The 70315-nt window shown below is 51.5% G+C and overlaps 2 protein-coding genes and 1 long non-coding RNA gene across 3 annotated transcripts; 2 read left to right on the forward strand and 1 right to left on the reverse strand.

Annotated features, from left to right (window-relative positions):
* Positions 1-2229: 2229 nt before the first annotated feature.
* Positions 2230-8165, reverse strand: LOC120892415 (uncharacterized). Its single transcript, XR_005737097.2, has 2 exons — positions 8028-8165; positions 2230-3408 (listed from the first exon to the last, which is right to left on the reverse strand). It is a non-coding gene; the product is annotated as an uncharacterized LOC120892415 (long non-coding RNA).
* A 1964-nt stretch (positions 8166-10129) lies between these two features.
* On the forward strand, positions 10130-33550 carry Otop1 (otopetrin 1). The gene is made up of 6 exons (XM_005318968.3): positions 10130-10532; positions 22340-22476; positions 24070-24128; positions 26392-26522; positions 29120-29970; positions 32235-33550. The coding sequence occupies exons 1-6, from the start codon at positions 10130-10132 to the stop codon at positions 32403-32405; spliced, it is 1752 nt and encodes a 583-aa protein (XP_005319025.1). The 3' UTR covers positions 32406-33550.
* Positions 33551-42751: 9201 nt separating this feature from the next.
* On the forward strand, positions 42752-48783 carry Drd5 (dopamine receptor D5). Its single transcript, XM_005319077.4, has one exon. The coding sequence runs from the start codon at positions 45918-45920 to the stop codon at positions 47358-47360; it is 1443 nt and encodes a 480-aa protein (XP_005319134.2). The 5' UTR covers positions 42752-45917; the 3' UTR covers positions 47361-48783.
* The last annotated feature ends 21532 nt before the right edge of the window (positions 48784-70315 follow it).

Below are 70315 nucleotides of genomic sequence, written 5' to 3' on the forward strand. Positions count from 1 at the left end.
CAACCGCGCCTTCCTCCCTCGGCCCCAATTTCACACGGAACACTTTTCTGGCCACACTGCAAAGTTTTCAAATTTTCCTACTTTCCTTTTTCTTCCTGATTCTTACAATAAATCTGGTTAAAAACCACCAGCAAGGGGGTTGGGGTTGTGGCTCAGTGGTAGAGGGCACGCTTAGCATGCGTGAGGCACTGGGTTCAATCCTCAGCACCACATAAAAATAAAAAAAAAGAATTTGTGTTCACTTATATCTAAAAAATAATATTTAAACCAAAAATTCACCGGCAAGGGCTGGGGTTGTTGCTTAGTGGTAGAGTGCTTGCCTTGCATGCAGGAGGCAATGGGTTTGATCCTCAACACCACATAAAAAATAAAGGTATTGTGTCCACCTATAACTAAAAACATAAAAACAATATTTTAAAAAATAAACCAGCAGCAATACCCATTCTATCTCCTAAATGCTGTGCCGCCTTAAATTTCTTCCATCACACTGATTAGTTCATTATCCTTAAACTCAGCCTCACTGAAAGTCTCAAGACACTGGCAAAGTATAAACAAGTTCTTTACTAGAATGTAACCCCAATGGCTTCTATCCAATTCCCAGTAGAGTCGTCATTCCCATCTGAAACGTCGTGAGGATGGTTTTCTCATTCCTATTGGTGTTTCTGACCTTCCCAGTTCACATCAAAATCATGCATTGAGCGCTGCTTAGACATTCTAGGTCTTCTTCATCCTCATCTCCAAACCTTTCCAAACTCCTCCCAGGTATTAGTTCCAAAGGCTTCTGAACCATATTGTCAGGTACAGTCACAGCAACAGCCCAGCTCCTGGTATGAGTTTCCTATGTTAGTGACCTTTCCATTGCTGTGACAAAATACTCAAGGAAAACAAAGGAGAAAAGGCTTATTTTGGTTCATGCTTTCAGAGGTTTCAGTCCATGCTCACTTGGCTCTCGTTTCTAGGCTGTGGTGAGGCACAACATTATGGTGGGGAGCGGTGGAGCAGAGCTGTTCATGGCAGCCAGGAAGCAGGGAAAGAGAAATAAACCCTTCAACACCACCCCGTCCCTTGAGCTACTTCCTCCAACAAGGCTATACCTCCTGAAGTTCCCACCACCTCCCAGTGGTGCCGCCAGCTGGGACTAAGTCTTCAACACATGGGCCTTTGGAGGGCATTCCAGATCCAAGTGCTATTGTTTTTTGTTTTTTTTTTTCTCTCCCCTTAAAGGTAGTTTTACTATTTGGATAGAAATCTAAGACTGGGATTTTAAGTTTAATACAATTTGTTAAAACCCAGTTAGCTAAGGGCTAATACTGAAGTCAACTAGGGTGGTATGGAGATGCCTCTGTCAACTTAAAAAGATATTTAATACACTTCTGCCTGGCCCTTGCTCCCATTAAATAGCTTATGAATATTATTTATGATCCGTTTTTACTTTTTCTTATAACTATTAAAAATTGTGTCAAGTCATCCCCTTGCCCTTGAATAAGCTCGTTGCGAGGAGTACCCCTTGGAAGAGTGATGGATGACCAATCAACAGCTGTAAACCTGTCATCCACATCAGCAGTATGGAGGAAGTTCGCATGTGCTCTGACTTGACAGTTGGTGACAAGCTGTCCAGTGCACAGGTTCTGATTCTTCTTGTAGGTGAGACTGTCATCTTGTTTAAAGAACCCCTTAGAAAATTCCAGTGTGCATCCTGGTTGGAAAACTACCCTCCTCTCCACTCAGTTTGGATGGAGACATCTCTGTGGAAGCCAGGAACCTAAGGAAAATGGGATCTAACTTAGTTCATTAGGGTAGAAACCCAACTGGAGTTCCCCCAAGTTGGCATCTGGGACCTAGCTTGGGAGGCAGTGGTCTTTATAGAGAGATTGAAATTGGACTTAAAGTTCCTGTCTTTGTTTTATGCAACAAAAACCATTCTCTGATTATACTTGAGCAAAAGAGAAATACATTGGAAAGGAATCCAGGGGAGCACTGAAGGACAAGGTGTAGGGGGCAGTAGTAGGAGGTCTCAAGGTCTGGTTCCTAGAAGTTATCAGAGAGCCTCTTCAGTGCTCACCATTAGGATAAATGCTCTTCAATTTAAAAAGTTATTTTTGAGGACGCTGACTTGTTCATTTATGGATTCTGGTAGCTGTCTACACAGAATTTTTAGAAATACTATAGAAATTGCAAGCCAGAGTGTTTTGTATATGCTAACAAATAATTTTTTTTTTAAAGAGAGAATGAGAGAGAATTTTTAATATTTATTTTTTAGTTCTCGGCGGACACAACATCTTTGTTGGTATGTGGTGCTGAGGATCGAACCCGGGCCGCACGCATGCCAGACGAGCGCGCTACCGCCTGAGCCACATTCCCAGCCCGCTAACAAATAATTTTAGAGAAGCAGAATGAAGGTTTTTGATCGAAGAAGATTGAGGATTGAAGGGAAGAGTTGAACAGAAGAGTAAATCATTCCTGAAACGGACTCGAGGTCTCACCTACATCTCCTGGATTCGGTTCTGAGGCCAAAGAGTGGCCTCTCCCATTCTTGCCTCATGGGATGCGCAGCTGCTGACCCATTGCCAAGGCCACCTGGGCAACACATTTTAGGTGCAGCTGCAACTTTGACGAATCTTTTCCCTTCTCACTTGGTGCATACTCCTTATCTCTCGAGGTGGATCATTCCTATCACCATATAGATACATTCGAATATTTCCCTTCTCCAAACAAATCAAAACGAAATCAGTTTCCCTGATGCTTCTCCAGCTGTCACCCATTTATTTGTTCCCCTTTGTGGCAAAACTTCACCACAGAGCTCTCTGTGCTCACTATCTCCAACTCTGCTTCTCATTAAACCCTTTCATTATAACATATAGAGACGGAGAGCGGACTTAGTGTTCTGTCATGGACATGGATGGTGGAGAGGAGTCCACAGGGCCCCTTGGGGCTTTGTCCCTGCCCAGTGGCAGGAGTGAAGGGTGGGCTCCAAGGTCCAGCATGAGCCATACACCCACAGCTTCCCTTTCTCTTATAAGCACAACCTGGTTCCCATGATATCTTCAGGCCTGTCAGGACCTGTGAACCTGCCGATGGTGGTCAGTACAGAAAGCCTCCCAGGTCACCTCCGATGCCCACTTGCACCTGCATGTTCCAGATGCCAGTTGCTGCATGGCAAACCACACCCAAATATGAATAGCTTAAGAAGTGGTCACTGTTTTTTTTTTTTTTTCCTGCTCAAAAATGTGAGATTTGAGCAGTGGTTGGTGGGAGCTGCTTATTTCCTCTCCAGAGGGATTTGACTCAACCTGAGGCTGGCCGATCCATTCCCAGATGGTTCTCCTGAGGTTGGTGAGTCAGGACCAGCTGTCCACGTCCCTCTGCATGGACCTCTCAGTGGGGCAGCTTGGGTTCATGGCAGAGTAGCTGGGATAGAGGAGTGAAGATTCACATTAGCTGCTTGTTGTTGAAAGAAAGCACCACAAACAACAGCTTAAGGCAATAGAACTGGATTATTTTAGGGCGTTATATGTTACAAGTCTGGTATGGGCCTTACTGGGCTAAAGTCAACATGTTGGAAGGCTGTGTTCTTTTTTTTTGGGGGGGGGGGCACCAGGGATTGAACTCAAGGCACTTGACCACTGAAACACATCCCCAGCCCTATTTTGTATTTTATTTAGAGACAATGTCTCACTGAGTTGCTTAGCATCTAGCCATTGCTGAGGCTGGCTTTGAACTCACCATCCCCCAGTCTCAGCCTCCCAAGCCACTGGGATTACAGGCATGCACCACTATGCCCAGCCAGGCTATGTCCCTTTCTGGGGCTCTAGGAGAGTCATTTCCTTGCCATCAGGTTGGCAGAATCCAGACCTTTCCAACTGCAGGACATTACTATTTCCTAGCTGGCTTTGCTGAGGGGAAGGCCTGGAGGAAGGTCCACATGATGCAAATGTAGCACGTTACAGAGTTTTAACAGACCAGCCCCCCACCACAGGGGGACTTGGGTAAGCCCACCAACTGTGAGAGCTTTGGCTATCCCTTGAATGGCTCCAGTCAAGTTTCTGTTTACCATACCTGGAGAGTTCCCATTATATAGACAAATAATATTTTAGCTAACATTTTATTTCTTTAATTGTAAAATTTGTGCACTTTAAAAAATATTTTTTGGGGGGGGGGCTGGGGATGTGGCTCAAGCGGTAGCGTGCTCGCCTGGCATGTGTGTGGCCCCGGTTGGATCCTCAGCACCACGTACCAACAAAGATGTTGTGTCCGCCGAGAACTAAAAAATAAATATTAAAAATATATATATATATTTTTTAGTTGTAGATGGACACAATATCTTTGTTTTATTTGTTTTTATTTTTTTTTAATGTGATGCTGGGGATCAAACCCAGTGCTTTACGCATGCTAGTCAAGCACTCTACCGCTGTGCCACAATCCTGGCCCTAATTTGTGCATTTTTATATATACACAAAACATTGTATCTGCTCATCATGTAGGCATGTTTTTTGGTTCTAATTAGTTATACATAACAGTAGAATGCATTTTGACACATCACACATAAATGAAGTATGACTTCTCATTCATCTGGTTGTACATGATATAGAATTACACAGGTCATATAATCATATATGCACACTCTACTATCCTTCCTACCCCCAAACCCCCTTCCCTCCCTTCACTCCCCTCTATCTAGTCCAAAATACCTCTATTCCCCCCACCTCATATCATGTTTTGAAATATGTACACATTATGGAATGGCTAAATTGAGCTAATTAACACACTACTCCACATATTTACCCTTGTTTTGTGGTGGGAACATTAAAACCTACAATTTTCAAGAATTGTATACTTTGCTATTAATTAGGTCACTGTGTTGTATAGTAGATCTCTTGAATTTACCATCCTGTCTAACTGAAACTATCATTTAACCAACATTCTTTCAGTGTTCAGGAAGTTACATTTCACTGCTTATTAAAAAGAACCAATTTGCAGTCCTACCAGAAATATATGAGTATTACCTTTTTTTCCCACATCCTTGCCAAAATTTATTGTTGCTTTTATTCTTGATAATTGCCATTCTGACTAGAGTGTGATGCATTGCTCTAATTGCTGGAGATGTTGAACATTTTTTCATATGTTTGTTGGTGGATTGTATTTCTTTTTCTGTGAAGTGTCTGTTCAGTTACTTAGCCCATTTATTGACTGGGTTATTTGTTGTTATTTTTTGGTGTTGAGGTTTTTGATTCTTTATATATCCTGGAGATTAGTGCTCTATCTGAAGTGTATGTAGTAAAGATTTTCTCCCATTCTTTAGTCTCCCTCTTCATGCTATTGATTGCTTCCTTTGCTGAGAAGAAGCTTCTTAGTTTGAACCTATCCCATTTATTGATTCTTGATTTTACTTCTTATGCTTTACTCCAGTGACACAGCCATATCAATATTTATAACAGCTCAACTCATGGTAGTTAAATTGTAGAACCAACCTAGGTGCCCTTCAAAAGATGAATGGATAGAGAAAATGTGGTATGTGTATATATACACACACACACACACACACACACACACACACACAATGAAATATTACTCAGCCTTAAAGAAGAATTAAATTATGGCATTTGCCAGTAAATGAATAGAGCTGGAGAATATCATGTTAAGTAAAATATGCCAATCCCCCAAAAACCAAAGTCCAAATGTTTTCTCTGATATACAGATGCTAATTTATAATAGGGGGTGGGGCTAGGGAAGAATAGAGGTACTTTGGATTAGATATAGGGGAGTGAAAGGAAGGGAGGGGTATAGGGGTAGGAAGGATAAAAGAATGAATCTGACATTATTACCCTATGTACATATATAACTACATGACCAGTGTGGTTCTACATCATGTACAGTCAGAAGAATGAGAAATTATACTCCATTTATGTGTGATATGTCAAAATGCATTCTACTGTCATGGATAACTAATTAGAACAAATAAAAATAATTTTAAAAATATAAAAAAGGAATCAAGGTATTAGGGGCCAAAATGGAGCAGATCATAATCCACTTATGTGTGAACATGTTAAAACGAACCCTATATTATGCAATTATTCATGCTCTATAAAAACATTTTAAAAAGAAATTAGCTCAGAGGCAGAGTCTCACCTAATTTTACAAAGCACTTTCCCATCCATTATGTCTCTCATAAATTGGCTTGGTTTAACTGGCTTTGTAGGGAAGGAAATATTAAGAGGTGATTATATAGGGGAGTTCATATTCAGTGAGACAAGGTAAGGCTAGCTGCTGTAACAAATATGTCTTGACTCTGCAGTGGTGTTGCCCAAGGGGACATTATTTCTCACTTGTGGAAGCTCCAGCTTCAGCAGGAACTCTGCTGACAGGCTCTGCCATCTTCAGCATGGCTGCAAGGTGGCTCTAGGTGTTGGTATCAACATCCAGCTGGTTGGAGGGGAGGACAGAACATGGAGGATCATGGAGGAGGTTTTCCTGGTTTGGGCCAGGAGTGTGCACATCACTTCTGATCATATGCCACTGTTCAGAACTTAGCCACTTGGCCATTCTAGATGCCAGGGGTATGGGAAGCAGAGTCCCCACTGGATTGTCATTTCCCAGAAACTACAAGATAGAAAAGCAGCACTTGATGGACACTGGCTGCCTCTGCCACAGCCTCAGCTCAGTGTCTGACACCCAGAATGCTCAGTCCAAACTGTCTTGGTACACTGAAAATCTCAGGTAACTTCCCAAGTGCTTTTGATGTAGCAACTCATTTTATTCTCATAGAAAAATTAGGCATGGTCATTTTTAAGAACCTCATTTTATAGATGTAGAGACCGAGACTCAGAAAGGCTTAGTTATTTGTTCAGGGTCACACAGGAGTAAGTGATGGAGTCCAATCCACATCCCAAAGCCTGACTTAAGAACTCCCCTATATAATCACCTCTTAATATTTCCTTCCCTACAAAGCCATATTAAACCAAGCCAATTTACGAGAGACATAATGGATGGGAAAGTGCTTTGTTAAACTATGAGGTAAAATAAAATCAGTTTGGCTTAGGTTTGGGGTCCCAGTCCCCTGCTAGGCATCAGGTTCTCCCTCTCCTGGGTTCTCATGGCACATGGTACAAACTGTGAATTTCTCATTGCTGTCCCCAGGCCTGGCACAGGACCTCGCGCATAGCAGGTGCTCAGCACCTTTCTCCATGGATCACAAAAAGCACATGCTAGGTGTCCAAGAGAAGAACGAGCCAGACATTTTCTGTCTTTAGGTAGCTCAGAGTCAGAAAGGGTTAAATACAGACAGTTACTGTGATTAGTGAGAAATAAATGTGATGGAGAGGGGGACAAGTCCACAGGGAACGCAGGACAGCAGGCCGAGTAAAGAACCTTTTATTTCAGCTACCATCCTCCCACCCATCCCACACATCTTCACTGAGTACCTACTTTGTGCTGGGCACCACTGTCTTATGTGCTGGAGACATGGAAGTGACCAAGCCCAAGTCCTTCCCACAGAGCCTTTGTTCTAGTGGGAGAGAGGCCACAGGTGTCTGTGTGGCAGGAGCGCTTGGTGAGAAGGCGGGCCAGGTATGTGGGCATGGCATGGTGTGGTGGGCAAGCTGCCTCTCCTGGGGTCAGTCCCACACCCTCTGTGGCTGGCGAGGAGACCCAGGCCTCCTATGCTTGCTCCTGCGGCCCTGCAGTGGTTCACTCTTGAAGTCACTAGTTTACTTGCTGAGTGTTTGCTGGCTGGGCTCTGGGCACAACTGAGGACACAGGGCTTCGGGCGGAAACGGCCTGAGTCCAGGCTGTGGGTCACACTCCTGTCTCTGCACATGCTGGGGCATCTTTCCAGGTGCCCTTCCTGGCTCCACCTGGCCCATTATTCCTGGATATAAACCTGTGCAGGTGTATTCTCCTCCCTGACCTCTGGGCCTTCCTGGCAGACAGGGAACCTCAACCCTCCTTCCAACCTCCCCTCCTAGCAGTCTCCTCTGTCTCCCCCTCTGAGACCTGGGTTCCTTGAAGGGGAGAGGTAAGCCTCAGCTCACCAGCCAGTGCTAAGAAGTCAGGTGTCCCTGGAGTCCATCTCCATCTGCACAGCAGCTCCACACCAGCAGCCCTCATTGCTGAATCCCGAGTGCCTGGAACGGAACCTCACTGTGGAGAAGTGTGTAGATCAAAGGCAGGTGTGTGTGTGGGGGGGCAGGTAAGGCAGGTCTCCAGGCTGATTCTCTGCGGGAGCCCAGGGCTTCCCGTCCCCCTGTAGCAGTCAGGACAGGTTATTGTGACTTGCTGGACCCAATACGAACTGGAAAAGGCCCCCTGGTTTAAAAATAAAGAATTTCAAGACAGCAAGAGAAGTGTTATTCTGAAGTGGCACCTCTTTTCTCCACAGAAAAGCCCTCTTCATCATGGCTGATTTTAGGACTGTCAGCAAAAGAGTCTCTGCGAAAGAGTCCAATGTAGATAAACTTCCTATTTTCGAGTCGCCCTGTTTACTTGGCCACTGGCCGGGAAGATACCAGCACTCCAGGTGCTGGACACCCCCTCACTAGTTTTTCACAAACATATCCAGTATAGTACTTTGTAGAAATGTGCAAACAAGGCCTCTGGCCTTGAGCTGAGCTTCACAGAGATGTCTACATTTTTAAGATAAGTTACAAATGGGCTCCATGGTAACAGCTGGCAGGGGGAGGAAAGAAAGGGGAGATGAAGCTCTCCCCTTCTCAGGGGTTGTCCTTGAAGAATTAACTTGCCCAGAACAGTGAAAGAAAAAGCTGCTTTTATGTGAACTTCTGCAGACTGTGAACTTCTGAGTCCCTCCCCTTACACGCTGGGTATAAAACTCTGAAACGCCCTGAACTCGGGGTTCAGGGGATTAATTGATTACAGCAAAAGCTGTGCCCTCTGAACCTGGCTGCAACCAAATAAAACTGTTTCCTGCTATCTTCAGTGCCTTGCCTCCTCTGTCCCTACAACGAGTCCACAGGGCAGGGGTCATATGAGAGTCCACCCTGGGTACCCCACAAGGTGCTTACAAGCCAGGCCCCTCCTGCCTTTTCTGGGTTCAGATACCCAGGTTCTACATTCCTCTTTCTCGTGCCCTTAAGGTCCCTGCCTCTCATCTTAGTCACCTTCAACCTTAGGACTTGGTTTATTTTATGTTTTTTCAGAAACCTGCCTGGATTTCCTCTTAGTGGCACCAGGGTGGAGTCTTTAGGGAACACAGCCCGCTTCTGGGAGGGGTCTGTTCCAGGTGCGCACTGAGGGCTTTGGAAGGGGAGCCCAGGACTGAAGGACAGAGGGTCGGGGGATTTGGGCAGCGTTCCTTGTCCCAGCTCCGTCCTGAGGCTGAGACAGTCCCCACTTCCTTGGAGGGCGAGGGATGATCTCTTCCTAGGAAGTGGCTCGGGTCCTGTTCCGCGTCTGAGCATATTGCCCCCAACATACAGGCATACCAGCCCGACAAATAAGAGACCCACAAAAGGACGCCCCTCCTCCTCTTCCCCACCCGGGTCAGACACAGGAGCGACCCACACAGAGACCACAGATAGCAGAAATCCGCAGGGATCAGAACAGACAGACGCACGGATACACGCACACCCGCAGGCTCGCCCCAGCTCTGGGAGTCCAGCTGCCGGCTGCACTGGCGGCCGAGCAGCTGTGACTTCAGCTCCACCGCAGCCACACCCCCAGCTCACTCCCTAGGGTTACAACAGGGCGACCCTGTCCCCTGTCCCTACACTACCAACTCTGCCAGTGGGCGAGAGGCAACTCTCCTGCTCTGCGTTTCCCGGGGGCGCGGGAGTGGCTGTGGGCGGGTGTCGGGCAGGGCTGGCCTGGGAGCGCGGGATCATAAGCCTGGAGAGTCCTGGGAGGACCCCAGGGGTCGCGGCTGCTGAGAGGGGACGCGGACAGTTGAAATCGGGAGCGCGTAGACACCTGGGGCAGGGAGCGGGAGGTAAGGGGACGGGAGTGCCTTGGCAGAGGGCACCAGGCACCGGGGCAGAAGAGGGTAGGGCAGGGATCAGAGTGGCAGTAGGTGAGGGGGCTGATTGACAGAGGGCTCCAGGCAAGGACAGAAGCCAGGAGCAACAGGCGGGGACAGCCTCACACGCCTCCTGGCGAGACCAGGCTAGATCTCTTGAAGATGCCCGCGGGCCCCGGGACACCCGCCTCGCCGGGAGCATCAGCAAGCGCCTCGGACCGGGGCTCATCGGGGCCCCCAGACTGCCCGCCCTCCCCGCTCCTGACTCGGGGGTCCCGGGAATCCCCGGCCCTTAGACAGACCGCGGTTCGCGCCAGCGTTCCGCAAAAGCTGGCAGAGACGCTGAGCAGCCAGTACGGGCTGAACGTGTTCGTGGCGGGGCTGCTGTTCCTGCTGGCCTGGGCGGTGCACGCCGCGGGCGTGGGCAAGCGGGACCTGCTCTGCTTCCTCACGGCTCTCATGCTGCTGCAGCTGCTCTGGATGCTGTGGTACGTGGGCCGCAGCTACGCGCAGCGCCGCCTCATCCGCCCCAAGGACGCGCACGCCGGGGCGCAGTGGCTCCGCGGTGAGTGCAGCGGGCGCGCCCTCCCCTGCAGCGCTCCTTCCCTCTTTCTGGGCCTCTTTTCTGGCTCTCTCTTCCCGAGGTCCGTCTCTGCTTCAAACCTGGGTCCCCTCTGTCCTCAGCTCTTGCCTTACATCATGAAAATCACAGTTTCACACAGTGCTCACAGCTTTCCCTGAGTACAGCCCTGCAGTGGTGTCACTGACCCCAGGGTGCCTGCCACGCTCCCCTTCCTGGCACCCCCTTCCTGGCACCGGAGGACTCTGAGATCTGGCTCGGATGGCGCCTTTCCTCTCCTGCCTTCCGGAGCACTGTCCGGTTCCAGGCTCAGGTCACTTGCCTCCACGCCAGCTGCTCCCTCCTGCGGGAATGCCTTCCCCCTGCCCTGTCCCCTGCTGCTTTCCCAGCCAAGGCTCAGGCCTCCCCTATTCTTCCCAGGGGAGTTTTTCCAACACCCCACTTTGTGGTTCTGACCATGCCCTCCATTCCTGGCACTGGCCTGGGGGAGGGTCACTGTTCTTGAAGCCTCTGTTCCTCCACCACTCCCGGGAAGTTCGGTGACACTCTTTCCTTAGCACTAGAGCCCCCTCGGGGCCTGGGGTGGAACAGGTGCTAAGGAAGTGAGGCTGTGGAAGGGGCCCAGTACCCAGGAGCCACTCTGCCTGGAGAGAAGCACTGGCTACTTCTCAGGACACACTCGCTGACACTGTAAAGTGGGACCCCTGCCTCCTGGAGATGCTGCTCCTCAGCCCTGGTGCCAGGGGAAGGAGACGGACCTGCCAAGGGCCACAGGAGGCCGTGGGAGTGGCTGTGAGAGGGCTCCAGGAGCGGACAGTGCCCTGTACACCAAGAGGTCTGGACACACCACACACCTCTACTCAGATTCTCAGGCTGGATGGGAATTTAAATCTCCATTAGAGTGGGCAGGTGACTTGGTGGCCTCGCCCACTGGGGGCCCCAGACTCCGCCCCTGCAAGCGGAGCTCTCACCCTGGATGGGCTGAGGTTGCTGGCACAGAGTGGGCACCGGCACTGTCAGCTCTCCTTCCCAGGTCCTTCCCCCTGGTCTGGCCCCAGTGCCACCATCCCCCGCTGTGCCTGGCAGGAGGGGCTCCCCCTCCCGTGGCCACAAGGTGCTCTCTGTGGGGCTCTTTTGTCTCTCATCAGTTTCTGCCTCATGTTGTGACTAACAGGGACCACATCTAGTCTTTGGGGAAACTAGATTCCACTCCAGGTGGCCCAAACTCCTCTCTGAAAATGGCTGTTTTAGGATAGTTCGTGGTTTGAGGACTCTGAGTGACAGGGAGTCCATTGCCACACAGGACAGACACACCCAGCAGGACATCCATCCACACAGCCTAAACAATAAAGCCCAAGGTTTGCCTGTCCTCTCCCGCAGGGAAGCAGCTGTCTTTGTCCTTCTCTTGCTCTCTTTCTCCCCCCTTTCTTCCACCATCCCTCCTTCCCGCCACATCCCTCCACGCCCATTTCTTCCCCACCATCCTTTCTTCCCTCTCCTCCCTCCATTCCTCCTCTCTTCCTTCCTTTCTCCCTCCGGGGCCTCATCCTTCCTTCCTCTCCCCCTGTTCCCCCTCTCTCCCCACCTCTGCCCCACCCCCTCCCTCTCCTCTGGGCTTACTTAGGGCATGGGCGGAGTCCAGGCAGAAGTGGCTGTGCTGTTCCAGGCGTGGGCAGCCAGAGGGAACGATAGGAGAGAACGGCGTTTCCTGGTGGCCCTGCTCTATGGGGCACGTCTTTGTGACCTCAAGTAGAGGTGGAATAAATGAGGCAAGATTGGGAGAGCACAGAGTGGGCGTCCAGTAAGGGGTGGTGGCTGCTTGTCCACTCAGCAGGTCGCCCCTCAGGACATCCAGCCAGGAGGCACGGGGACCCTGGAAAGGGGTTGGCTTTGGAATCCTTGACTTGGGGCCTCTGTCCCATCCCCAGTACCTCTGAGTTCCCACCAGTAAGTAAGAAAAGAGCCGCAGCTGCTGGGCTGGGCTGGGGCCCAGTTGTGGAGCACTGGCCTGGCATGTGTGAGGCACTGGGTTCAATTCTCAGCACCACGTTAAAAAAAAATGAACAAATACAGTTAAAAAAAGAAGAAGAATTGCAGCTGCTGCCTCTAGGGAGGAGCTGGGGGTGCCGAGGGAAAGCAGTTCGCCATTCCCATGGATGAGCTGAGTGTTCATCAAGAAAACATGAAGCAGTTACGAACCCCAGGGGACTGGGTGCCAAGAGGAGGCACTCTCCATCCGGTAGGAGCTGAGGTTTTGCTGGATTCATAGCTGGAAAGAGAAGGTCAGCCTGGGAACCCAGCTCTCTCCTGTCCTGGTGCCAGAATCCTCTATGTGTGTGAATCTCTGAGATCGAGCCATCTGTGAAAGTCCAGGCCCTGAGGCTCTCTAGAGAGGTGCTGGGCTCCGGATGGCTGCCAGGCATCCCTCAGGGCAGGGAGGACTCTGGTCCAGAGGGTGGGTGTGAGAAAGGGAAGACTTTCTTTGGAACAGAGAGTATTGACCTACCTGAAGAATGGCAGCAGAGTGGCTTATTAGCCCAGCTTCTCCACTTGCTAAACGAAGGGACTGGTTTCATCCAGAGCGATGGCAGCTGACACCCGGTGCCTGCCATGACACCTGGTGCCACCTAACGAAAGACCACTTTGCCCCAGTAACGGCCAGGGTCCTGTTTCTCTTGGTTTCTATGCTAAGGTTGGCACGGTGGGGCCATGTTCCCCTTGTCCAAAGACCAGAGAAGGGTTTTAAGGCAAGTGGCGGGAACAGTGGTGGGAGGAGCCCGAGCCACAGCTGCTGAGAGGTTTGGAATGCTGGGCTCATTACAAGCACCCTCTGGTTACTAGTAAGTGCTTCTGCTGTGCGTATGAATCGTCACCCTCAGATTTGCTCCTTTCATGAGCTCAGATCCTCATTTAGCCTCAGAGTGAGGCCGGTCCGTGTCTGTGACTCATCTCACCTTTGTCCAGTGTGCCAGCCACAGGCCACCTGGAAGTGGTTGCTCAGAGCACTGTGGTCCTGGTCCCCTTGGCTTAGCAGACAGGGGGCAGCTGTGAGCTATGGCAGGTCCAGAGCTGTGGAGATCAGGTCCAAGTGGGGGTGCAGTGGTCATTTTGGGGGGAGGAGGTTGTCACCTGGTAAGAAAGTAAAGGTTGATGAAAGGGCTGGGTCCAAGCACGTGTGTGTGTGTGTGTGTGTGTGTGTGTGTGTGTGTGTGTGGAGGGCTGGGCACCCTCAGGGATGGTGGTCAAGAGCAGAGGAGGAGGGGGAGAGGACACTAGAGCAGAGGAGAGGGAAGGTTCCTGCAGCCCTCCCTTCAGGGAGCTAGAGCCTGGTGGGGCGGCCAGGGCTGGCGTGGGGGTGGCAGAGCCCGTGTGGGTCCTGTGGTGGGGTGTGAAGACTTGAGGAGGCCGGGTGGGGGCTCCCCATGGGTGCTTGTGCACGACGGCCAGGCTTTGCCTGGCTTTTCCTCCTGGGAACCTACCCCTCCCCAACTGTGCAGCTCCCTGCTTCTGTGGGCACAGCCTCCCAGACGTGCCTCACTTCTTTGGGCTTCTGTGCCCGTCCCTGGTCACAGCTTGATGGAGACAGAGTTTGCACACTTTGCAATTCACCCATTCAAAGCCAGTGTTGTTTTGTTTGTTTTTAATTTTTGATGTAGGTGGACAGAATACTCGTTTTATTTTTCTGTGGTGCTGCTAAGGATCAAACCTAGGGCCTCATACGTGTTAGGCAAGTGCTCTGCCACTGGGCTCCAGTCCAGCCCTAAAGCCAGGGTTTTTAGGACATGTGTAGAAGTGTGCACCCAGAGTCATGATCAGCACCCTCCCACTGCCAGATGACCTCCTGTACCGTAGCCATTGACCCCTGCTCTCCACTCGCCTTGGGCAATTGCTGGTCCACTTCCTGGCCCACAGATGGGCCTGTTCTGGTCTCTTCCTATGAACACAGTGGCACAACGTGTGGCCTTCCTGGTAGCTTCTTTCCCTCAATCACCGTGTTTTTGAGGTTGGCAGGGCTGGAGGGGCTGCGCTCATTCCATCTGCTTGGTGAGGCAGCAGAAGCGGCCTCAGGAGGATGGCCAACTCCCCCTTACTGGAAATATTCGAGCAGGTGTGTGCCATCGGCTGGTGACAGAGGGCCAAGGGACGCAGTTCCACTTTGTCTCCGTCTTCTCCCTTGAGCGGGAGGGCCTTTGACACCTGCAGAGGGCAGCAGAGAGCCACGCCCTGCACAGAGGGCACTGTTGCTGGGCGCCCTTAGGTTCGCTTCTGTTCAGCAGCCTGGACTGGGTGCCACTCTGCCTGCTGGGCGCTGCGGGGCTCTGGGGTGGAAGGATGCTCTGGCACGGCCCAGCATAGACAGGAAGGGGAGGGTGGGACACCAAGGGGTCAGAGCATGTGGCTGAGTGTGTGGCCTTGACAGGGCACAGAGTGGCCCTTGTCTGCCTCAGTTCCCTCATTTGTAAAATGGGGATGCTGCTGCCACCTATCACATCGGGTGACCATGGGAACTGGGGCATGACCTCATGTGCAGTGCTGAGGACAGCTTCTGGCACACAGTAAGAGGAACACGTTATTATCATGAATAAATGAGTTTTGTGACACACAGGATGGGAGACAGACGAGGAGCCTGGAGATGGGGATTTGGGGGCTTAGGGAAAGGCCCCCAGAGAAGAACTTTCCATCTCTGCTGGTGTTTGGAGGTAGTTCAGAGAGGCCAGCAAGATCCGCGTTGTGTAGAACTCTATGTGGCAGGCGCTGGACTTGGACTTCACCCAGTGGGTCATGGGGAGGCATCGAAGGCCTTAGAAAGGGAACGATGTGACCGTGTTTGTGCTTCAGAGCAATCACTCTGCCTGCAGGTGGGACCTGGGTTTGAGAGGGGTAAGAAAAAAGGCTGGAGGTCAGTTAGGAGCCAAGAGGAACCAGAACACCTAAGCTCTGGGGGAGCTTCTCTGTATTTTAAACTGATGACCACACTGGATACAGAGAGCTGAGTTGAAGCGACAGTGGGACATGCAGGAGCAGGTCAGGCTGCAGAGGGCAGGTCCTCAGGAAGGTGGCCTTGTCCCCAGCACCCATCCTGGACATCTCTGTGAGAGTGCCACCAGACTGCATGCATTTTCTTATATATATATAAGATGGGGTTCTGGTCTATCAGAAAATATCAATGTAAGGTTAGGATTTCAACAGCAACAAGAAGAGAACGTGGCTGGGAAAACACGGATGCAGGTCCTCCATTCCCTGGAAGGGGAGCCAGCGCACATGTGGAGGGTCCTGTCTCCCCAGTGTCTCGTGGGCACCTGTAGGACAGTGGTCCAGAGGACAGAAGGATGAGGCTGCAGGGTGGACCATGCTGCAAGCTGGTGCCCACCAGTTCCAGGTCATCCTTGGGCTTTTTAGAAAATGAGAGCCCCCTCTCCCCAGGAGCCTCTCCTGACACCAGGTCAGGTGCAGCTCCCAGGCTGCAGGTCCTCCTAGAAGCTGCTCTTGGTGTCCCCAGCCCTGGGCGGCAGGGGATGTACTATCCAGCAGCTGTTTCCTGGTCTAAAAGGACTGTGAGCTCCTGAAGGCAGAGACGCCACTGACTGCATGTGCTCCCTGTGCCATCCTGAGCGCCTGGCATAGTGCCTAATGTGACGTAGGTGCCTACCGGTATCTGCTGAGGCATTGAACCACGATGGGTTGGATGGACGGATGAATGTGTGAATGGAAAACACCAGAAGCTCCAGGGGAGAGGGCCACTACTCTAGGAGGCCGACAGCTCTTCAGTGTGAGGCAGAACTTTTAGGTGTAAGCACCAGCCAGTGATGGAAGGGGCCCTTTGAGCCGCCCGGCCTGCGTGTCCCTGTGGAGGCCAGGTGAAGCCTTGGGAAGCACCCCTGCATGGGATGGAGATATGGCCTAGCTTGGTGGAGACCTCCGCCTCTAAGATCCTGCGGGACAATATTCTGGATCCCCGGAGGGACTTGGAGCCCACACGGAGGGAGGGGCTTCCCTCTCCCAACACTGGCTGGGCACGTGGCAGCTTTCGGACCAGTCTCCAACAATGCGCCGGCTAACTTCCTGTGGGTCCTAATTCAGTAAGCTTTTCTCTGTGGCCCAATGATGCTGCGGTGTTGGTAGTAATATTCCCTTTTACAGAACTTTCCAGATAGTGCACATGCCATGTGACCACTGTGCAAGGACTCCCCAGGAGATAGGCGTCATTGTCATTATCCACACTTTACAGACTGAGGAAACTGAGGCACAGGGAAGCTAAGTAATGCCCCTGGTCATCAGTCAGCAAGTGGCAGAAAGCAGGACGTGGCGCTGGCTGGCCACCTTCACCACTGTGCTTCCTGCTGTGTTTTAGTATCTCTGACACTCCTCCGTGCTCCATGGACATCCATAGGGTGTACTCTGTCCTTATGGCATTGTGCAGAGAGAAAATCAAATTCACAGATCGTGGAATTCAATTCTTAAACTTTGTCTATTTGATCTTTCTAGTTCTGAAAGTTTCCACTTTTTTTTTTTTTATTAAGAGCAGTTAAATAAATAAAGCAGATACGATTTTACTTTGGTATGTGTGTGACTGCTCTATTTCCTTATTTTTTTATGATATGAATTGATAAAAAGAAAAGAGCTCTTTATCCTGTTGATTGATAGCTTTAAATCCCTCCTGGGTTCACTTTGCCACTCACACTCTCATTTCATGTGCATTGCTGGTTCCTCTTTGTCCACCCATAATTTTTAATCTTCATCCTTAGTTAATAGTGTGGTCACATACAGGGAATGTATTTGCATTTTACTTTGAACTGGATCCTACTGCCCTTGCTTACTAATGGATGGGAAGATTAGATCCTTCCAGCTATAATGATTTGTATCCTGACTGTGTCGTTTTCATTTTTCCTTTATGGAGATCATCATGATATATTTTACCATTTTTCTCATTTTCCCTTTCTGCCTGTTGGCCTTTGAAGATATTATTGTGCCTCTCTATTCTGTTAATGACCATCATCCCTTCCCATGATCAGGTGCCTATCACTCCATTCTTATTAAAAAAGAAAAAAAACCCAAACATTTGCCCCCGCCTGTTACCTTGCTTCGCACCTGAGGTGCTCTGCTCCTCCCGCTTCCTCTCCACCCTTGAGAAAGACTTTTAGGAGACCTTCTTCCCTCTTTCCTCTCCCTACTTCCCCATCTCCTTTCATTTCCTTAGCCTGAGACTTAAAAGGCTTTCTCTCTCGGTTCCCCACCCAGTCCATCTCCAACCTGTAGGTTGTGAAGATATAGTTCAATTCTTGATAGAATTTGCCCTTAGAATGTTTATTCTGTATTGTCTTTATGTAGCAAGCAAATTGTACACTCCCAGGCATTTTGTCTTCATCCATTTGGATTTAACTTATCTTCTTTTCTTGCCTATCAATTTATTTATCTATTTTCCCATCCATCCATCCATCTTTCTATCCATCTATCCATCTACAGACTTATCTATCTATCCATCCATCCATTCATTAGTCCCTCCATGCATCCCTATCCAACTGTTCATCCATCCACCCATTCATCCACTATTCACCTATCCACCCACTTATTTACCTATCCATTTATCCATCCATTCATTCATCCATCCATCCATTCACTTATTCATCTATTCATCCACCTATCCATCCAATCCAACCATCCATCCATCCATCCATCCATCCATCCACCCACCCACTCTGTGAACTCCTCCATTCTTTTGCAAAGTGGCTTCCTCTCCTCTTCATCTCCCCCTATTTTGAGGACTCTCCTAGCTCACTGGCTTGGTGTTGCCAGATGAGTTATGCGGATATTTTTCTCTCCCTCTCTATTCTCTGTTCAGCTGTCCGCCTCAGAGAGTCCTCTCCTGACCAAACACCCTCAGCCTCAGTGCCCTTTCCTGATCATGTTCCTTCATGCACTTAGCAGCTCCTGACATTCTTTTTATGTCTGTTGTTCACCTGTTTATTTCCTGTCTCTTCCACTGGAATTTTAAACTCCTAAAGGAAGATCCCTTATTTTATTGTCTTTTGTATTTGTGCCTGGGACAGCAACTGGCTCAAGAGTTGATGCTCAGAAAATAATTGCTGATAAGTACACTTTGCCTATCTTCAAATATCTTTCTTCTTCTGCCCTGATAAGGGCGGGGTGTGACATCTTCACTGTGAACAGAGCCCTGAGCCTGTACCCTTTCCTTGCAGGGGACCATTGCAACCTTCCACTGTCTTCTGCTCTCCAGGGCTGTTCACATGATCTGTCTGGTGCCAGCTCATCCCTCTATATTTTGTGTACACCTGATTTAAGCAGTGCTGTACTTGTGTATTTTTGGTTCTCCAGCATTGTGTTTCTGTCATTCAGCCCCCGGCACAATGCCTCATGCACACAAGGTGTCTCAGTTCATCCTGTGCAGCTATAACCAAACACCTAAGGCTGGGAACTTTATAAAGAGGTTGATTTGGCTCATGATTCTATTGGCTGGAGGGTCCAAGGAGCTTGGTGCTGGCATCTTGGTGAGGGTACCTAGCTGCATCAAGTCGTGGCAGAGAAGTGGAATGGGAACCAGCCATGTGGAGGAGAGGCAAAGCACACAGGGCAGCTTTGCTTTATAACAACCTGCTCCCTTGAGAACCAGATAAGTAGGTCTGAGAGAACTGCACCAGCCCCGCCAGGTGCTTCCCAGGACCTAACCTAACCACCTCCCCTTAGGCCTCACCCCTTAAAAGTCCCACCCCTCCCAACATCACCCCACTGTGCGCCAAGCTTCTCACACATGAACTTTTGTGTGACACACTCAAACCACGTCCAGACCATATGGAGGAGCCCTCCGAATACTTGTGGTGAGTGGATCCACGGGAGGGAGGGCCTGGAGACTACTGAAGGAATACGAGGCATCTCACAGAATGCTTGGCCCACCAGCTACAGGGGTGTTCTAGACCTCTGCTTCTCAAAGCGGGTCCCAGGCCAACCCCATTAGCTCTGCCTGGAACTAGATACGTGTGCAGATTGAGGGTCTCCCTCCAGGCCTCGGGGACCAGGGACTGGGGGTGCAGCTCAGCGATGTGACTCATGTCATAGCGGGAGAAACTGAAGTTGGGGGCAGGGGTGTGGCTGTGGAACTCCATGACCTCCTGGACTAGCCCCGGGGCCAGAGCTGCAGGAGTGGGCCCTGTGCCCGGCCAGCTGCCTGCCTCGGCTTGCTCTGTTCTTGTTTCTTTTCTTTTTAAATATATTTTAGTCATACATGGATGCAATATCTTTATTTTGTTATTTTTATGTGGTGCTGAGGATGGAACCCAGGGCCTCACATGCGGGAGGCAAGCACTCTGCCCCTGAGCCTGGCCCCAGCCCAGGCCCCAGCCCCAGCCCCAGCCCCAGCCCAGGATCTTGTTTCTTTTTTGTAATGTAAACGAGCCTGGCATTTGTCAAGCCATTTCAAAGCCCTGGGATCCAATCTCCACTCCAACTGAGTTTCTGGCTTTTCTATGGTTTAAGAAAAGGTGAGCTGGAGTTGTTTTGGTGGCTTTGGGCAGTGGAAAGGAGCCAGGCGCCTGCAGGACTTGTCATGGGCGGGCGCGGGGCTGTAACTTATCGCTCACTGCCTGCTCCTTCCCACTGGCTGCTCCGTGGTGCCCTCGCACACAGCCCACGATCCAGGTTTCCCTGTGCGTGGGACAGAGTTGTGACGGGGTCAGCGCTGGCCCAGGAGGACGAGGAGCTTCCACACGGCGCAGGTGCCGCTGTCCTGCTCTTCTCCCTGATGTCCTGGGTTCCTTTCCGCCTGTTCTCAGAGGCAGACTCTGGGTTTTCATCTCTTGGTCTTAACCTGTGGGCCCCTTACCTGGAGCTTCTGGAGTAGACTTTCTACCTTAGGAAAGCTGTCCACACACAGAGGGCTGCACAGGCCCTGCGTTCCCGTGTGCCCACCGCCCTGCACCCTTCTTCAGGACCTTAGGACAGAGCGTGGAGATGCTAGAGCTGGGCAGCGGGGCCTTAGATCTCTTTAGAGAAGCTTCCCGAGGCCTTCTGTCAGCTCAGTCCACCTTCACTCCTTGAATCCTTATCGGTGGACTCCACGTCCATGGGTTCAGCCAGCCAGGCACTGAAGATATTGGAAAACACCCTGCGTCTGCCCTGGACACTCACAGACCCCCAGCCATTGCTCCTGATCATGCAGCTCACGGTTGATCTGCACAGATTCACGCCGTCTCACGTGTCAGAGTGACCTAGAGACGGCGCGTGCCTGGAGATGGGCGTAGGATGTTGGAAAGTCTCTGGCACTGTGCACCAGGCACTCAGGGTCCTCAGCATTGGGTCTGTTGGGGTCTGGGAACCAGGCTGTGTGGGGGGTCCACTGTACCTATCATTTGTCAGGCTCCGGGAAACTCATAGGGTGGGCACAGTGATGAGTGGGACAATCCCTGCATTCTAGGTTCATCTGTCCAACAGTAGAATTTCTTTTACTAATGTCTTTTATTTATTTTATATATATATATCCAACTGACATTGACCGACTGAATCCTTTCCAAGAGTGCGGTTTAGTAGGTCAAGTATGTTGGCTTTGCCCGTTTCCTTCCTACCCTGCCTGTCGGGGCCCTCTGGACTCACTGCCCATTTCCCTCCCCAGCCCCTGGCGCCCCTATCCACATGCTCGCTATGGATTCGCCTGCTCTAGGTGGCTGAGGTGAGTGCAGTCCTGTGGCACTTGTCCCTTGTGACTTGTGTGTTCCCATGATGTCCTCGAGGCTTGCCCGTGTGTCATGTGTGTAGGATTCCCTTCCTTTCTGACGGTGGGTGGCCCTGTGTTGTATGTACAGATCTTTCTTTCTTTACTCAGTCACCCACAGTGGGGACCTGGTCAGCTCCCACCTGTGGGCTGTTGCATACGGTGCTGCTAAGATCCGAGTGTGGGTGTCCGCGGTCCACTGTATTGTTGCTTCTGGTTCTCTTGGGTATATGCTCCGAAGTGGCATTGCTGGGTCACACAGGAGCTGCAGTTTTAATTTTTGAGGAAGTGCCACACTGGTGCCCACGGTGGCTGCACCATTTTGCACTCCCATCCACGTGCACAGAGATTCCAGCTTCTCCGTCTCCTACCACCATGCCTTGTGGTTGTCATTTAGTAGCTATCCTAACAGAGGTGACGTGGTGTCTGCTGGTTTAGGTTTGCATTTCCAGATAATTGGTGATGTTGATCATCCTTTCATGAACTTGTCGGCTGTTTTCATATCCTTTTAGGAGAAATGTTCATGCAAATCCTTTGCCTATGGAAGTTGTGGGTGTTGTTGAACTTTAAGTGTCTTTATATATTGTGGATATTAAGGGCATCATCTGTACATAATGTGCAAGTATTTCCACCTGTTCTTTGGTTCGCCTCTTCACTGTATTTTCTGTGATGAACAAACCCTCTTCATTTTCAGATAGTTCAGTTTATCCATCTGTTCATTGTCTGTTTTTGCTGTCAGGACCAAGAAACCACCGTATAGTCCATAATGTTATGAAGCGTTCCCCTGTGCTGTTTCTGATAGTTTTGCACTTCCAGCCTTGATTTAGGTCATTGAGTCACTGTGAGCTAACTTGGGGCGTGCAGCACAGGTTGGGGTCCTTCATTCCCTTGCATGTGGCTATCCAGTTCTCCCAGCATCAGGTGTTGACAGGACTGTCCCTGCACGTGGAATGGTCTTGGCACCCTTGGCAGAAATCCTTGACCCACACCTGAGGGCGCATTGTGGTTGGTTTTGAAATGACGCAGTGCACATTAACACATACGCACGCATGTTTCTACCCTGCCCGCGTAGGAAGCATCTCACTGTTTGCCACCATCACCGTCATCCTGGGGTGCTTCAAAGTTGGCTACTTCATTGGATTTTCCGAGTGTCTTTCGGCCATGGAAGGCGTTTTCCCTGTCACACACGCGGTGCACACTCTGCTGCAGGTAAACCACCAATACTAACGACGTCGTCTATTGTTGTCAAGTGTCATCAAGCGCGTCCCTAGGTGTGTGAAGTCCCTGGCCATAGAGACACATGGCAAGTGGGAGCAGCCAGAGCTGCTGCAGACCCGAGCTTTAGAATATGCCAAGTGCTTTCCCCATCTCTGTGTGCGATCCCTCCAGCTACCTTCAACAGCAGGTGTGGGCTCTGCACAGCAGCCAAGGTATGGAACCACCTCGGCGTCCGTTGGTGGATGGATGGATGGATGAAGAAAATGTGGCACATGTGTGCAGCGGAAATCATCCAGCCTTAAAGAGAATGAAATCCTGGGCAGGCAGCAATGGGGACGGGCCTGGAGGACAATATGTTAAGTGGGTGAGCCAGACACAGAAGGTTCCTGAGTGCTCCTTCATGCGTGGAAGCCGAAGAGAAAATGAGGGAGATATATAAAGGGCTCAGCAGTGTTTGGCATGGAGTAGGTGCTCTATATGTGTTTGTTTCTAAAATCAGGCTTTAGATGTTTTAAAAGTGCTAATAACGCTGGTATACAGGGGGCACTCAATCAATGTCAACGAGTGAGTGAGCAGGCACAGGAGGATATTTGCTGAACATGTTCACATTCCAGGAGACCATTTTAAGTGATTAGAAAGGATTCTCTCGGTTAATGGCTCACAGTGCCTCCAGGGCAAGTTCCTTATCTTCATTTTGCAGGTGGCAAGCAGTTAGAAAGGTCCCCAGGCTAGCCCAAGGTTTTGTCGCCAGGCAAAGAGGGACTCGGGTCAGATACAGATTGAATATCCCTAATCCGAAACTTTGAGCGCTAACAGGCTGCTGCAAGCAGAAAATTCAACCCTGAATTTTGTGCACAAAATTATGTGATATATGGCATGCATGTGAGGCGTGACATAGAGAGTGAATTCTGGGTTTGGACTTGGGTCCCATCCCCAAGATTTCTCATGGCATATATGCAAGTACTGCAAAGTCTGAAAGAATTAGAAATAAAATCTAGCACCTGGAATCTGAAACACTGCAGGCCGGGAGCATTTCAGAGAAGAGAGACCAACCTGGGCCAGCCACAGAGCTGTCACACCCTGCCCTGTGCTGCTGCTGGGGGCTGTGGCCGGGGCTGCATAGCACAGGGACCCTGTTCTTCATTCAAAGTGCTCAACATTTAATTTCTGGGCGCTGGCTCTGTTCAGTGGATATTTCTTGGCTAAAGCCCGACAAATGTGCTGTCATCAGACTTCAGGGGCTTTTGCCAGGCAGGCTTCAATTCCCACCCCTACCTCACCGCAGACATCCCCAGTCGATGGCAGAACTCCATCCAAAGAAGACATCACAAGTCAACCACAGCACCCCTCCCCCCAGACCCAGGCGGCCCCACCTGCTCTCCCCAGGTGCTCCCAGCCCACGGTCCCCACGGGGCCATGCTGCTGCACCTGAGAGAGGAAAGCCACTTGCCTTTCTTGGGGTGGGAGGTCATTCATGTCCCCAGCGTTTTCTTGGACCTTTTCTTCAGGTTTTATAACTCCTCAAGTGTGCAGATCCAACGACACTTGTCCCACTCATGTCACTTCCTCTTCCTTTCCGCCTAGGTGTATTTTCTCTGGGGACATGCCAAGGATATCATCCAGTCTTTCAAGACTCTGGAAAGGTAAAACTTGGGGGGACCGCCGCGCATGTGGGGTTTGGGGTTCTTTGAGAAGGAAAAAGCCCCCCAGCTGCCTCTTGCTGGGTGGTAAACACGGGGACCCCCTCTCTGCTCAGGGCTGGACAGCGGAGCCCTCCTCGTGGACCCCGGCTTCAGCCCCTTCCTGGGACGGCCCTGGAGGTGGAGCAGTTCCCTTTCATGGCCCTCTGTTTCCTTGTCTCTGCCATGGGGACGACTCGGTGGCCTTCCCCGGAGACTGAGTGAGGCCGTGGACACGGGGCAGAGGCTTGGCAAGGGCAGGGTCTGTCCTGAAGGGCCCGCCTGGCTCTCTGCTGACTGTGAGGGCAGAGGACTCCATCTCCAGGACGGGGGAGAGCCACCCTAGCCGCACGTAGCAGAGGCCCGGGCCCACGCCCCACGCGGGTGCTTCAGGCGATCCGTATTTGCTTTATTGAATGATCTCCTGCCGACACGCTCTCCCCGAGGGAGGGAAGCCCCCTCACTACCGTTTGGTGGCATAGGGTGACGGCTGATATTAAAACACTGATTTGCGCGCGATCACTGGATAAGCTGCTTCGTCAGGCCGTTGAATAGAAATAGGTTTTGCCCACCTCACTGTGCAGAGCAGGGTGGACGTCAGGTGTGTGGGCATCTTGGGGCTTCCTGTGGGCCATGGGGACAAGCCAGGAGACACAGGGTATCCTTGGCTGTGGTGAATGGCGCTCTTTAGTGGCCCTGGGCAGCAGTGGTCCCTGTGGTGGCCTTGGCAGTGAATTTTGACTCCGGTTTTACTGGCCCCGGAAGCCCCACCTCCACCCCCCTGGATCCGGGCATTGGCTGAGCCTGGCTGACTCTGTTGCAGGTTGGTGGTGGCCCTGAGGGCTGCGGGGCCAGTGCTTTTCCTCGCTCCAGCCACTGTTGACTGCAGCCCTGACCCTGTCCCTCCAGCAGAGGCCGACTCAGCCCTGCCTTCAGGTCTGGGCTGGGCAGCACAGCAGCCGACAGCCACTGGGGGCGACCAGCCCGTGGACGGTGGCCCCTCCAGATGGACACGTGCTGTGTGTGTGGAATGCATTGCAGATATCAGAGTCTAGAACGAAACAGGGCGGGAAGCGCCTCAGTAGGATTTCGGGGTTTGATTGTATGTCGCCATGATGTGGCCTCAGGTGTGCTGGGTTCAATGAAGTTTTATTACAACTATTTGACTTGCCCGTTTTTACTGTTTCTGAAGTATGGCCACAGGTGCTCTGGAGCGTCCTGTGTGGCTCTCATGTGGTCCTGCATCGTCTTTTCACCAGGCAGCACTACTCTGGGCCATGCTTCAGGCGTCTGTCTCCAGGATTTGCCACCTGAGTGGGACAGGGACCTCACACTGCCTCAGCCTTGCTGGTGGAGTGTTTGGTGACAAGTCCAGCCAAAGTGGCTATTTACCCAATGTGTGACCATAGGCTAAGTCCTGAGCCTCAGTGGGACTCCAGAAGCTCAATGACATTATCACTGAGAAGGATCTTTCTAGGTTTCTGCTTTGCCATCTTCAGCAAGTTGGTACTTCATCACATCCTGGTTGCTTCATGGTCATAATATGGCTGCCACAACTCCAGCCTTCATGTCTACACTTAAGAAGGTCATAAGAGGGAGCTAGACTTCTCTCATTCTTACCTCTTTCACCAAAAAATGCAAAAGCTTTTAAGTAGTGCCCCATAGACTGAACCTCACACCCCAGTGACCAGAATGGCTAAGTCTGGTTGCAAGGGGAGCCGGACAGCAAGGCCCTGGCTTGTGTTGTGTGGGGAAGGTAGGTGGGAAGGCAGGAGGCTGGGTGATGATAGCTGGGTGGTCAGTCAGCAGGGCAGCTGTACCCACACTCCAGGTGTCCAGGGTAGACCTTCCATCTCTTCTCTCATTGTTCTCCCCCTCCTCTTCCCTCTGGAGGACAGGTTTGGCTATGGGTGGGGTGTCTTCTCATCGTGAAGTCTCTTCCCCAGAGGCCAGCTTCCAAGACAGTTCCTTTGACGTCCCCGAGACAATGAGTTGAGTCCAGGGAGTTCAAGATGAAGGCAGATGCAAAAACTCTGTGGTTTTGGAAGGTCCCGGGAACTGCCTGGCCCAGCCAGCCAGAGCCACCCAGAGCCCTGGGGGGGGGGGTGAGAGTGGAGAGTGGGGAAGGAGGTGTGCGCACGTGTGTGCATGTGCGCCCCTCTCACCCCAGGGGGCCTGGGTCTGTCCCAGGGCCACTCAAGAGCCGAGCCCCCGTGTCCTTCCCCAGGTTCGGGGTGATCCACTCTGTGGTCACCAACCTGCTCCTCTGGGCCAACAGTGTCCTGAATGAGTCCAAGCACCAGCTGAACGAGCACAAGGAGCGGCTCCTCACTCTGGGCTTCGGGAACATAACCTTAGGTGAGCGGGGCCCTCGCACAGGGCCAGAGTGGCTGGGGTGGCCCAGGTGACCGGGGTGGCCCACGTGGCCGGGGTGGCCGAGTGGGCTCCTCACTGGCTGGAAGCCCCGCCGTCCCTGCCTCTCTAGGTGGGTCGCTGAGCCGCTGAGCGTAAGGAAGGCTTCTGTGACCCAGGGCTGGAGCCCAGGGCAGTCAGGGGCTGCCTTTGCTCCTGGCGTGGTGTGGCCTGCGGGGATGGAGGCTGTTTTCCACTGGGGGAGATGGGCGGCTGCTGCCCTTGGTGTTCTTGGTTAAACCTCTGGTGTGAGGTCATGGCTTAGGGGCCCTGGGAGTCTAGTGGCAGGCTGGGCTTGGTGGTGTTAGTGGGCAGGAAGGAGCTGGGCTTGCCTTGTGCTCCAGGCCCATGGATACCCTCCCATTCCTACTTGAGAGCCTACAGTATTAGTCTTCTTGTTTCCTTCCAGAGTTCCTAAGGTTTTGTGACCCATCGCCTCTGTCCTGGGACATCCTGGGACACCTGAGACTGCAATGTCCTGGGAGCTTCCGTTCTGGCCCTAGCTGTGTGGCCCTGGGAAGCCATGTGACCTCTCTGAGCCCACCTTTTCTCTTTTAAATTGGAGGATTGGGTACTTTCAAAGTCTCCTTCCTGCTCTAGTGAGCTGCAGGTCTAGCTCTGCAACCCCAGGCCAGTCCTGAGAGCCCCTGGAGCCTGCTCCCCACTGAGAGTGAGGGTGACAAATTCAGGCACACATTGTAACTCCTCCTCTGGTGCCCCCCCCCCCAAGCCCTCCTGTGTCTCGGGACTCATTCCCCCTTGGAATCACAGCAGCAGCAGGAAGGCTTCCTGTCATTCTGCTGAAACACTCAAGTTTCCAGTGCATTTGACTCTGCTCTGTTCTCTCCATCTCTTTTCTATTCCACTATAATCCATTTGATCCACAGAAATATTGGCAGCTACCCTCTCAGTAGGCTTCACAATCTGATATTGGTTTACCCAGCACTTAGAAAATGCTGGCTATACAATTTTTCTTCCTTGTAAGATGATTATTTTCCAATCTCATTAAAACATACTTGTAAAGAATCTTTGCTTTAATTTTATTTATTTTATTTTTGATATCAAGGATTGAACCCAGAGGTGGTAACCACTGAGCCACCTCCCCACGTCTTTTTTATTTTCTATCTTTAAGGCCTAGCTAGGTTGCTGGAGCTGGTTTTGAATGGTGGTCGTCCTGCCTCAGCCTCAGGTGCTTACAGGCCTGCACCTCTGTGCCTGACTTTATTGTTTTTTTAAATGATTATGGCCATTATTTTAATTAACTCTAAGTTTTAAAACAGAAGATGTTTTAAGATGAATATTGTAAAGTTTTTTTTTGGCATGGATTTTTAAAATTAATTTTTCAGCAGGTTTCTCTTTTTTGCTCTTTTTAGATACACATGACAGTAGCGTGTGCTTTGACATATTATACATATTGGAGAATAACTGGTTGTAATTAGGATCCCATTCCTGTGGGTGCACAAGATGTGGGGCTTCACTGGTCAAGTATTTACATAGGAACATAGGAAGGTGATATTCGATTAATTCCACTGTCCTTCCTGTTCCCAGCTCCCCTCCCTTCCCTTCCTTCCCCTTTGTCTGATCCACTGAACTTCTATTCTTCCCTCCCCTGAGTGTGTTGGCATCCACATATCAGATAGAACATTTGGCCTTTGTTTTATTTGGGGCTGGCTTATTTCACTTAGCATGGTAGTCTCCAGATCCATCCATTTACTGGCAAAAGTCATGATTTCATTCTACTTTAAGGCTGGGTAATATTCCATTATGTATATATGCTCCATTTTTCTCTTTCCATTCATCTGTGGAAGGGCACCTCAGTTGGTTCCCTAGTTTTGCTATTGTGAATTGAGCTGCTATAAACATTGATGTGGCCAGGTCACTATAGCATGCTGATTTGAAGTCCTTGGGGTACATGCTGAGGAGTGGGATAGCTGGGTCAAATGGTCCTCTGTTCTGTGGCTCCCTTGTCTTCCAGCCGTGGCAACGATTTCTGCCACTGGCACCGGTGTCTGCGTGTGCCCATCCCATGCCACTCTGGCCAGGGCTGTGTCTTCAGGGAAAGTCTTTGCTAACTGGAGGGGCATCTTCCCTACAGAGCACTTAAAAAATAATTTTTAAAACCACACACAGAGATCATATTCATGAGAAAATTGAGTAATACAGAAAAGCCAATGCAGAAGAAAACAGAAATCCCTTCCCTTTTGCGGATTTTTGTGCCCACGGCTCACCTCTGGCTCGGGTCCACATCGGGCGCTCCAGGACCCAGAGCGGGTGGGCGCTGGAGCTCTTCTACCTGTCGGCCACCAGCCTGCGGAGGTATCAGTCTCTATCTCACGAAGGTGGAGGCAGGGTCTGCTCTTGGGCCCCTGTTTCAGTTCAGAGCAGCCGGTGAACGCACTGGGGGTGACCGGTCCTACAGCTGCCCGTGCTCTCAGCGCGGAGGGACGGACCAGCGCACTCCCTGCGTGGCTTGCTGGGCGGGAGGCCGCCTGGCGTCCAGGGTGGCAGCTCTGTGCTGACGGCCGGCCCTCCTGTCCCCCCAGTCCTGGATGACCACACGCCGCAGTGCAACTGCACGCCGCCGGCGCTGTGCCCGGCCGTGTCGCGCGTCATCTACTACCTGTACCCCTTCAACATCGAGTACCAGATCCTGGCCTCCACCATGCTCTACGTCCTGTGGAAGAACGTGGGCCGCAGGGTGGACAGCCCCGCGCGCCCCGAGATGCGGTTCCAGTTCAGCCGGGGGATGGCGGGCGCGGCGCTGGGCCTGGGCGTGCTGGCGGCCACCATCGGGGTGGTGGCCGTGTACCTAGTCCACATCGGGCGCTCCAGGACCCAGAGCGAGTGGGCGCTGGTGCTCTTCTACCTGTCGGCCACCAGCCTGCTGACCCTCATGGGCGCCGCGGGGCTGCTGGGAATCTGGGTCTGCAGGATGGACAAGCAGTCGCTGGATGAGTCCAAAAACCCGGCCCGCAAGCTGGACGCGGACCTCCTGGTGGGCACGGCCTCGGGCTCCTGGCTCATCTCCTGGGGCTCCATCCTGGCCATGCTCTGCGCCACCACCCGCCCGCGCTACACCTGGTTCAACCTGCCCTACTCGGCCCTGGTGATCGCCGAGAAGTACATCCAGAACCTCTTCATCATCGAGTCGGTCCACCGCGAGCCCCAGCCGCTCCGCGAGGACATCCGCACGCTCCGCGTGGTAGCCGTCTGCAGCGGCGGCACCTCCTCCCTGGCCTCTTTCGGGGCGGTCAACGGGAGTCTGCAGCCCGGTTGTGGCAAAGAGGAAGAGGAGCCGGGCCGCCCGCCTCGCGAGCCTCGTGTCCTGCAGGGCAGCACCAGGAGGAGCGTCCTGAGGAATGTGGCCGTCTTCCTGTTCCTCTGCAACATCTCGGTAATCCTCCCCCAACTCCTGGGGTGATCTGCCAATCAGCTAATCTGTTTTCCTCACCTTTTCCAAATCAGGGGTGGGGGTGGGTGGTACCAAGAGTGAATGTAAGGTTAAAAGGGGAATCCTGGTGGAGCGCAGGGCACGCAGAGGGCAGGTGAGAGGACGCCAGCTCTTCCCTTGGCAAGGTGGAGCTCGGTTGCCATGTGCAATAAGAGTGAGGATCCAGGGGGCACTTCCCTGCCAGTATCAGTCAGCATTACTTTGGTTGCAGATGATGGGCTTGCATCTCAGTGACATTTACTGATCTCACAGGACGCTGAGGATCTTCTGCTTGGGTTGGGTCTGCAGCTGAATCATGCCATGGAACTCCATCTTTCCTCTGCATGGTGCTTGCTGCCACATGGTGTTAAGATGGCTGCAGCAGTACCAGGCATCAGGTTTGGGCTCAAGATGGGAAACAGAAGGAACAGGTTGATGCTATGCAGTGTCTCTCCCATGGCCACTCCTTGCTGCAACAGATGCTGGAAGCATGGAGGGTTTGCTTTCCAGCCCTGTGACTGAAGCCAATCATGAAGAAGCTGTGGTCACTCACATAAAATTGCTTGACTCAGCCTCAGGGACTGGTTGGGACCAAGTGGTCATGACAGGGAAAAGCATTTTGGGCAGAGGCATATAATGTGCAGAGACTCAGAGGCAGTGGAGACTGTGGCATATTTTGGGAGCACGGAGCACATCCATGTCTAGCAGAGAGGCAGAGTGGGACACAGGAGGGAGGGTCCCCTTGGGTGGGCTCTGGCGTGAGTGGCCTCCTTGCTTGGGATGGGGTTCAGCCTTGGTGCTGAGGGCAGGTCGGGGTGCTCTGGCATCGTCTTGGAACGATGCCCAGGCAGCCATGTGCAGGAAGGGGGCAGAGGTCAGGCCCGCGGCTGGGAGACCAGAGGGCTGCAGCCTGGGAGGGAGGCCCGCAGCAGCCCAGGCAGGACAGGACGGGCATGAGCCAGGGCGGAAGTGGTGGCATGCAGAGGAGAGGAAGGGACAAAAGCCGGCCTGCTCCTGGGGTTTCTCTAGAGCCAGAGTTTCCTGGAGGCCAGTGGCAGTCACAACCAGGGAAGGGGAAAGCTCTGGGGCTCACGTGCGCAGAGAAGGGAGGGGCCCAGAAGAGCCTGGGACCTGACGGCCATAAGAGGCCCAGCAAAAGAGAAGCCGGCAGAGGGGACTGGAGAGGACCAGCGGAAGTGTCAGGAGGGCCCCCAGAGGCTCGGGATCAGGCTGGGGGTGTCGTCGGGGATGTTATGAGGCCACACGTGTCAGTGACCTCTGCTGGGTAAGAAGCCACCCCAAGCTTGGCAGCTCAGCACCACAAACATTAACCACGTCATGGCGTCTCGGTCTGCAAGTCCAAGCGCAGCTCAGCTGGGTCTGCTCAGGGCCCTTCCAGGCTGCAGGCTGTGGGCAGGCCGCGTCCCTCTAAGGCCTCATTTGGGGATCTCATTCCAGACCCCATCCCATGGCTACTGGCAGGATTCTGCTCCTTCGGGGGTGTTTGAGGGCCCGTGTGTTCCTTGCTGGCTACTGGCCTGAGACCTTCTCTGTACCCAACCCCAGGCCTCTCCAGAGGGCGGCTCAGCCTGCTCTCTTGCAGATGGCAGATCTGACTTTGGAGGTGACTTTTGCCTGTTGTGTTAGGAGTGCTCAGTGGGCTCTCCTGCACTCCAGGGGATGGAACTGCACAGGCCACGACTCCAGGAGCTGGGGACCCTGGGGTCATGCTAGGGGCTGCTGCCGGGAGTGGGAGTGAAGGGCGCTCCAGAAGCAGACAGTAGGAGCAAGAGTCCCGGACCGTGCAGGGTGCACTGACAGTGGCTGAGGGGAAGGGGCCTGGCCAGATTGAGGGGGGTGGGGCCAGCGTGCGGGTCATTTCTGTACATTTTACCAACTGAATTCTCACCTAGGGCCTCTCAGAGGTGCTGGTCTTCCTGTGTTACAGATGAGGAAACTGAGGCTGGGTGGGCTGGTGGGGAAGGAGAGGCTCGGACAGGTGCCCACGGTAGACTACCAGGACCTGTGGGTGAGGATGGAGCAGGCTCTCGGGAGGCTGGTGGGTGGGACGTTTCCATGGAGACAGGAGCCTGGGGGGCTCAGCATCCTGCTGGGAGTGACTCAGGCTCCTGGATCTGGGCAGCGCCCCCCTGTGGTGCCTGGCGGTAGTGCGGCCTCCTCCAGGATGGGAAGCCGCTCACCTTGACAGACTCCCTCTTCTTTTGCAGCTTTGGGTACCTCCCGCCTTTGGCTGTCGCCCTGAGTACGACAACGGACTGGAGGAAGTCGTCTTCGGCTTCGAACCCTGGATAATTGTGGTCAACCTGGCCATGCCGTTTTCTATTTTCTATCGAATGCACGCGGCTGCCTCTCTCTTTGAAGTCTATTGTAAGATCTAGTCTGGTCCACACAGGATTGGGGTCAGCTGGCCGGGCAGTGCCCGGGCCACCTGGGAATGGCCGGGCTGGGCAAACATCGCCTGACTCACCCGAGGAGGCGCCTTTGTCTGCGTGATTAGGTGTCCTGTGGGCAAACAATTAGATCAAAGCCTGCGAGGAGCCCCAGATCCGTCCTCGTGAGTTGATTCTAATCAAACCCAAATCATTTTATTTCCTTCTGAGCGAAACCCTCTATTTTAGGAAAATATGATCTTAGGTTGGGAAAAAAATGTCAAAACAAAATGCACAGTTTGTTTTTCATAAAAAGCACTTCCTGTTGAAATTTATCAGTGACCACTTACAGCCTTATTACTGACCATCCATCTGCAGAGCAACCCCTTCAATTTTGTCCTCAGAGCTGATTGAATGTAGCTACAGACACGTTTGGTTAATATTTTAGTTTCTGAGTAGGTCTAATTTTTGAACAAAATTACTTTGATCACCCGGATGGAAATTTGTGTATAGGTTAACGTGAAGACACATTCCTTACCTGAAATTTTGTGATCATTTTGACGTATTTTTAAAAATAAAATTGACTCTTCTTTATTTCACTATAAATTGTACATGTTTATTATAGCAAAGTTGGACACTTCAGAATATTAGGGAAAAACATCACCTGTGATGCTTTAGTTCAATTAAACAGTTCTGTTTTAACCTCTGGATGTATTTCTTCTCATCAGGAGGATGCGGGGATTCCTTTGATTGTTATACGGCTCAGTGATGATCCAACATTTTCAATTTTGTAACCCACATTTGAGGGAAAGGTGTCTCTGTGCTTAGCCTGCACACCACGGTGTTACCACTGTTTACCCAGCACGCACACCTTATCAGGCATTGTAAGTAATCCAGAGACAGTAAAGTGTATGGAGGATGTACACAGGACTGGAGCCTGAGCATCCTCAGGCTTTGGTACCCACACGGGCCCTGGAACCAAGCCCTGAGGATACCAAAGGACAACTCGACGCCTCAAATCCAGAGGCCTCGTCCAAAGGTTAGAAATATTTTAACGTCTCCTAAGGGACATTGACATTCGGGTAGGACTTTTATGTTTTTCTGTAACTATTTTAAAATGCTAATAAAATTGGCTTACTTACTGTACATACCAACACGAATGTCTTATCTGTTTTTATTTTTTGACAGCACAGGCCATGGACCATTAAGAAGCACCAAGTTTTGTTTTTTTTTTAATTTTTAATGTGAGTAAATACTTTATATTCATTTTAGTGAAAACAACAACAAACGATATAAAATACAGGCCCACATCCTAAAAGCAGGGAAAGGGCCCCTGTGATGCTTTCCATCTGGAGCGCTGGTTCCCACCTGGGGTGGGGTGGGGGGGGCCCTCAGAGGTCGATTGGCATCACTGTGAGGTGCTACTGGCCTCTAGTGGAGGAGACCAGGGACTCACTGAGCATCCCGCGGTGACCAGGACAGCCCCTCCCCCAGAATCACCAGGCCCTAGATGGGGTGGAGCATAGGTAACCATAGGTAACTGCCTATGTAACTGCATAGTAACGGCATAGGTAACTGCTGTCAGCGGGGTTCCTAGGCACCTGTCAGGACACACACACACACACACACACACACACACACACACACACACACTCACACACTCACACACGGGATCACTTTTTCATGCACCGAATGCCATGTAACCTGCTTTCTCCCTCTTAACTCACAGTGAGCTTGTTGAGTGTTTCCTGGGCCCCGCGGTGCTGAGCTCGCCCTGTTAGTGTGCACAGGAACCTCTGGGAGCCCCCGGGACCCTTGTCCGCCAGCTGACATTCAGAGGCGGCGGTCGGCAGTGGCCCGTGGGCTGCAGGGGGGTCTGAGGACCCACAGGAAGGCTCCTGAGAGGCTCCCTTGACCTGGGTGCTCTCTGCCCCACTCTCAGGTGGAGGAGCGGACGTTTCTTCATTCAGCCGATTGTGCGGGGGACACTCAGGTGGCTGCCCTCTTTCGTTGGGTTGCTATTACGAGTGGCCCCATGGTGAGCTCTTAGCAGTCTTTGCCCACAGGGACAAAACGCCGGGATTGACCCTGACTTGGGGGCTGCAGGAGAACTCTGGTCTCTGTCTCTGCTGGCATGAATGCTCTCGGGGCTGTAAGCACCCTGGGGCCTCAGCCTCTGGTTTGGGGCTTTGCCAAGGTGACGAAGGGAAAGGTGCCGGGAACAACTGAATCGGGCTGTGGCGGTGTCAGGCTGGTCGCACGGCCCTGTCGGAGCTTGGCAAGTCTGCATAGCCTGCTTGGGCTCTGAGCTTCTGAGGGTGGACCTTAACCTGGAGCCTCTCAGTCTAAGCCGACAGAGGGGTGAGGCCTGAGTCATCAGCTTCACCCACAAGTCAACGAGCTTCCTGGCTTTGGCTTAGGCAACAGGGAAAATGGATTGTTTCACACCAAGGCAACGTGCAGGAGAGGAGCCAGTGTGTGCAGGACACAAGTGTTAGGATCTCGGGGTTATAATAAGGGGAGTCAAATGACCACAAGAACTAATACTACTTCCTACACATCAGATTAGCAAAGGTGGCAGGATGCATGTGTTAGTCTTTTCTGTTACTATAACAAAATACTGGAATCTGAGTGTTTATGAAGAAAAAAGGTTTGTTTAGTTCACAGTTTGGGAGGCTGAAAAACTAGTCTTTGACAGTTTGGAGGCTTTCTTTAGATCTGCTGAAAGCCCCGTGGCAGATGGTACCATGGCAGAAACATGTTTGGGTGAGATCATGTGGCTAGATAGGAAGCTAAAGGGAAGGATCGGCCAGGGTCTCCCTCTCATAACAACCCCCTCATGAGAACTAACTTAGGGTCCCCCAGGAACCATGCAAACAGCAAATGTCAACATGACCAGTGACCTCCCTGCTCCCACTGGACTCCACCTCTTAGAAGTTCCACCACCTCTTGACACTGGCACACAGGGGACCAGGGTTCCGGCACAATGTACCTCTGGGGACAACTACAACCAATCTGGAGCAATGTGAGGGACGGCCAGAGAGAAAGCTGGTAGAAGACGGGAGAGCCGTGGGCGGCCTGGGCAGGCTGGAGAGCGCTTTCCTGAAGGCGGAACCCGTTCCCCAGCGCCAGCTCCAGAGGCCCTGCAGGTGTGTGGGCAGTTCAGGGCTGCGCTGCCCCTGCCTGGGGAACAGCCTGATGTCTGAACCGAGTAGGGGCTGCTCCTAGGGGGAATATTTATTTCACAGGAGTGAAAACAAACAGGCCAGAACTCCATGTGTCCACGTGGACAATCCCCCAAACAATGTCAACTATCAAGGTCAACAGCAAACACTCCCCGGTGTTGGAGTGACATCCACAGGGAGTCAAATTTAGCCACACGTGAGGAAGGCGTGGGCTCCGGGCTCAGCGGCGTGGTAGGGCGGGCTGGATGGAGACCAAGGGCGGAGCTCGGCTGCGTCTGAAGCGCCTTCTGCCTTAAGCACCGAGACCACACGGAGGAGGCGTCCGTTGGGTTTTCCCTGGTACATTTTCATATGCAGGAGACATTTTGTAAAAAAAGAATTTAAAAGAAAGAAAAAAGAGTCACCGTAAGGGACATGAACTTAGAGCCATCAGAGAAGGTCACTTCCAGTGTCCACCCATCATGGCTGAACAGTGGACGTCCAAGCCAGCGTCGTCTGGGCCCCTAGGCGGGCAGATTCCTGAGTAGCTCAGTGCTTAGCTGTCAAGAGCAGCTGCCTCGCTCCCCAGGGACGATTCTCACAGGGAACTTGACATGGGTTCCTGTCCCTATAGCTCTCACTAGGGGCACACAAATTATCCATCAATCTCTTACTGCTTGGGCCTCCCTCAGATCTGTAGGTTGAACCCCTCCTAATCCCAGTGTGACGTTGTTTGGACCTGGGAGGTAGGAGGTCACCATGGTGGGGACTTCATGAACAGGATTAGTGCCCTGTAAGAAGAGGCCAGAGTCAGAGCTGTCTTCTGCCATCTGCGACGGGAAGGGCCTGCAACAGAACCCGCGTGTGCTCACGCTCTGATCTCAGATTCCAGCCCCCACACTGCCAGAAATAATGTCCACTGTTGACAGGCCGCTGAATTCCTGGCATTTTGTCATAGCAGCCCGAACTGACGGACACCTTCTGTTGTGGCCTTATGCAGAGGCAGAGGGAGCTGGCACATCTGGCAGCTTCAACGTGTGCCTGAGCTCTGAAACCAGGATTTGGACTTGTGTTCCTGGTGCGGGGCTCTTGGAGCCGCAGAGTGGAGGAGCAGGACTGTGCAGCTGGGCATCCAGGGGACAGCTGGCTCCTGTGGTAGCTGGTGTGCACAAGGAAAGGCATCCCTGCCACAAGATGGCTCCAAACTGCTGAGCCAAACCTCCCAGCTGCCCACGTTTGCATCGGGACCCCTGTGTCTGGCCACCCAGACGGTAGAGGATCCAGTTGGAGCGGTGCTAGCTGCTGTCTTCGGTTTCACACCCCCCCCCCCACTTCAAAGCTCTTCTGATGTCCACAGCTATGGCTGTCCATGTCTGTGAGTCCCCGCTGAGTTGGCTGAGTGACCTGGTCAGGTAGACATGGCCACCCAGGCAGGACACAGGGGAACTCTGGGCCACGCCCACATAGCTAGTAAGTTGCAGCAATAGTCGCTTCTGCCAGATTAAAGACTCCGCTGCCTTTTCTTCAGTCTGTCCTCCCCACCCTCCTCCGGGGCACTGGGGATTGAACTTGGGTCATTTACCACCAGGCTACATTCTCAGTCCTTTAAAAATTTATTTTATTTTTGAGACAGGGTCTCACTAAATTGCCGAGGTTCCTGCTGATTCGCCCAGGCTGGCCTTGAACTTGGGATCCTCCTGCCCCGACCTTCTGAGTCACTGAGATCAGGTATGGTCAGGCGGCCGGCCCTTTACCTTTCGGTCAACCTTATCATCTTAAAAACAAAGTCAGCACAGTTAACCACCCCCTCTCCCCTCGGAACTGTTTCTTGGGCGTAGGTGTTCAGGAAAATAGGTGACCCAAGATACCACTGTCCCCAGTTACAGAATACTACACTTGGCTTAAAGTGGCGCAGCGCGTTCGGTTCTCCCGCAGGGACGGGAGCCTTGCTGTGGAGGGGCGTGGGCAGCAGGGGGCGCCGGTGCCCTTCCCGCGCGCTGCCTCACGACCTTGGAGCGCAAACCAGAGACCGGGAGCGGGTGGGTGGGCCTGGGTGGTCCTTGGCCTTGGGAGTCACAGATGAGGGGCGGGCGCAAGAGGCCCCCTTGCACGCGTTCTCTAGGACCCCCGTGGCATGATGCCTGTCATCACTGCCAGGTGAAGGATGGGGGTGGGGATTCCGAGGTCTCCTAGGGAAGCCAAGGGCAGCTTGGATGGTCCCCACGGATGTTCCCTCTAGGGGACAGGCTTGTCACTCCCCGTGGGCATCCTTGTCCCTGTCAAGAGGCGTTGGAAGGCTCCGGGGATTGCAGGAGGTTCCCGTGGGGTGTGATCGGCTTCCCCGGGTGGAAGTGAGTCAGGGAGGAGGCTGGGGCAGCTGTGGGCGCCCTTCTGCCGGGTCCCCTGGGGAATGAAAGGGCCATCAGCTCCCCCTAAGAGCACACCCTAAGGGGAGGATGGGGGTGGGAAAGGAGAAGGGGCTGTGCAGTGTTTTAATCTGAAAAGTGGCTTGCTGTTTTAGTGACATTAATAACACAGGGACCGAAGGACAGTAATGCTAATTGTTCAAAAAATGTAAACCAAATCAAACCACCTAGTGAGACTCCTTCAACGGTCCTCCACTGCTTTTAGAGGACAGTACCAACTCCTGCTCAGGCTCAGTGAGTCCTTTCCACACCTGGCCTTTGCTGCTTCATCTCATGTGGCCCCCCATCCCCTGCAGCCCCTTCCCCTGCACCCTCCCTGCGCCCTGCTGCAGCCACAGACGGCTCCCTTCTCTGCCTTCCAGCTCCCTTCTCTGCCTTCCTTACTGAACCTCTGCCTCAGGACTTTGCATGTGCCCCTCTGGGATGGGCAGCCTCCTGCTAGGATCAGCTCTTTCTCCCTCTGCAGTGAGGTCCTAACCATCCAACAGAACCCCTGTTGTTGCACTTCCCCTTGGCCCTTTCCCAGTCCTGGTCTGGCCTCTGCCTCTGTCTTCGCCTGGGGGGTTAGGGTTAGGGTTAGGGTTAGCCCCCAGGAGGGGAGGGGAGGGAGGAGCTTTGCCTTCCTCTCTCAGGGCCTGCCTTGAACAGTTGCATGACCATGTGGGCTGCCTTCGCAGCAGGAGAAGATGCTGGGGACACTGTGGCACTCAGGACTGCCACGTTCCTTCAGCTTGGGAGGCCTTGGCAGGCGTGTACCCTCTGATCGCCTTCAAGGCACCAGAGGGCGCTTTAAACCTGGCCCTGAAGAGAGGCCCGCAGAACCTTGAATTTCTCCCCACCTCCTGCTCTCAGACCTGGAAGGGAGGGGACAGGGGACAGGCCCACAGGAGCTCAGCAGGGGACTCTGTTCTCCCCAGGGTGGGCCGGCAGTCAGTGGCCCCCTCCTGGGTGGAGGAAGGGGACTCTTGCTGCCTTTCTGACAGCAGCAGCTGCCGCTGTGTGCCAGGTCTGCCTGATGGGCTCAGCCACGTGCGCTGGACCCCCTCGGCTGGAGAGGGAGCAGAGGAGGCATGCGAAGGTGCCAGGCTAGGTGTTGGCCAGCCAGGTCCTGGAGGCAGAATGGGTTGACACTGTGGAAGGGCTGTTTACACACTCACTCTCTCACACACACATTTGTTGGTGGGAATTGAACCCAGGGCCTTGCACCCACTAAGCGCATGCTCTACCACTGTGCTGTCCCCAGCCATCGTAATGCAACTCACACCCAGGAGGCAGGACTCCTCCTCCTTGGGTTTCCCCGTCAGAACTGAACTGCTTTGGCTGTGTGTGTGTGTGTGTGTGTGTGTGTGTGTGTGTTGTGTGAGTGGGGGGTGGTGGGGATATTCTATAGAAGCTTTAGAATTTTGTTTTTTGTTTCTATGAAGAATGTCATTGGAATTCAACAGGGATTATGTGGAGTCTCTATGTTGCTTTGGGTCATATGGACACTTGAACAATATTAATTCTTTTGATCCATTAGTATGTTGATTTTTCATCAAAGTTTTATAGTTTTCAGTGTGCAGGCCTTTCATCTCTTTGTTAATTTATTCCTAATTAATCAGCTTTTTATGCTATCATACATGGGTTTGTTTTCTCTTTTTTGTCTAGGTAGTTATTTGTATATAGAAATGTCAAAGATCTTTATATGTTGATTTTATATCCTGAAATTTTATGAGTTCAGTTATTAGATTTAACTTTCTCTGTGTGTGTGTGTGTGTGTGTGTGTGTGTGTGTGTGTGTGTGTGGTCCTTGGGGTCTTCTTGGTATGACCATGTCACCTGCAGGTAAAAGGGATTTCTTTCTTTCTCCTGTCTATCTGCTCCTGATGACGACTCTTGCACTCTGTTGAATAGAAGTGGTGAGAGCGCATCCTTGCCTCGCGCTGACCTGGGGAATAAGCTTCCAGTTTCTCCCTTTGTTCACCATGTCACCGTGGGTGTGACACTGACACACGTGAGCACATTCACACCACACTGTGGGCCTGGGGTGAGTGGGTGGTGGGAGTACAAAGGGAATGGTCCCTTCCTTCGAGTCCTGGGAAGGACCGTGCGTTGGTACAGGTTGACAGGTGAGTGGGACTCCAGAAAAGAGAGGGAAGGACATTTAGACAGGAAAGAGAGCATGCGCAGGCGCAGGGCCGGGAAGAGAGCATGCGCAGGCGCAGGGCCGGGAAGAGCTGGGCTGGGGGAAGACAGGACCCCGGGTGGTGCAGATGGGCTCTACTGAGGCAGGGAGGCTGGTGGCCAGAGGTGGGTGGGGCACATAGGTGGTGGCCAGGTGGTGAAGGCCACACTAAGGCATCTGGAGTTAATGAATCTAGTTCTGTTGGTTGGATTAATAATTACTAATGTGGATCAGGATGAATCCTGGGAACACGAAGGGCAGAGCATTGGCTGGATGGGCCCGGGGAAGACAGCACTGCCCAGAAGCTGCTGGAAGCTCTGGCAGCCATGCAGGCAGAAAGCAGGGAGGATCTGAGTTAGAGAGGGGCAGAGGTGACAGACAGAAGGGGTGGCTGTGGACCCACTTCGGGGTAATGGAACATCAAGGCTTTGTTGGTTGGGAACTGCATGGCCCTATTGTCAGCTCACAGTTCTTCCCGGCTGCCCTGCTCCATTGCCTGACTTCCTTGTGGACAGAGGAGAGTTCTTGTTTACTCACGTGACCCATCGAGGGCACGCCCTGCCTGACCAGAGGCTCTGAGTGAATTGCCATTGGGTGGCCCTGTTGGCTCCCTTCTGTGCCAGGAGAAGAGCAACTCCAGGGGGCGCTGGCCTGGGAATGAGAGAAACTTGGAGCCAACAGAACCTGACCTGCAGCTGAGGCAAAGCTTCCCAGCTCACTGTGGTAGTCAGCAAGAAATAGCTGTTTGCTGTTTTAGGCTGCTGAAATCCTGGGGCTGTTTGTTAGGTAGCATCATTGTAGCAAAACCTAACAGATACACCCACTTGGATTTCTTTTCTCCTCCCTCCCTCCCTCCCTCTTTCTTTCTTTCTTTCTTTCCCTTTCTTTTTCCTTTTCTTTTTTTTTTTTTTTTGTTACCAGGGATTGAACTCAGGGGCACTCAACCACTGTGCCACATCCCTAGTCCTTTTTATATTTTATTTAGAGACAGAATCTTGCTGAGTTGTATAGGGCCTTGCTAAGTTGCTGATCAATTTAAACTTGTGGATCTTCCTGCCTCAAACTTCAAACCCCTGTCTCAAAAGTCCCAGTTCATCTCCTGCACCACAAGTTAGTGTTGTTCAGGAAGACAGAGGGGAAGCAGGTCATTTCGGGTTCTGGAATGACCACCCCGCCCATTTGGGGAAGTGCAAGTGAGTGCAGCCTCCCGAGCGGCTGGGATTACAGGTGTGCACTACTGTGCCTGGCCACACTTGGATTTCTTACGTGCAGCTTCTTCTTTCTCCATTCTATCTCTGCGTGGTGAAATAACAGTATCAATACCGTTTTACAGATCAGGCAACTGAAGCTCTAAGAGTTCGGTAACTCTGTCAAGTTTCCCCCAGCTAAAATGTCAGAGAAGGATCTGAATCCAGGACTGTCTTGGAACCCCACCCTCCCGTCTGTCTACACAGTGCTGCCTCACGATTAAACCAACTTATGGAAGAAACATGTTGACGTGTTAGAAGCCTTGTTGCTCTTGAGCTGGGGAGAGGAAGGATCAGGGGCTGACCTTGTTATTTGAAGAGGGGGTGTTAGACCCACAGTGGGTCTGGGCTCAAGGCAATGCAGATTTCTGCCAAGCTTCCATCCTTTGAAGCTGGTGCATGGGTAGGACTGGGTCTGGGGGCTCAGGGGCATCCTGTAGCCAAGGAGTGGACTTTTCCTGGTGTAAAGCAGAGTTGAGTCTTTTGATCTCAGCAGCAGCAGCGAAATCCTGGGCATTTTCCTACTGATTTTATCATTTGTCTCAGGGAAGCAAATCCCATTTAAAATATGTCTTCAGACAAAGGGAGATCAGTGAGTTCAGACAGAAGACTCTTTGCTGACCAGAGTAGGAAAACCGCCTTTGTGCTAAAATGTTCTACAAAAATCCTCTTAGTCCAATTTTGCAGAAGCCAATGTGTGGAAGGACCATTTCCCACCTGTGTCCCCTGAGATCCGGGCTCTGCCTGGGATAAATAAAGAGGGGCTTATTAACCCTCTAGGTGGTTAGAATTCTGCCCAGGAGGCTGGCTCCTGAGGCTGGCTGGAGAGATGCCCTGGCTTCCAGCTGCTTTACCTCTGCCAGGCTCTTTAGACAACGTGGGAAAGAGCCCAGGTGAGACGGTGCAGCCAGTCCTGATGGGAAACCATGGCTCCATGACCCTGGAGCTCACTTTAGCACAGTCTCAGCAGCAGAGGGGAAACGCGGTCTCCAAGAGTGATGAGAAGCATGGTCTTTTGGATCAGAGCTCTGGAAGTTTGTATTACCCCCCAGGCAGCTTCATGCCTCTGAGCCTCTGCTTGCACCATTCCCTCCATTACAGGATTCTCCTGTATCTCCAAGGTCTACTCAGGGGTTGTGAGTCACAGCTCAGTTCCTAGCTCCAACAGTAATGTTGTGCTAATTGGAAGAGAAAGCCCTTGCTCCGTGTACTTTATCATTTCCTGCTGGAACTTTCCTGTAACCATTATGCAAATCTACCCTGGCCATGACATGTCATCCTGGACCCTCCCCCATCAATGGGGCTTGTTGCATGAACGAGGGGATGAATTTCCCAGAAGCATCTGAAGTCAAATGTAGAACTGTGTATGGAGCATGTGTGTACCTTTCTTGGCTGATTAAGTCCTGTGTCCATTGATTTCACTGGGCAGATTCCCCTTCTCTGCTCATCTACCAGTGAAGATTTGTCAGGCACTCAATCTTTGTATTGGAGCAAAGAACCAAGACCTGGAGACAGTTTCTTGATTCAAGGAGCCAAGTGCCTGGAGGGCCAGCAGCCCTGCAGTGAGTGGTGAGATGCAGATACAGTGTCACCCTAGCTGCCAGCCCCCGCCCCCTGCTCAGCACTCCTGCTTGGTCCAGAAGAGGTGATTGCCATAAATCCCAGAAGATGCAGAGCCGGATCCCTGTGGCAGTCTCCAAGCAGTGTCGTGTCCAGCGCCGAGAGGTAATTTCCAAACCCAAGCTCTTTGCTTGCTTCTGTGGGTGCAGTGGAGCGTCCTGCTCCTGGTCCCTCCTGCTCTCCTGTCTACCTCTCCCATCCTCCTGCTCTCCTGTCTACCTCTCCCATGCTCCCATAGCCTCACCTCTTTCAAAGTCTTCCCTGGAAAAACACTGTCCCACTTTTTGACCCTTTCCTCACCTCACTGTCTTTACTGTGAAGATACACAGGGTCTCTTCCTTCTGGGACCCTTCTTTCCTCCTCCAGCCTCTAATAAAGCATCCACTCTGGGACTTGCCAGCACAAAAGCCAGGGGAGAATCCTCCCTGGAGAGCAGCCCGGGCAAGGTGTGGCACAGGTGTCGAGTGTCGAGCAGGGAAGGAGGGAAGCTCAGAACACCCGTGATCAGGTCTGTTGGTCTCATCACATTCACCACTTCAACTACCACCATTCCCCATTTCCAGATGAGAAAACTGAGGCCAGGAGAGACCACATCATGTTCCCAGGACCCCCAAGCTGGGAAGTACTGTTCTTCCTGTCTGCCATGTCTTTCCTTCTCTGTCTTCTTCTTTGCCTACTTCACCTGTGACTCAAACGCAAAGAGAAACTTCTCCAGGGAGGTTTTCACCAAACATCTTGTCTTGGTTGCCCCCTCCTAGTGTGCACTTCTTTAACACTTTAAACTTGCTCCATAGCAGGCATCACAGTTGAAATTGTATGTTTCCTTGGATGATCCTTAGGTTAACATCTATCTTTAGCATCAGATTGCAAACTTCTAGAGGAAAGGAAAGTCATATCTATACCTCTCTCTGTATATACCCAGTGTGTCAATGGCATCTGAAATATAGTAAGTGCTCAATAAATATGTGCTGAATGCAAGAATGAATAGCCAAACTTCAAATCCCTGTCTCAAAAGTCCCAGTTCATCTCCTGCACCATAAGTTAGTGTTGTTCAGGAAGACAGAGGGGAAGCAGGTCATTTTGGGGAAGTGCAAGTGAGTGATCAATTTTGCTTCTACTGCTGGTGCTGTCTCCACTGCAGGCTGCATGTGGAGCAGTGGCAGGAGAGAAGCAAGGGCGGTGGGAAAGGCATGGGCAAGATGTTGGAAAGATCTTGCATGCCTGGCAGGGGCTGGGACTCTCAAGGACACATTCACAGCCAGGTTTTAGAAACAGCACTCTACCTGTGGTTCAGTGGTGGGTGGTCAGAGAATCAGGGCTGGAGGCTAAGATGGTGTCACTGTATTACAGGGCACAGAAGACCCAGTCCTGCACAGGCGGCAATGCTGGAGAGGAGAGACCGGAGGAAGCACTGCTCTCCAGTTTCAGTTCAGTCACCCTGACAGCTGTCTTGCCATGTCCAGCTGCAGGAAGCACTGAGAGGGAGGGGGGCTGCAGTGTTTAAGGCTGAGAATCTGGGGCACCTGCAGGAGCTGGTCCAGTGGCAGAGGGGGCAGCAGCAGGTGTGGTGGGAGGGTAGGGATGAGAAGCTCCAGTCCGGCTTGCAGACCTCACATGCTGCAGGTGTGTGTCCCAGGGGGAGCGAGGAGCAGGCTGCTCCCATCCACCTCCCTCCCTGCAGCTCAGCTGAGCTCACACCAGCAGCCAGACTGGAGTGGTTCCCAGCCGGACTTGTCCTCTGGGAGGTGCTCTAAGGGCTGGGAAGTCTGCTCTCTTCACTCTTCCTCCACCTGCTTTCCCCAACCTGCTCAGACTTTGAACACCTTTCCAGGCCTCAGTTTCCTCTCCTGAAAAACGCTGAGATTTTTTTTTTAATCTATCCCTCCCAAGATTAAAACAAGAAGAGAATGTGACAGTGCCCTCAGGAGGCAGCTCCAGCCTTTGGGGAGGGTCCTCCCCTCCCTTTTCTTCTGAGTTCAGTTAAAATTATTTCTTAAAGGAAAAATCACTCACAGGTTGGAAGTGGTGGGGAAAGGGCCTCCTTTCAAGGGGTCAGGGGAAGCAGATTCGGAGGAGCAGGGTGGTCCAGGAGATGCTGTAGGCACTGGTGCTTTTTCCTGGATGGTGTCCCTGGGTCCTGACACGTGCAGAGATGTAGAAATAATTATCTCACGTTTGCTGATGAAGAAACCAAGGCCAGGTGAAGTTAGATGGGGCGCTCAAGGTCGTGCAGCCAGGAATAAGTCTGGATTTGGGGCTCGGGTCAGTGAGAAATCCAAGGAGGCCTTCTTCACCCTACAAAGTTTCCCCATCCCCCCACCCAGCCTCCCAAACGTGGCCTGGGGCTGCACGGCTGGGCCAGGCCAGGCACCTTCCCTGGCTCGGGCTGCCCCTGGGCTCGGCAGACGGAGCGCAGAGAATTAGAAAGCCAGGGCCCAGGTGGGGCGGGAGCGGGGAAAGGAGCGCGCGGCGAAGGGCGGGAGCGCGGGACCCGGAGCGGCGCGGGACGGCGGGCGGCAGAGCTCCTGCGCTCTCCCTGCTCCCGCTGCTCCCGGCCCCCGCCCCTCGGTGGCGGCTCGCTCTTCCCTTCCCCGGCTCCGAACCAGACGCGGCGGCTGTTGCCACCGCCACCCGGCGCGCTGTAGGCTCTTGGAAACAGCCCTTGCCGCCCGCGGGCACCAGACGCTTGCTGCCCCTTCCTGCCCCAGCTCCGGGACTGGAGGGCTCAAGGCGTCCACCGCTCCGGGTCCCGGCGCAGTGCACGGTGAGCGCTCCTCGGGGCTCAGGGGTCTCTGGGCTGTGGGTCCTGGGGCACCCCTTGGGGTGCCAGATGGGGCCTCCTGGGGGACACAGGGCTGAAGTTGTAGCCACGCTTAGCTTGCCGCTGCCCCCAAGCCAGATATGCTGCCTCCCGGGCGCAATGGCACCGCGTACTGGGCTCGGTTCAGGATGCAGCAGCAAATGGTTCAGGGGGGCGCCTTGGGCGGCTCAGCTGGGGCCGCGTCCCTGGGGCCAGTGCAGGTGGTCACCGCGGGCCTCCTGACACTCCTCATTGTCTGGACCCTGTTTGGCAACGTGCTGGTCTGCGCCGCCATCGTGCGCAGTCGCCATCTGCGTGCGAAGATGACCAATGTTTTCATCGTGTCTCTGGCAGTGTCCGACCTCTTCGTGGCACTGCTGGTCATGCCCTGGAAGGCAGTCGCCGAGGTGGCTGGTTACTGGCCTTTTGGGGCATTCTGCGACGTCTGGGTGGCCTTTGACATCATGTGCTCTACGGCCTCCATCCTGAACTTGTGCATCATCAGTGTGGACCGCTACTGGGCCATCTCCAGGCCCTTCCGCTATGAGCGCAAGATGACCCAGACCGTGGCCTTAGTCATGGTGGGTCTGGCTTGGACCTTGTCCATCCTCATCTCCTTCATTCCAGTCCAGTTCAACTGGCACAGAGACAAGTCGAGCTCCCGGGGCCAGGAGGACCTTCCATCCAACTTGGCCAATGGGACGCCCTGGGAGGAAGCCGGGGAGCCCAATGTGAGGGCAGAGAACTGTGACTCCAGCCTGAACCGAGCCTACGCCATCTCCTCCTCGCTCATCAGCTTCTACATCCCTGTGGCCATCATGATTGTGACCTACACGCGCATCTACCGTATAGCGCAGGTGCAGATCCGCAGGATCTCCTCCTTGGAGAGAGCCGCGGAGCATGCGCAGAGCTGCAGGAGCAGAGCCCCAGGAGAACCCAACACCAACCTGAGGGCTTCCATCAAGAAGGAGACCAAGGTCCTCAAGACCCTGTCTGTGATCATGGGGGTGTTCGTGTGCTGCTGGCTGCCCTTCTTCATCCTCAACTGCATGGTTCCTTTTTGCAATGGGGATCCGCAAGCCGGCTTCCCCTGCGTCAGCGAGACCACCTTCGATGTCTTTGTCTGGTTTGGCTGGGCCAACTCCTCACTCAACCCTATTATCTACGCCTTCAACGCTGACTTCCGGAAGGTGTTCGCACAGCTGCTGGGGTGCAGTCACCTGTGCTCCCGCACACGTGTGGAGTCGGTGAACATCAGCAATGAGCTCATCTCCTACAACCAAGACACGGTCTTCCACAAGGAGATTGTAGGGCCCTATATCCATATGATTCCCAACGCGGTGGCACCCGGAGACAGGCAGGTGGACAACGAGGAGGAGGAGGAGAAGGAGGAGGGCCCTTTAGATCACTTATCCGGGACCTTTCAGACGCCCCCAGATGGTGATCCTGCTGCTGAGTCTGTCTGGGACCTGGACTGCGAGGGGGAGATTTCATTAGGCAAAATAACACCCTTCACCCCAAATGGATTGCCTGAAACTGCATAGAAATGCCCTCTTGGGACTACAAAACCCACAGACCTCTGTGAGCATACACTCTTGCTCACCATGTACATATTCTCAGCGCTGCTCGGTTCTTCACAGTTCTGTCTCTGTGTGCACATGCTTAGAAGCTCTGCCCTATTGATTCTTATCTGAAAGCATTGGCAGAAGCAGTGGGAATAATTTGGGTCAAATAAATCCAGCCTAGCACAGATGGACCAGAGGTCCTAGAAGAAAATGGGGAGCTTGGTCCTTTAAAGATACACTCTCCCTTCCCCTTTCAAACAAAGAACTTGTTCAGTGATTATTTGGTTGGCTGAGTTTTAAACACCATGTTCAGGGTGTGAGTGGTGATGCTGGGGTGCAGTGGGGTGTCTGTGTTTTGTGCTCCTGCAGGGTCTTTACTGAGGCCTCGGTGCTTCTGGTGTCTGATAAACACAAGGCATGTGTACAATGGGGTGAATCCTGTTGCTTGGCAAGGCTGGTTTTCAGAACTGCCCCTGGAGAAGCCATGGCACGCCCTCCTTCCCCAGAATTGGGATTTGAGTACATCCTTAAAAAGCACCAAAAATGTTTGCTGGGTGTAGAAGCATGTATTTACTTTGACCTTAAATGAACACACAGGACAAAGGACCTTGAAGAGCTTCCGATTTCTTTTTGTTAGAAGAACACGTTTCAAGTATGTATTGAAGGCTGGTTTCATAGCTACGGCATTAGATACGTGGACTGCTTAAGGCTGGGGCTCTGATTTTTTTTCTCACTTGGCATTTTCTATTTAAAAGAACATAAGATCATTCTCCTGATTCCTAGGTGGTAGCTGAAGAGGTCATCTGGGATAACAGCACTATTTTCCTCCATCTCTAATCTAGGGTGTGTTTTAAAATGACGTGGCTTTTGGTACACTGTTTTCTGAAGGGCTTTGAGTGGTGTGAGTCAATACACTTTGAAAAAGAAATCCCACTGTTAAATAGACACGTTTACTTGCAGATGATAGTAAATAAGAGGATGCGTTTTAACTGAGATGACATTGGAATGAATTTAAAATTGGAAAATCTGCAGGTTGAATTGCTCAGTAAAAGAGCTCAACTCACACCAATCTCTATGCTTCCCCCTTCAACATGCAGAGTCAAGGCTTCTTACCCCAGCCCACTGCAGTGGAGGGCGAGTTATTGCCATTAGACTAAATGTAAAAACTGCTGATGGGAGCAAATGGAACGGGGATGGGTAGCTTCTCACAAGTCCCAGCTTTGAAGCAGCCTTGTCAAGGGCAGTTCGATCTGTTCTGGTCCCCTCAAGGATAATTTTGTTGTTGGTCTTCTGTGTCACCGTGTCTTATTCACTGCAGAATGTGCAGTGCCTGGCACATAATGCTTAATAAATATTTGTTGAATGAATAACTATTTCTGGAACAGTGCGATGCAAAATCCCATTTGGCACATTCATTTTCATATTTGATTTCATAAAACCGATACTGGAATCTAAAGTCTGTTTTTTTGACATTTTATGAACAAATAGCTAAGCAAAACATCAGGGCCAGTGAATAGAATGCTGCTTTAGGATTGGGAGATGACTGTGTGACCTTGAGTGAGTCTGCTAAGCTCTCTGGGCCTCACTTTCTGTGTACCAGGGAGGCCTCTATGAGATCACCACACTCTGTAATGCTAATGTTCATGGGCAGGGTCTGTAGTGAAATAAATCCAGCAAACTCATATTCAGAGCCTGTTTACAGGGGGCCTTAGAGCATTTCCTAAGCATTAAGAGTCCCCAAGTGGGGGAGGATTCTGCCTTGTTTCCCAGCGTCTTTGACTTTACGAATCCTCATTTGGTAGAATTCTGTCACTCTTTCTCTGGAGTCTGCAGTTCCAGGGAACACAGTTTAAAAACACCTACCTGGAATTGTCTAACGTGCAGCCATTCTATTCTAAAGGACAGATTGTCATGAACAGAATCTTTCAGGGCAAATGCCATTGTAGGCCCCTGTGTAAGTCAGTTCCGTGTTGGGGAAGATGCACCCCGTGAGGACGTTGGAATTCCCTCTGTAAATATCATCCTCACGTCCTGTAATTAGTTACATCTCCTGGACGCGTGCACTGCCTTGAATGCTGGGCAGGCCTCTCATCAACCTCTCTGCATCTGGGAACTTGTGGGGAGCCACACCAGTGAACCCAAGCTGCTGGATCCTGGGCGTGTTGCACTGCACTCTACTGACCACCGTGCGCAGCATCAGGCACCAGGAGATGGAGCCAGCGGGGTGGTCAACTGCTTTTGTGTGAAGGGTGGCCAGGGAGGCCTCTCGGAGGGAATGGTGAAGGAAGTCGGGGCAAAGTCGGGGTTGGGCAGTGGCGGTGTCTGGGAGGCAGAGCAAGGCAGGAGAGGAAGGTGGTGCCAAGGCTGGAACTGGCTTGGGTTTTGCACAGCTGAGAAGAGGAGGGTGACCAGAGTGTCGGTGAAGAGGGGAGTGTGCTGGGTTAACACAAATGTCAGCAATAGGGACACTCGCTCTGCACAGGCACCACACATGCATTGATTTATTTGACCCTCATGACCCCATGCAGCAGTTTTGTTACCCATTTTACAGATGAGGATGCTTAATCATGGGCCTGTGGTCACCCTGCTCATGAGTGGCAGAGCTAGACTGAGCCCAGGGAGCCGGGCCCTAGGTTCTTAAATCTTAACTGCCTTTCGATGGTGAGAGGGGCGGCCAGGACCTCCCTAATCAGCAGATGATCTGATGCTCATTTTGTAACATCTGGCTGTTTGCACACTTGCATTAACTGGCTGATGGGTTCATTCCTACGTAGGTGCTAGTGGACCTTCATGTGCACCTGATCCAGGCTTGAAGGGAAGGCAGCTGAGGGTAGTGGGCAGAATAGCCGTGGAGCAAGCCTGACATAGAGGGAACATGTGCTTTCTTGGATTATTATCTGATCTTCACATTAACCTCACATGTTCTTACTATCTTTCCATTTTACAGTCAGGGACTCTGAGGCACAAAAAGGTTATGTTGCTTGTTCAAGGTCATAGAGAAGTGGTGGAGCCAGTGTTTACATCTAGGCCAGTGTTTCTCAGTTGGGGGCAATTGGGAATTTGCTCCCTCTCCCACGGTGACATCTGGTTATGCCTGGAGACATTTTGGTTGTCCCAATTGGGTGAGGATACTCCTGCCTTCTCGTGGGCAGAGTCTAGAGATGCTGTAAGCATCCCATGGTGCACAGACAGCCCCTACAACAGAGAGTCATCTAGACTCAAAGGCACAGAGTATCGCAGTTCAGGGGCTTCAGCCCAGGCTCAGGGACTCCAGGTTCCAGCGCCCACCCAAGCCCACCCTACCTGGGCTTTGCAGCTCCCCACCCTGAGTTGGAATTTGAGCTCTGCCATTTATTGGTTGTCTGGATTTGGACACCTCTCTGAGCTTCTGCTTCTATATCTGAGCGATGGGCACCTGGATACCAGAGGAGCAGGTAATGCAGAGTTCCGTTGGTGTCATCCCATCCCCTTCTTGTAGAGAGCTCTGTGCTTTGAGGACTTGGAGGCCCCTGGCCCAGCTAGAGCTGCCTCCTAGCTAAGCTCTCTATCCTGCCCAGCACCGCCTTCTCAGCTTGGAGCCGTGTCTAAACAGGGCGGTGCCCAGTGAGTGCTAATTCTCTCTCTCTCCATGTGTGGCCCCTATGTCCCCCAGTGCTGGGTGCTGTAATGAGGCAGTAACTCAGTGGTTTGCTCAGCAAGTCTCAGTCTAGGTCAGCGCTGATCTGGGACCAGGAGGATGTACGGGGCTAAGGGTTCCCCAGGAAGGAAGTGCCATGAGCTGCAGCACAGTGGAGCCCGGGGTCCAGCAGGGAGGGGGGCCTCCACAGGATCCCCAGATGCTCAAATGCTGGTCGAGGCCATGCAGCCTGCCTGCTGGTTGGTTGAGTCAGTAGAGGTGGGGAGGGCCCCAGGGATGCCCCAAGGTCACCCACCCAGAGACACCAGACTGAATCTGAGTGTGCCTGCCTGTCATTCCTGCACCTTCCCACCACCTTTCCTTCTTTTTCTTTTTTTTTTTAGATTTTTATTTTATTTATTTTTATTTTTTGTTTTAATTAGTTACACATGACAGTACGATGACCTTGACACATTGTGCATTTGAAGCAGATGGGATATAATTTCTCATTTTTCTGAGTGTACAGCTTGCAGAATCATATTGGCCACGCAGTCACATATACCACCTCTCCATCTTATTTGTCTGACTCTAGTCCTGGGGTATGTGATGGCAGGAACAAACTGTCCCCCACTTTGAAAAAGTTCTGAGGCCAGTTGGTGAGACAAAATGTGGCCGCTTTTGGGGGGGGACCATTGTCTCCCAGGAATGGCAGATTCTCCCCAGCCATGTCCACCTTGAGGAGGCCTCCCAGTCTGGTGGCTTCTTGGTGGCTGGACTTCCTGCACAATATCCCAGGGCTCCAGATGCGTGCGGCAGAGAGAAGGAGGTGGACGCTGGGTCTCCTTTTGTGACCTGGCCTCCCTGGCCACACTCCCTCTTTAGAAGGGAGTCAGCATGTCCAGACCATCATGTTCAAGGGCGAGCGGATTCACCTCTCTATGGGAAAAGCATCAAAGAACTGGCCGGGGAGATGCTTCGTGCTGCCTCCTTCAAAACCTTTATTTGGATATAACCTCAGACTTGGAGAAAGGTTGCAAAATAGTATAAGGAACTCCTTGACCCAGAGTCCTCCAACATGAATATCTCACTCACTTCTCTCTTCCTCGTCACCTAGGATGTGACGCCTATTTCCCTGTGACACTTGGGTGCACGTGGTGTGGAACCAGGGCACTCCCTGGCTAACCCTAACCCTCCAGCAGCTCTCCTGCTAATCCCCCACAGCAGGACAAGCCAAGCCTGAGGGGCGCATGAAGTCACCTGCTTCCTTCCCCCCTCAGCCTGAAACAGTTGCTGCCTCTTGGTCTTTCATGACGTTGACCTGTGAATGGTACCTCACCAGTCACTCGGTGGGGTGTCCTCAAGCTGGGATGTCTGGCGTTCGGTCCTGGTTGGATTCTGATACGCGTGTGGAGCGGAACTCCCTGGGAAAGCTAGAGAGTCCCCCTCCAGTGTCGTCACAGGAGACGGTGCTGTCAGTTAGCCCATTAGTAGCAGGGCTCCCATTGCTCAGGGCGTGACTGTGGTGTCCCTGATCAATGCCCCGAGTAATGAATATGTGTCCTTTGGAGAAATACGCAGCTTCAGATACCCTATTCATCCCTAGCCTTTCACCCATCCCTTTCAGCACCTATTAACGATCCTTTTCTAAATAAATTACTATTGTGGCTGCCAAGGGATGTTTATTAAAAGGAATTCCATTATCTTTCTAAGTTTATTCTTGGTTGTCCCCTGTGAAGAAGAACATTTATGTGTTTGTTTATATCAATGTAGATTCTTGGATTCCTCCTTTTTCCAATAGGTGAGACTCCTTTACTCTCTCTATTTATGATGATGTTCACAAGGTCCTAGATTGGCCAGTGGGAACCCTTTCAAATTATGTCCTGTGTGTTTTAGACACGTGTTAATATTCTTGAGCATTTTTCTACTTTTTGACACAAGGTATTTCAGGCCCATCTTGGATATTCTCTGCCTAAGTCCTGTAGCCAGCCATTTCTCTGAGGAGCCCTACTTCTTTTGAGTTGAGAAAGGTATTTAGAAAGCAAGATTTGGGTACTGAGGTTTTCATTGCTTCTGGGACATCGCTAGACCTGCTCAAAAGACAGCTGAGAAAGAGATGCATGTGTATGTACACACACAGGTTCCTAAGATTCTTCTGTGCGGGTATACAAACCCAGAAGCCCCCGTGTGTATTTCCATGTCCAGCTAACGACACATTCGAGTCCCACAGGGACGTGTTCTGCAACCATCTGCCTGGCTGCACCCTGACTCCCTGACTTCCTGTTCACCAGCCCTAGAAATCAAAGGGATTGTGACCTGCCTGGGTTTTCCCCACCCACACTTAAGTGTTAAGTTGCTCACCGTGCAGTGTGCTGCGAGGGCAGTGTGATGTGGTGCGTGTGGAATGCAGAGAAGAAGCGCTCAACAGTGAGGAGTCCATGTCTTCTTCATGGCAGCTCTAAAGCCCTCAGCTCTGTGACTGTGCCCTCAAGAGCCAAGAGCACAGGCAGGACCTCTCTGTCCTGTGCAGTGTTCTGTGCTTCATTTTAGGGAGCTCCTGGGGACAAGAGCGCAGGGCCAAGATCCCGGAGGAGGGGAGAATGGCTGCCCAGGAAACCAGAGAAGGTGGTGAGCTCCAGAACGAGGAAAGGACTGACACGTGGGCCCAGCGAAGAGAGCGGTCTCAAGGCGGTGTGGGCCCTGCGAGGTCTCTGTGCTGGTTTGGCGGGAAGGACATGAAAGGACCCTGAGTACATCCAGGGTCACTGGACTTGTGCTGTAACCCTGTCACGGAGACACAATTTTAACATTCCTGGTGTGGGCCTGGTGACACATGGGTCCCATCTGCAGGATGCTGACACAATGCTGGGCCCCGGGGGAAACTCTGAGAACACTATTTACTATGCTCCTCTAGGAGCATCCAGACCCTCAAAGCTGTCGGGGAACTGCCACCAGCACTCCAACAGTGGCAGAATCAAGGTGAGTGGTAGCCAACATTTGCTGGCCACAGACTCCGCGTGGTGCTTGTCTGGCTTCTCATACAAACACCAGGTTCAGGAAGCACCATGGTCCTCATTCTGAAAACCTTGAGGGGCAGAGGTTCAGGGGGTACAGTACTCCTCCGTGTAAGGTCCTGCTTCTTCTAGGGACAGCCGTGGGATTTGAAGAGAGCTTTCCCCGTGGGCCTCACAGAACTCCTTGGAGAGACCCGGGTGGACTCTTACACACCTGAGGCCCTCAGGCCCTTTCCTGCATGAGCACCTGGGGTTCTGAAGCCATCCACCGCCAGACCTGGCTGCAAGTTCTCTCTCCCCTGGCCCTGCTGCGCTCCTCGGATGGACCTTTAACAACGCGCGGGTCATGGGCCCTCACTCGTCTCTGCCAGGTGAGGTCTTCTCAGCATGGGGGGGCGTCCTACCTTGCACACCCTAAAGTAGGAAAATCACGCTCAAAGTGGGCTGTTGGAAACAACAGGGATGTCCAGCTCGTGTGTCCATGTGGCTTCACTGGAGTGCTTGCCTGGGGTCCAGTGATGAGAAGACTCACAGGCTGCTGTCCAGGTGGGAGCCGGGGGCCTGACTGAGCAGTAATGTCTGTTGGGGGCTTTGGAGGTGAGCATGCATGCCATGATGACTTCTAGGTGTCTGCCATTCTGGGTCCACCAGTAGCCCCCAACCCTATGCCCGTGGGGCCACCTGAGGGCTAAGATACTGATGTCTGAGACTCCCTCCAGATCAGCTGAGTCATAATTTCTGAGGAGGATGGTCTGAGCCTCTTCCTTTTTAACCTTTTAAACACCTTTTGGTGTTTCAAAAATTCAAATGTGCTGCAATGTGTAGCCACACGCGAGAAACACAGCTGGTCCTTAGTATCATCAGGTGCGTTTCAGATCTACTGCCTTGATCCCAACACGCTGCCTGGAGCTGGGCTTTGGCTTCAGTGGGAGGGTCTCATTAGAAATGACCACGTCTAACAACACTCTAAGCCTCTTAGTGGCTTGAATTATTCTTAGACGCTCTGCCACATCAAAGATTTCAAAGAATCACTCTTTCACTTGATGAGCTAAATAGCCAAACCCACTCAAAGCTCATGCTAATGCTGTTCGAATGTCTTATGGATGGAGAGGCCCAGGGATCCTTTCACTCAGAGGGGATAGTCCACTGAACCTAGACATTAAGAGTTTGCCTAAATTCTCAGATTTCTTATTGGTAAAATTGGAATGCAAAAAAAAAAGTGAGGAATAGATAGTAAATACCTAATAAATATTTGTTGAATGAATGAATTGGTGAAAAAAAAAATCAAAATACTTGTTGAAAAAAGGCAAAGAACACAGCAGCTACCCAGTGCCTACCTCACCAGGATGTGCGGGGTACACGAAGCCAGCGGGTCTTCTCAGCCTCACAGGCCCTCAGATAGGGAGGACTTATATTCTAGGAGTCATGTGAACTCCCAAGGAGACTTAAGAGATCACTTTTCCATGCCTTTCATTGCAGGATGCACAAACGAGGCCAGAGGGGTTAAAAGTTTTGCCTGAGTACCTGACAGAGGAGTGTGTTCCCGGATCTGGGCCTCTGGACTCCCAGGTCCCTGGTTTTTCTGTGGCTCTGTGCAGCCTTGGTCCTGGGAGCTCCCCTGGTCCTTGGGATGCATTTCCAAAGGAGACCATGAGTGCAAAGGAAGTTCATTCTGAATTGCTTCTTCCAAGTACAGAAGTAGATGGCATTTATGCTTTTCCCACAGTTATCCCCTGTGAAGGTGGGACATTGATGGGGCAGTTGTTTGTGGATCAGCTACAGATGTGCAGGGATTTGAGGACCCTGATTAATTCTCCACTGGAGAAGGCCTGGAGAGTGATAATTACAACTGACAAATGTTAGCTCTTAAGGGGCCAAAACAGCATTTCAAAGGCCTGTGCTTTGTTTGTTTTTTTTTTTTTTTTTTTTTTTGCACTGAGAGAAAGAGAGAGAGAGAGTCCCAGAGCAGGCCTTTCTGTGCAAAGTGGCAGGAAGCCAGTTTCAAAGAAGAGCTAAGGGGGAAAGAGGATTTTAAGAATGGATCAAAACCAAAACCAGACACCAGGCCTTTATTACAGGGAGCTCTCCTGCAGGGTGGAGGCTGTTAAGGTGAAGTCAGGAATCGAAGCAATTTCCTGTCCCCCTCTTCTCTGTAAAATAATTTGCACATTTCAGGCAACAAGGAACCAACATCAGACTGGGAATGGAGGCTCATGTTTGATCCCATGCCTGGGACTCTAAGGAAACGATTCAATGTTTCTGAGTTTGGGACACTCATTTCTGGTATTGGAAAATACCATGCTTACAGTGCAATGTCATCATTGATGCAAAAAACAAAGACCCCAAAACCTCACTAGAGTTCACTCCACACCAGGGACCATGCTAGGCCTGTACGGAGTGATCTCCTTGGGCCTTGGAAGCAGCCCCCTGAAGGGTTCTGTTCATGCGCCTTGGAAAACTAAGGGTGCTGAAGTTCAGAGGTCAAGCTCCACTCAAGGTCACACAGCTAAGAAGTGACAAAGGGAGGGTTCGAACCCACACCTAGCCAGCTGGACAGTACCCCCACAGGGGAAGTTTTATATATAAAAACAAAACCCATACACTCCAAAAAGGTACTGATGGTTCTCTGTGTGCTTTTGTGTTAGAGCCTAGAATTAAAGACAGGTCAGCATCAGCCTCACTTCCATGGGCCCAATGTCACTGTATGTGGAGCCCTCTGTGGCCTGAGGGTGGAGGGCAGAGGGGCCTGAGGCTTTGCTGGCTTTGGTCTCAGGCTTAAGGAGCACATGGTCACCCAGGTGGGCTTCAGAGTGGAGGTCAGGGTTGGGGAGCACAGGTAACGGCCAGCACTCACGGACTGCTGAAATTGAGCCAGGCCCTCTGCCCAAGGTCCCCACGTATTAGCCTACTCAGCCCTCACAATGACACTGTGACAGACCTGGCGTTGTCCCTGCAGCATGGCATGGTGAGGGAATTCGCCCCCCAACCACAGGAAGAGAAAGCTAAAACCTCAAGGAAGACGCTCCTTGGACACCATCCCGGGCTTCCCTGCTGGTCAGTCACTGGTCAGTCTCACTTCCAGGCCCTGTGGCTCCTCTGTCTGGCCACTCAGTCTGCTAAGAGCTCTCTGGTGACTTGATTTTGCTTCATTTGAATTCTTTTGGACTTAGCGTGAGTCAGGAATTTTTCTCCCTGAGAGCTATAAACGTTCTGTGATGGCCACGCTGGAGGGCCCCCAGGAACATACGTTGTAAAGCAGTGGGAGGTCTGCAGCCTTGACCCCGTCCACAGACCCCAGGGAGGGAGGAGCCTCAGCAGATGTGGCCGGGGAGGGTCTGAGGTCAAGCCCCCAGCCCCAGGTCTTGTCTCCCTGCATGAACCGAGGGGATTCTTACGCCGTCTCTCCCCCAAGACCGCAGGGGGAACTGAAGAGCACACGAGCCGAGGGTCATGGGGGGCTGGCCACAGGCAAAGGCCCTGACGGAACATTTCACAACTATTAACTCCTCTAATGTTCCCAGCAGATCCAGGAGGTAGGTGATACCACCCAGTAATGTCAGCATCTTGCAGGGGACACAGTCGATCAATAGATTGGGTGAGTGTGTGATCCAATGTCGCCCAGTATGTGCCGTGGATTTGGGATTCAGACCCAGCAGAAGGATCAGCACTCACCCTCCCCACTAAACCCTGCCTTTTGTGGCCATATGGCTCCTGCCACCTCAGGCCTGAGTCCTGGGGGCCAAGAAAGGGTCATCACATATCCTATCTAGAGACGTCAAGCCCCATTTCTTCTCAAGTCCGTGTGAGGGTCAGCAATCATTGAAGGTTATTGAGAGCATCTTTCTGACTTTAACATTGTCATTCTGAAGCATTTCCTCAGACCATTTCCATGGCTCATAGCAATGTCTTTCTCAAAAAGCTCGTTCTGTGGTTTTAATGAACACGAGGGGCCTGGTTCATTCAGGAGCAAGACACGAAGGGGAATAGATGAACGAGGTTGACCAGATGCCTCAGTGGAACATGTGTTACCTCTGGGTGAGAGTTTCACCGTCTGATATGGAAACCCACGCTCCAACAACATCTGCCGCACCTGTTCTCATGGCCCAGGAATCACCTGACAAGGGCTCAGGGAGTTTATCCCATGCAAAGAGGCAGAACGGTTTAGGGAAGGCACGTGGACTTAAATTCACACCGGTGTGCAGTGACCAGTGCTGGCTCTTCTCTCCACCTGGTGTTCCCCAGGAGTCCCCTGAGTAGCTCTCAGGTGCTGAGGTTCTTCACTGGCCCTGGGACTGCAGGGGTCGGCTGGTTGTGTAGACTCCAGCGTGAAGGGCAATTGCTTGATTCTATTAACTGTAATCAAGGCTGAAAGTCCTTGGTGCCGCAAGAGGTGACACAAAGTAGGAAGCTCAAGGAAGGTGCATTCCCATCTAGATGGGGGCCTCAGAAACAACCTGTAGCTATGGTGACAGGTACACTAGGCCTTGAGAGGAACTTGGCATCTGAGCAGGCGGAGGGGTGTTTGGAAAGTGAAGATATTCTGACTGGAAAGAACACTTGAACTGTGAGCATATCAACGTGGGTAGGTTTCCCCGAACCAGTACCTTCTGGGGTACAAGGCACAGAGTCAATTAAATGCACTGATTATTGATCATTTTTTCCCTTTGGTGTAATCGAGCCATTCTCTGGGCTATTTTTCATTTTCTGCTTTTATCTTCCTGTACTTATTCTTACTGAATCAATTTTTTTCCTTTTCAAACTAACTCCACAATGAAGATCTGGTATACTGATCATTTTCCCCCTCCACATAAAATTTCATTGACATCTTTTGCCACTGTATTTTGTGTGTGCACAAAGAGAGTTCTTTATAGCAATTTTCTATTTGATTTTATATGATTTCCAGTTTTCTTTCATTTTTTTTGTGTGTGCTGGGGATTGAACCCAGGGCCTTGTGCATGTGAGGCAAGCACTCTACTAACTGAGCTCTATCCCCAGCCCAACCAGTTTTATTTCTTATTGGTGATTTGTAGCAATATTTGTAATTAATCAGATTGAAACAGTTAGTTGGATTTATCTTTTTATTGGTCCATGAGAAATTTGTGAGTAAATCTCAAATATATCAGGATTGGTCCATTGGTCCTGGAGTGGCCAATTATATTGCTAACTCAGTCCCTTCATTTAGTGCCTCACTTTCAATATTGTGTTTCTTGTAATGGTTTCACAAGTGACTCTGCCGTGGCTAAGAGTTCTTTAATCCAGGCCAATGGAGTAGTTTTGTGGCTAGATGTAAGGAAAGAAGACTGGGGTGGACTTTTGGTTTAGCTACTTATTGGGTATTTTACTCTGGGCAAATCTCTTTGTTATCTTCCTTTTTTCCAGGAACCCTGGAAGGTTTGGCTTAGAGTAGGCATCCCACCATCCACTCATGCCAGGTATCATCAAGGATCAGTGGTCCCCCCTAGGTCTGCTGTTCTATCCTCTCTCCGGACCCTGCAGCCTACCTAAGGCCACTTGGACCCTGAGTGTCTAAGTCCCACCATTTTGATCCTGTTGTTTCTCTTAGCTCCAGCCACAGGGAAAACAATCAACACACACTATTCGACACGATGGCACTGTGTGAAAGAACGGGCCACTCTGAGACCAATAGACCAATTCTGGAGCACTGAGGGACCTACTCATAAATCTCCCAACACCCCCTGCCATGAGGTCCTTCCAGACGAAGCTCATTGTCTTCATGGGTTATTTATAACCAAATCACTGTGAGAATCATTATGTACAGGCGTCATTGCTTTACCTCGCCCCCAAATGTCAATCTATCCATTTTATTTAAGGCTTCTGGCTGCTGTGATTAGATATAATGAATGGGATGTGGCTGGGTTATGAATTGGAAAGTGCTAAAGGCAGAGGTGTTTGTTATTCGTATCCGTCTATGAGAACTGAGACAGGAATCGCAATCAGCCACATCGGTGGATGCTGCCCCTCTGATGGCCTCATTTTAATACGTCCACTGCCTTGGATAGACATTTTGTGCCCTGAATGAATGGCAGTGTGTGTGTGTGTGTGTGTGTGTGTGTGTGAGATAAAGCATAATTTAAAATTCCCACACTCCCAGTGTTGACAACACACACTGACTTCTCATATCCAAGGTCATCTGTGGCTCTGCGGGACTCTGCTGAGCTTGGCTTGATCCCGATGAGCCTGGCCCTAGACTGAGATGGGGTGCGTGTCTGCTTCACTTGGTGCTCATCGGAGGAAACAGGGCAGCAGCAGCGCCCATCTGAGGATTATCATCTCACATCAGAGGACAGGATCCCAAGAGGCCGTGTAAATGGCATGAGAACACTCATTGACCCTGCTTGGGTGGGGTGCTCATTCTGTGCCCTCATACTTCAGGGGCCAAGGCAAAGCACGAGGCCAAGCACATGGCGGGGGGTGAGTGGAGAAGTGCATGGATCAGTGGGTGTGTGATAACAACACAGTCTACCACGGTGTCCCGCGTCTCCTGAGTGTGTAAGAGCTCCCAGGACGTGATCAGAGCACTAGGGATTCGGCCCTCAGGGCATCCCCACCACAGAGTGAACGTCACAAGGACAGCGGTGTCCCCCAGGACAGGTGACCCCTCCTGGGGATCAGCAAGAACCAGTTGAATTCTTGAATCCTCCACGTACCTCGTGTCTCCTATTCCCAGTCTACACACAGGAGACTCAGAGACTTAAGTCACTTCCTTTTGATCCCATAACAAGAGAATGGCTGAGCCCAGAACTAAACCTGTGTGGCCACGCCAAGGGGCTGCTCGTGGGATGACCCCCTGGACTCAGGTGTATAGGCAGAGACCTAGAAATGAGACGAGAACGTCGGAAACCCAGTCCTGGGAGACCAGAGGCCCGGGGACAGCATTTGGTGTGAGAAAGGCTGAAGGCTGGAGAGGCGGGCCGTGGTCAGCCAAGGGACTCGGCAGGAGGGCTCAGAGAGGGAGCAGGACCAGGGGCTGGGGTGTCGCAACGCACTGGGGCCAGAGTGGGGCCACCCCACCTCCCGGTGGGCCAGGAGAGCTTCCTGGAGGACGTGACATCTGAACTGTGGCCTGAGCAATGACTGCGGCTGGTAAGGAAGGGGGGACACTGTGGGAGCCCCGTCACCTGATGGATAGCATGTGCGATTGGCAACTTGCCTGGGGAAACCCAGAGGAGGCACGAGAGGGCCACTCCCTTTGTGCTGGACATTTTCTACCACAGTCACCTAGCCACGGGGTTCCTGTGCTTCAAAAGCACCCCAAGTCTCCCGAGGTCCCGGGATTCCCCAGCCTTCTCAGGAAGGCCTGTGGGGTGTCTAGGTCTAGGAAGAGGGGGGCAGAGCTAACAGCTTTCTTCACAGCTTGCCGTATGCTAATCAGCCTCGATACTCCCCAGGAGACCGAATAGTGTGAAGGTTTCCCTAGACTCATCTCACCCTCAAACCACTCTTTGTGTGTGTGTGTGTGTGTGTGTGTGTGTGGTGCTGGGGACTGAACCAGGGCCTTGTGCATGCGAGGCAAGCAGTTTGCCAACTGAGCTCTATCCCTAGTCCCCTCAAGCCACCCTTGCCCAGGGCTTCTGGTGGCCAGGATCCCAGGGAGCAGCTTGCCTTTAGCACAAAGCCCTTATTCCTCCAAAGGGAACTCAAGGTCCTGCCTGGTGCTTGAGTCTAGAATCTTACTCCATCCTCCCACCACAGAAACATCCTGCGGTCCGCCACAGGTGTGTCCTCCTGGGCCACAGTGGTCCCTGCCATAGAGCCCCTGTCGCAGCTCCCTGTGAGCCTTGGCTCCTGGCCCTCCCCTCCTTCATCCACGGCTCCTTCCAGCGAGAGGCCCCTCCTTCAGGAAGACAATTCTTGAGTCTCTGGTTTGGGGCCCTGCTGTCTGCCAACCCTCTCCCCCACTGAATGGGTTCCCCTGGCTGCCTCTATCACCAGAGTTCATTAACAGGGGGCACTTTGGATTTGCCGCATCCCCGGTGCTGCCCCCACACGGAGTTCTCCCGCATGGTTTTGGAGTTAATGGAGGGCGCAGGGAGGCCCAGGCAGAGCTTGGCGCTGCAGTTCCTGCTGGAGCATGCTCTTTGGCAGAGCAGTTATCCGCCGCCGGCAGTTCCCTAATTGGGAGTCCTGTCCAGTTTATGAGGAGGTGCTGCCTCTTACACCCCTCCTACAGCCTGAGGTTAAAAGTATGGTTCCTTATTTATTTGTTTGTTTGTTTATTTATTTTTTACTGGGGATTGAACCTAGGGGTGCTTAACCACAGAGCCACACCCCCAGCCCTTTTTATTTTTTATTTTGAGACAAGGTCTTGCTAAGTTACTCACGGCCTTGCTAAGTTGCTAAGGCTGGCTTCAAACTTGGAATCTTCCCGCCTCAGCCTCCCGGGGTGCTGGGATTACAGGCAGGTGCCTCCACGATTCTTCCACTAGCACCTGCACCCACAGATAAAGCTCTTTTACTTGCAGCAGGAGGCCTGATGGGTCCAGTCTCTGAGAGGTGTTGTCTCTCCCTTTTGCAGCATGCTCTGAGGTGAGCCGTGTGACTCTGGGAGGAGATCTCTCCCCTTGTCCTGTTGGACTGGGGTCAGCGCTGCTGTCCAGTCACACAAAAGATGAGCATCGGCTCGGACCCATCCTGGGAGGCACCAGTTCCTTCTCGTGCCAGATGCCAGGGTTTTCACTGAGGCGCTGGACATGAGGGCCCTTTGTGTGGGGGCCGACTGGTCTTTCTTGGGAGGTCTGTGTTGCTATTGGAAAGACAGGTGTGCGAGCTTCATGCCAAGGAGGACTCTGACTCGCCCTGTGGGGAAACCTGTTCACTCTTTGGAGATCATGAGGCATGGTGGCATGAACATCAGCGCAGGGCTTAGGGGTGTTCAGTGTCATCGTCTTCTGGGAAATCCCCAGTAAATAGTCCTGCCTTAAGGTGGTGGCGCGGTGGGTGTAGCTAGGTCCTTGGTCTCCATATTGCTGTCCCCAGCCCAGCTAGGCTCACTGGAGGGACCCTTAGTGCTGGGATGTGGCCGGGGAAGCACCTGATCAGTGAGGGCTGGAGGGAGTGGTGCTGGCTGTGGTAGCCAGTTGTCCTTCCATCCAAACGGAAATGCTCTGCTGACCAGTGGGAGCCCGGTCTCAAGCCTCTTGCATGTCTTGTGGCAGCAAAAGGGGACAGAGTGGCCAGATGGAGGAGGAAGAAGTGAAGCACAGCTGAGCAAATCCCTAACAACCTTTCAACTCATCTGGCCTTTCATCTTATCTAGGATGAATTATCTCAATCCTCAGGGAATCCCAGTTTCCTCAGTGCTTAAATAGTAAGACTAACACCTACACTGGCTGGACTGTCACAGGGTAAGAGATGATTCATTTGGGGCACTTATCAGAGTATCAATAAATTATAGGTGCTGCTATTACTGTTAATGGTTTTAACTTGTCCTGATGGATGAATGCTGACCTGTCTGCACCCATCAAGTCCTTTATTCACATGATGCGTGAATCAGCAGTCTCCCCAGCTGGGCTTATGCCTGAAGACAAGGTCATATTGTTCAGCCATTCTGTTTTCTTGGTGGATACTTTCAGCCTATGGGTAACACTTTCATGTTGTTGTATTACTCTTCTCTGACCACCTGTATTTGTCTGTTTTCTGTTGCTATAGCAAAATGCCTGAGGCTGTATAACTTATAAAGGAAAGGGGTTTATTTAGCTCATGTTTTGGAGGTTGAAAGTTCAAGATTGGGTGGTTCTGGCTTATTACCAGAGAAAGAGTCAAACTGGGAGAGGACTCATAGCTTCTAGTCTCACAAGGGACTGATATATATGTATGTATGTATATATATATATATCAGCCATGATAATTTTCTATAAAATATAATCATTAGGAAACATCAGAGTTCAAATTGGTTTGACCAGTTTTCTGGAAACTAAATTATGATCAGAGGTCAAGAGGTCATGGAATGAGAAAAAGGGACGTGAGCTAATTGGTGTCAATGTTGGTGACTTCTGACACCAGGCTCAGGGAGTGCTGCTTTCATTTCTAAAACAAGGAGCCATCAGTCAGGTGGTGTCTGCAGGTCAGGGCACCCTCGTCCTTATGGGGCCAATGGGCAGTGCCCTTTGACGCTCTGAGCTCTATCTCAGGCTTTCACACCTGGTCATCATTTATGAAGACTGAAGCGTGCCCTGGACCATGCTGGCTGTACTTTCCGGGCTGGCCAACAAGAGCAACTTGTCCTCCCGGCCACTGTCACTCAGGGAAACATATGTGACCTGGTAGGGCCGATGGGAATCTTAGTAAGATCCACACCTGGACATGGGGCGTGGCAGATTGTTTGCAAAGCTGGCCACGATGATGCCCTTCACCCCCTGTGCCCATTTGTGATCAGAGAGTATGTGCTCCCTCAAGAGCCGGAGTCAGTTCCAGGATAAACACGGATGTTCTTTCTCACTCTTGGGAGGACACTATCAGCCCTTCCTGAAGTACCTGCTCCCATCTCGGGACACGTCTTCTTTCATATGTCCTTGTCTGCTTCTGGGTCTTCATGGACGCGACATTCCTAGTTTGCCAAATGTCGAGGCAGGAAGAGCTGAGGACTGCCGCAGTTTTAGGACTGCTCTAAATTCAAGAGGCACATCGTCACGGAGCTGCTGGAGGTTGGGGCTTCCAACACACTTCTGAACGACTGCCTCTGTTGTCACCACCCACACTTCCTGCTGAGAACCCAAGTTCTTTTTTTTTTCTTTATTACTTCAAAGCTCTAGTTCTTGGCTGAGACAAACTGTAGTCCCCAAATGCTGTGACTTAATGAGAAGAAATTTACTTGACTTAATGTACAAATTTGCCAGGGGAAGTGATTCTGATAAGGATGATTGCATCCACATCTTCGTGTAAATTACAGCAAATGCCTAAAGTGTGAGCAGCTGCTGTGTTTCTGTCACTCAGTGTGACCTCTGTTCTCTGGGGTTCACAACCAGCTAGTGAATGTTCAGTGGGGGCAGAGTGAGAGGAAGACTGATTGTAATCATCCGACCTTCCAGAGTCTCATCACTTATTCAACTAAGTGGCAGTACAGAATCAGGTGTCCTTGGCATAGACTCATGTTCAGCCCTGCATGGAAGACGTGGGGCAGATTTCGCCCCAGGATTGTTTAGCAAGTGGTGTTGGTAGTCCTGGTTTTCACAATGTCCACGAGCCAGTGACCAGCTTCGTCTCCCTCCTCATGGTCACCATGTCTGGCTAAGCCATTGGCTGCCCTTTTCGGCATAGGCCACCTGCCTGTTCCTTCCCCTGTCCTCAGCCTGTTGGCTTGAAGTCCTCCTTCCTTCTTCTCAGTGGGACTCAGTCCTAGTCCTCATCTGCGATGTGGCTCAGGTTCCATTCAGAGGCACCTGACCTGACCACTCCGGCCAGGCTCACTCCCCTCTAGGGGTTCCCACCTCAGTCTGCCCATGTGTGGGTCATGGTGTTCGCTTGTTTGGTGAATATGTAATGAGCCCTCACCAGGTCCTAGGCACCTGGGGTCCCGAGATAAACCTGATGTACTGAAGGACCTGAGAGTCAGGCAGAGGACAAAGTCAAGGACAAAGGAAATCAAGGGAAGAGTTTAGAGAGTTCCGGAGGCAGGGCCTCCTCAGCATAGTCATGGAGGATGAGTAGAAGTTATCCAGGTGAAGAGAAGGAGCAAGTCCGTCTCCAGAGAGGGAAGGTTAAATGCAGGATGGTTGTCCATGGCTTGGCTTCCATTTTCTCAGCTGCTTGAAGGTTGTATTTGGTTTTATTTATTTTTCATCTTATTAGGCATACATTAGGTGCTCAAAATGTTTGGGAGATTCATGAAGAAGCCATTAATCCAGAGAATGTTGATTCTGCTCTTGTTTGGGCATCTGGGCTTTGAACAGTGCTAAGGAACTCACTTAATAATGAGAAAAATGTAATCAGAAATCATGAGCAGTGGGTCTTTCTTAGCTACCTATTGCTACTTAACTATGCCAAAAGTAAGTGGCTTAAAGCAACAGTGGTTTGTTATTTCTTGTAATTCTGGGAATCCATTGGGTGGTTCTTCTGTTACTTTCTATGGAGTCTCTTATACAGACGTGTTCAACTGGATGGTCCCTTGGATCGGGGTTCAGCTGGGACCGTGGAGATCCTGGGCCTCTCACTTGTGGTCTGCCATCCTCAAGGAGCTGGGTTGAGTCGGCTCACACAGCAGCATTAACATCCAAGAGGAAAGTCTCTAGAGCACACTGATGATACTTTTCTGCTTGGGTCACCTTTTTTTGATGTATCCGTGGACAAAGAAACGTGGAACCAAGTCTAGAGACACCGTGGTCATGGATTTTCCATGGGTGGTAGTACCAGGAGGATGACTCAGCCAGGCCACTAATGTGACAGTCGTCCACCACAAGGACAGCAGGTGTCAGGCTGTGGAAGGGGTTAGTATGTAAGTGTGGCACCCACATGTAGGGAAACAGAGTAGGGATGGGGGCGCTGGCCTTGGCTGATCTGGAGCTGGAAGAACAGGGTTTGGACTCGATCAGATGAACCAATAACACTTGCTCCACAGGTCACTCCCAGCACCAGAGGCAACAGTAAGAAAGCATCATCTCGGACTCGGAGGTCACTGTTCTCCGGCAGGAAGCAGCCTGGGTCAGCACCGTGGACAGCTCCATGCCTCCCGCGGGGCTGCTGCTGAGGGGCTCTGGGCTCCTGGGAGTCCCTTGCCCAGTGTCTGAAGAATTATGCTTGCGCTTGCCTCGGGCTCCTTCCTGGCATGACCTGTAGGAACCCCAGATAAGAGCAGCTCAGACCGAAGTGGTGACTGTCAGAAGCCCAGGCTGGAGGGCGGCTCTGCTCAGGAAGTCCTCAGGGCCCGCCCAGCTCACTGCCCACACCCTCGGGTGTGGCCTTCGACGTCATGTGCAGGGGGGGGGGGACTATACCCCTGTCCTTTGATTCATTCCTCCAAATAGACAGATTTTTCTGGTGCCTACTATGTGCGATTGAGAGACTGAACGACGTTAGAGGTGCAGGATTAAAAGTCAGCACTCCCGGGACTCTGAGGAGAGGAGGAAGAGAAGTTTCCCCAAATGTCTGCGGGGAGAAGGAGCTGAGACGTGCCATCTCTGTAATGCTGGCCTGGGCAGGGACGGGGTTTGCCTCGTGTAAAATGAGTCGAATGATATTCACTTCAGAAGAAAGATAGAAGAAGCCTTCCCCCGGTTTTCCCCTCACACCCAGTGAGGTTTCTTGTGGGCGCCTGCTCACCGCCCACCATGGAGGCGACTGCTTGGGGACATCTGTCTTGGTTTCCTATGGCCGCTGTCAGTTGCCACCACGAACCTAGTGGCTTAGCAGGGAGGAGCACCGTGGTCACCAGAGCTGGTTGCTGGAAGCTGTGATGTTTTGGTTACACAAGGTGAGTTAGTTCTGGAGCTCTAAGCAGCCTGGGCACAGCAATTAACAATGATGCAGCTTAGAGTCGGCTCGAGGCTAGACCTTAAGTGTGGCCACCACTGGCGAAGGGAAAAGAATAAGTGCAATGTGTGAGGAACGGGTATGCTGAGGTGCTGGATGGTGGTCGCCCTTTCACATGTGTACTTATATCAAAGCATCAAGTCGACCACTCTAAATTTTTATCAATTATATTATAATAAAAATTGAAAAAAAATAAAATGTAAAAATATTGGGGAATCTGGTGATTTTTTTGGTCTTATTTTTAAGGGTTTTCCATAGGTATGAAAATACTTCAAAACAAAAGATTGAAAAATAAAAATTAACAAACCACCCTCTCTTGGTGGTTTAGAACGACACACATTATCTTACACTTCTGGGGAGGCACTGGCTGACCGCCGTCCTCCTGAGGTCCTAGGGAAGGACTGGCCCCTTGCCCTTTCCATTCTGTGGATGCCACTTGCCATTCTCCTCTCATGACCCTCCCTCCACCCTCCAGGCCAGCAGTCCAGGGTCTGCAGGTCTCTCTCTCCCCCTCTGGCTCATCACCTTCTCTGAATTAGACCTTCTGCACCCCTTTTCATAAGGACTTGTGATGACATTGGGTTTGCCAGGATGATCCATGCCAACGTCCCAACTCAAGATCCTTTGCTTAAGGGCAAAGTTCCCTTTGCCACGTGAGGCAACATACTTGCAGCTTCTGAGGGTTTGCCCTGGACGTCTTGGGTGTTGGTTGTTCTGCCTGTGATCCACCTGTTCATTATTAATTTATTCAACCAGTATTTGTTGTGCACCTGCAATGAGTCAGGTACCATGCAGGCTGGGGACAGTGTCGAGTCAGGCAAGGCCTCTGACACCCTGGGGTGTTCCTCACTTTTCCAACTAGGCCCAGAGCAGGCAGATGCCACAGTAATATGAAAGCAATGTTCCGCGTGCTTAACACGCGCTCACATGAGTGCCCTGTAACACGTGTCCTCCTTACTGTAAATGATGGGAAACGAGTGCCCTTTCCTAAGTGGGAGGACTTTATGGGGAAAACACATCTCACTTTCAGTCTCATCAAACAATAGAACACAGGGAGATTTTTGGTCCACGAAATCCTCTGCTTCTCAGGATAATCTCAGCTCCCCAGTTGCTGTGGGGACAGTTGATGACACCAACCAGGTCGGCAAGAGTAGCAGCCAATCCCTTCTGCCAGAAGCCAAGTCTGGCCAACTGCCGGCTTTGCTCTCCCTACTTGCTTGCTGGAGATTGGCGGGCAATCGTGTCACTTCCTTGGACTAACCCAGGACGACTTGCTGGGCACTATTTTGAGTGACTGCTTTCCAGTGCTGCATTGTGTGTAAAGTTTACCAAACTGAACACTCAGCTGGGGTTGTGGATTGTGGGTTGTTTTGTCACCTCATTGTCAGAGGCCGTGTGTCTGGAGGTCCCTCTAGTGTCTGTACTCCCTGGATGAGCCTGGACCATGGATGTCTATCTGTCCTGAGACATTCTTTGCAAGCCTTTCATTTCCATCTGACACCATGTCTTACTTCTTGCTGTTTCTACTAACAGAAACTTCTTTTCTCTAACCATTTTTACTTCTCCTCTAAAAATCGAAGACTATTTTCTAGTTCAGATTTTTTTTAATCAGGTAAGATATATGAATTTAAAGCTCTGTATACATAGTCACCCCTTATCTGAGCTTTTTTACCCTACACTTTCAATTTCTGTGGTTTCAGTTTCTCACGATCAACTGCAGTCCAAAAATATTCAATGGACAATTCCAGAAAAAAGTGTGAGTTTCAAGCTACTTGCCTTCTGAGTGCACGAAGAAACCTCACACCCTTCTCTGTATCTTCCCTGGGATCTGGATCACCCCCTCGTCCGTGCTGCAGCATGCTCTCTCTATGCTACCCATGGTTGAACCACCTTGTAGCCCCCAGCCATCAGGCCCGTGGTCATGGTGTCACCGTCCTTGTGCTCAAATAACCCCTATTTTATGCACCAAAGTGCAAGAGTCACGTTGCTGATAACTTGGATATGCCAAAGGGCAGCCATAAAGCCCTTCCCTCAAATGAAAATGGAAAAGTGTTTGATTTGATAAGGAAGAAAAAATCATATGCTGAGGTTGCTAAGATGCACAGTAAGAACCAATTCTTCTGTTAAATTGTGAACAAGAGAAATTCATGCTGGGATTCTGTTGTACCTCAAAGTGCAAAAGTTACAGCCACAGTGCATGATGAGAGCTTAGCTGGGATGGAAGGCATTAAATCTTTGTGTGTATGTATAAAAAACAGTATAAAGGATTCAGTACCCATATAGTATATAGGATTCAGTACCATCTGTGGCTTCAGGCATCCCCCAGGGGTCTTGGAACACATCCTCAGTGGAGAAGGGGGGACCATTGTTTTATTCTTTTTATGTGGTCGATTCAATTTGCTAATATTTTAATGATAAATTTTGTGCCTGTGTTTATGATGGATATCAGTCCATGGTTTTATTTTCCCATACTGCTTTCTTTTTGGTCTGATTTTGGCATCAGGTTTGTGCTAGTTTTATAAAGTGAGTTAGGGAGCATTTCACCCTTTTGTCTTGTCTGGAGGAGATGTAGAATTAGTATGATTTCTTCCTTCAGTATTTGGAAAGATTTTCCAGTAACAACATTTGGACCTGGAATTTTCTTTGTTGGGAAATTTTAGCTATGAATTCAGTTTCTTCAAATGGAAATGGAACTGTTATCTATATTTCACTGTTGTTATTTGGAGTGTTCTACAAATGTCAATCAGATCAAGCTGTTTCATAGTGTTGCTTGAATCCTTTATGGCCTTGCTATTTCCTGCTTGTTCTATTGATCACAAAGA

This window comes from Ictidomys tridecemlineatus, chromosome 9 (genome assembly GCF_052094955.1).
Source record: "Ictidomys tridecemlineatus isolate mIctTri1 chromosome 9, mIctTri1.hap1, whole genome shotgun sequence".
NCBI lineage: Eukaryota > Metazoa > Chordata > Mammalia > Rodentia > Sciuridae > Ictidomys > Ictidomys tridecemlineatus.

Bases quoted from the DNA above. Each gene is read 5' to 3' on its own strand.
- Drd5 (XM_005319077.4), top strand. From the start codon at position 45,918: ATGCTGCCTCCCGGGCGCAATGGCACCGCGTACTGGGCTCGGTTCAGG.
- Otop1 (XM_005318968.3), top strand. From the start codon at position 10,130: ATGCCCGCGGGCCCCGGGACACCCGCCTCGCCGGGAGCATCAGCAAGC. The intron at 10,533-22,339 runs GTGAGTGCAGCG...CTGCCCGCGTAG, and splicing joins CGGGGCGCAGTGGCTCCGCG to GAAGCATCTCACTGTTTGCC. The intron at 22,477-24,069 runs GTAAACCACCAA...CTTTCCGCCTAG, and splicing joins CGGTGCACACTCTGCTGCAG to GTGTATTTTCTCTGGGGACA.